Source organism: Jatropha curcas, chromosome 3, assembly GCF_041381405.1.
Source record: "Jatropha curcas cultivar XTBG-Jc1 chromosome 3, XTBG_Jcur_1.0, whole genome shotgun sequence".
Taxonomy (NCBI): Eukaryota; Viridiplantae; Streptophyta; class Magnoliopsida; order Malpighiales; family Euphorbiaceae; genus Jatropha; species Jatropha curcas.
The window spans coordinates 15,099,672-15,171,760 of NC_143153.1; the positions used below are offsets into that span (position 1 = coordinate 15,099,672).

At 33.6% G+C, this 72,089-nt stretch overlaps 2 protein-coding genes across 6 annotated transcripts; one reads left to right on the top strand and one right to left on the bottom strand.

Annotated features, from left to right (window-relative positions):
• The first annotated feature begins 4,723 nt into the window (after positions 1-4,723).
• On the top strand, positions 4,724-45,553 carry LOC105640164 (Small GTP-binding protein). 4 transcript variants are annotated; one of them, XM_012224406.4, is made up of 22 exons: positions 4,724-5,045; positions 5,136-5,312; positions 6,114-6,200; positions 10,792-10,848; positions 11,037-11,102; positions 13,950-14,012; positions 14,423-14,467; positions 14,579-14,679; positions 17,605-17,731; positions 17,923-17,994; positions 21,809-21,963; positions 22,069-22,126; positions 30,602-30,682; positions 30,763-30,849; positions 31,622-31,693; positions 31,796-31,930; positions 32,053-32,126; positions 36,890-36,977; positions 37,386-37,463; positions 38,266-38,341; positions 40,006-40,046; positions 45,163-45,553. In XM_012224406.4, the coding sequence occupies exons 1-22, from the start codon at positions 4,803-4,805 to the stop codon at positions 45,256-45,258; spliced, it is 2,079 nt and encodes a 692-aa protein (XP_012079796.1). In that variant the 5' UTR covers positions 4,724-4,802; the 3' UTR covers positions 45,259-45,553. The 4 variants fall into 4 exon arrangements, with proteins under 4 accessions (XP_012079796.1, XP_012079797.1, XP_012079798.1 ...); XM_012224407.4 differs by having other exon boundaries at positions 17,635-17,731; XM_012224408.4 differs by lacking the exon at positions 11,037-11,102.
• Positions 45,554-65,512: 19,959 nt separating this feature from the next.
• LOC105640165 (ENTH/VHS protein) lies at positions 65,513-69,450 on the bottom strand. Of its 2 annotated transcripts, XM_037640423.2 has the most exons (4): positions 69,067-69,450; positions 66,454-68,721; positions 66,189-66,337; positions 65,513-65,916 (listed from the first exon to the last, which is right to left on the bottom strand). In XM_037640423.2, exons 1-2 carry the CDS (start codon positions 69,241-69,243, stop codon positions 66,961-66,963), a joined length of 1,938 nt encoding a protein of 645 aa, XP_037496351.1. In that variant the 5' UTR covers positions 69,244-69,450; the 3' UTR covers positions 65,513-65,916; positions 66,189-66,337; positions 66,454-66,960. The 2 variants fall into 2 exon arrangements, with proteins under 2 accessions (XP_037496351.1, XP_012079799.1); XM_012224409.4 differs by lacking the exon at positions 66,189-66,337.
• Positions 69,451-72,089: the final 2,639 nt, after the last annotated feature.

Genomic DNA, 72,089 nt, shown 5'->3' on the forward strand with positions numbered 1-72,089 from the left:
TTTGTCCCTAAGGTTTGACCAAATTATTTAAGTAATCCTCATTGTCTGGTCAAATATTCAGCGAACCCCTAACATTTGATTCACTCATTCTAGTAGTCCTTCCGCCCAATTTTTTTGTGTTTTTACCGTTAAATCACAACAAACAGACAGAGAGAGCTGAGAGAAATTTTTCAAATTGAAAAAAATGGCCATTAATTGGAAAACACAATTCACTTAGTCTCTTACCCTCTTTACTACTTATCTCCTTTTAGAACAATGCTTCTCATACTCTAAAATCCATAACAACTGCTTCGCCTCCTCATCATTAACCAATTTTAGAGAGAACTGGATCATAACAAAAGAAATCAAAACATTTGCAGGGAGAAATTTATAGATGTTATGAATCACAATGAGGAAGCTCTCTTCTATCTATTTGATGACGCTTTTGTGGAGGCTCAATTAGGTTGTCTCGTACTTTGTTTCCATAATCTAATCAATGATAATAATTCATCCTCTTCTAATATACCTTTCATCTCAAAAGTTAATATACAGTGGGGAATGCACTAGTTTTTATGCTTTTATAGTTTATTTGTGCATTTGTGTATGATAGATTTCTAGATTTTGAGAGAAGCACATGATTTTTGGATGATTCATGAGAAGTCTTGATTTTAGTGATTTAAATGGTTTCTTCAGTTGTAGTAGCAATCTAGAAATTTATCTATTTCAAGGAAGTTGATGTCATTGGTGTTTTCCAGGTATAAGAACGCATGGGCACTATACTTAAATCTTGAAGAGTGGTAAGATTGATATAAAGACCCTGATAACCCACTGAGGGCGATAGTCATTTTTTGATGACTAAAAGGAAAAACAGGCTTGGTTTATTTTAATTTTATGAAAGTTGGTTTTATTTTATTAGACTCGTTTTAACGTCCTTAAGTAGGTGACTGTATTTTAGAAAAAGGAATTTTGTAAAAATAGCTCTTACGTTGATAAGAACTTTTTTTTTTTTTTTTGGAGTCACCACCTCTTTAGGGAAAATTCATGAACTAGTTGTTTCTTTGGAAATGATCAATCCGGTTTTAACTAGAGACTAGGTAAGGGAGTTAGGTACGGTCATGGAAAGGTTTTAGGCATCTGGACCGCTCGGTTAGAAATTGACCTCCTTGGTTGTCCATTCATTCACAATCTCGATAATATGATTAACTCTAATTGAGGTGTAAAATATATTTTAATGCATTTTTGTAATATGGCAATCAAGAGCAATAATAATCAAACACAACATGAAAAATAGTCAAGCAAAGAAATGGGGGAGGATAATAGAGTTATAACCCATTCCTACGTTAGATTCTACCCTTCAACCCATTAAAATTTTCCAAACTTAGCAATATTATAAATAAGCAATTTATGGAATCCATTATGAATCCTTACATCAAGCTCAATATAAAGCATTAAGCCAATCACAAAGAACAAAGCAATAGACATGACAAACATATAATAAGTATTCACAGGCCATAAATCATGCAATAACATTAAAGAATCACAACAAAAGGTAATAATACTAAGAAACAATAGTTAGCACAATAAATGAAAGTCAATAATAGAAAAAAAACATAAAGTAAATGACTTGGAATTTAAAATGACAGAAACTAAACAAATTGGAAAGTAAATGATAGAAGAATAAATCATTATTATTCAGCTTAGAATAGGATTAGAGTTCAAGAATTTGTTGTTCATCACCATTGATGAATAACAATGACCATCACTATCCATTTTCCATTCTTTATTTATTCATCCGGGCCATGAATGAGTATACGCATTTTAAGCAAAGGTGCTTAGTGTTCAACTTGATTGGATCCCAGAATCATGACATATTATTTGAAAAGATAGACTCTAGGGCCAGAAGTGAAGACCCATGCGCCACATGTACTGGTGTACGGGGGTCTTACCAGATTAGAAGTCCAGAAATCATATTTCTACTCTGTTTGGCTACCCACAGTTGCGTGCGCCACACGTAGTGGCGTGGCGCCTTCATCATGTGGTGTGTGTCACTGCAGCTCAAACAACAGAGCTTGGTTGATCACTGGCTTTCCCTCAAGACCAATGTAAACCAAGCGTTTTTAACGCTTAAAAAGATGAAAAAGATGAAGGAAAAGAGTTAGGACCCTCAAAGGTCACTTGGTTATGGAGAGGATCCAAAGATTTTTACAAAAAGGAACCAAGAAACCCAAATGCTCTAACACTCATTGAATGATCCGAGTTTTTATTTAAATGAGATTGTTTGTGGGTATTTGATCACAAAATGTGAGGGGGTTTTAGCAAAAATGAATGATTGAACTTTTGATTCCAACTAGAATTACAAAGTGTAGCTTTAAATTCAAAGTTGAGAAATAAAAATGATAAAGTTTCCCATTTATGATAAAAAAACCTCCTCCATCTCTTAAACCCTTACCCTACGTATAGGCAAATGGGGAGATGAAATGGCCTTTTAGGGCCTAGGTGGCAAGTGCCATTAGTGGGCCCCAAAAATTGGGTTGGGCCCATTTTTACTAAAATGATCCATGTGGTACACAAAATGATGTGGCACGCTAGGACATGTCCCTGTGCGAGCGCTTTCCGAGCTCGGTTTCATTGCGAGATTATTGGGAATCAAAAAAATAAAAATAGTCAAACAAATCATTTTCCTAAAACATGGACTATTGGTCCAAGAATCAGAGCAATTGGGCATCTCGATTTCGCTTTGTACAAAAAAAATTATCATCACTGAGTCCTTTTGGGGCAAAACTTGAGCGTCTATGGTTTGCCCCCACTTTGATGATATTTTGCTTTTTAAGCAAAATGTCATTAAAGTGTAAAGTAGACGTGCAAGTAAGAAATATTTACCTGATGGTTATGAATTTGCCATGTCTTGGTGAGACAAGGCGGGCGTCCTTTAGACTGAGTTGCATTCTTTGAACGACTTAAATGTATGAGGTGTGCCATTTTGGGCGACTTTGCTAATAAGAAGTGTCATTTTGGCGATGTTCAGCGTAAGAGTTGAGTCATACTGGTGGTTGACGTCTTCTGCGGGTGAATGCGCCCTTTTGGCGACTTTGATCCGTAATGCGTCATTTTGGGCGGGTGCGTTCTTTGAACGTCTTGATCTAAAGTGCATCACTTTAGGAGGGTGTCACTTTGGACGGGTGCATTCTTTGAACGACTTGAATTGAAAGGCGTCACTTTGAAAGGATGTCACTTTGGATAAGTGTGTTCTTTGCACAACTTGAAAACATATCACTTTCGATGGGTGTCACTTTGAACATATGCGTTCTTTGAATGACTTGACCTGAAACGTGTGACTTTGGATGAACGCATTCTTTGAATGACTCGAACTGAAATGTGTCACTTCGGATAGGTGCGTTCTTTGAACGACTTTGAAATGTGTCACTTTGGACAGGTGCGTTCTTTGAACAACTTTGAAATGTGTCACTTTGGACGGACCAGCCTTAAGCAATTTTGCAAACAGAAAATAAAAGCCTTCGACCAATTAAGGTTAGTACCAAAAATTCTTTGATTATGCTCAGAAAAGCGTGTTCGTGTTAAAATGCGTGACTTTGCATAAAAATATGAAATTGTGTGACTTTGCATCAAAATATGTGAAATTGCATGACTTTGCAATAAAATATGTTAAATTATTGAAAATTGTCGTGGCATGCAAAATAAGAAAAATATTATATGTTGCCCCTTTCTATTCACCATGTCTGTAGAAATTCATTTTCTTTTCTATTATTTTGTGTTTGTGTATCGGAGAGATATAAATCAATAAGTTCTGAATTTTTATAGTGATGTTTGGTTTTGTTGTTTTTTCCTGATAAAAGAAATCAATTGAATACTGAATGTTAAATCTAGGCAAAAGAAGAAAGAAATGAAACTAATTAAGAACTAGTAATGATGAAATGATTAAAATATTATTTTGGACCAGCATCAGTGAGTTAAAATTAATAACTAATAGATTAATAGATTAATAATTAGTTAATGGATTCTCAAATAACTAATACATTAATTATATTTTGAATGATTAGAAACAAGTGATTTTATATTTTTTTTTACTAGGATTAGTGAGTTAAAATTAATAACTAATAGATTAATAGATTAATAATTAGTTAATAGATTCTCGAATAACTAATACATTAATTATATTTTGAATGATTGGAAACAAGTGATTTTCTTAATTAATTAATAAGTAATTATATATGCCTAATTAATTAAAAATTCTTTTGAAAATATTCAGTATTCTGTATAGGTTATTGCAGAAGATGACAACGGTGTTAACAAAAAGGTTTGAGTGTCCTCTTGTAAAAATAAAGGTATTAAAGTCTTTTTTTCATGATTTAACAATAAAAACTCAAAAGTTCTTTTCTTATAATTTAATGGCAAAAACTCAAAACTTTGGATGAAAAAACTATTTAGAATGATAAAATTGAATGTCAGGCATGTACTGGATATTTGATCAAACTGCAGAGACTATTTAATTAATTTGGTCAAATCTCAGAAAAGAAATAATAATTTTCCCTTTTTTTATTAATTAATTAATAAATTAATTTTATAAAACACTATTTGTTGAACTCCAATTAATTAAAAATTCAATAAGCGAACCCAAAATACAAAACCCAAATTTTGTGGGTCAATTTGGGTCGGTTTGCATTATGTGGCCCAAAAAGTGAGGTAAGAACAACCGCAGGACCATAAATTTAAAAGCGATGCGAAGCACCAACAGAGAAAGAAAGAAAAAAAAAAAAAAAACAAAACACAGAGCCCAATAGCATTGCGGCATTGGCAGTGGCTAGATGGCTACAGACCTCTCTCTTCCCACGCTAGTCTTATCCAAAATCCACCGCAAGACCTTACCAATTTACCTAACTAGAAAACCTCGCTTGTCATCTCCGTCGCTCCCCACTACTTATCCTCTCTCCATTTCCAAAAATGCCGTCCCCAAGCTTCGTCTCCTTTGTCAGACTGCCGGAACGCAGTCTACTGGTGTCTCAGGCTTTGAATTCGCTGCCCAAGTTGGCCAACATCGTCTTTGCAAGGTCTTACTTTTTTGCTCTTTACGTATGTGTTTTATTTGTTTGTACATCGATGTACGGGTATGAGAGGCTGTATTGAATTTCAAATTGCAGGTTCCTATTTCCAATATCAGAAATTTCTGCATCATAGCGCATATTGATCACGGGAAATCAACTTTGGCCGATAAATTGCTTCAAATGACTGGGACTGTGCAGCAGCGGGAAATGAAGGAACAATTTCTTGATAACATGGATTTGGAAAGGGAAAGAGGCATCACAATCAAATTACAGGTTTTCTGTTTTTCGTTTCTCTTTGAAAAGGGATGAGAACTTATTTATGAGCTTCAGATTTGTGTTTCCATTTGGTATAACTACATTTGTCGTTTTCTGGGTTTTACACAATATTTTGGTACATATTTGTATTACTTTCAGTTTCCACTAGATATGGTACGACTTGCTTTGGTTTCTGCGTTCTTTTCTTAAGTTTCTCAATTTCTCTTGGGCAAAAATTCATGGTAGTGTTAGGAATATGAATTCACCATTCATTTGATCCGAAAAATATTATCAAATTAGCTTCTTCTTCTTTTTTTTTTTTTTTTTATTTTTATTTTTTTTTATTTTAAATCTAACTTAGCCTTTTGGTTTCTCTTTTATGAGCTTCGCCTATTGTGTTAATTTTCATCTCATAAATAAGAGTTCCTTTGTATTTGAGTTAAAATTGCTTGTCTAGGATGGACCATTTTAGATGTTGTTAAGAAAAGTATATTTGCAGTACTAATTAATCGTTCTAAAGCTTTTATGATTAAAATATACGAAAAACAAATTTGAATGATCTCTAACCTACGTTTTCGACAATTCTGAATAGCGGCACAAAGAATAATGTCAAACACAACCTAAATATAGATGTTTGTAGTGTTTGTAAAGAGCATTACAACTTGAAGATTGTTGACGAGTCTAATTTTTCTACATGAAATAATGAGGGAAATAACTTAATGAGCATATGTGATATGTGCTCAAAAATTACTCTTTTGTTATTCTAATATTTCCTTGACTTAGGTAATTGGTCTAATATTTCATTCATCAACTTGACAGGCATCTAGGATGCGCTATGTTTATGAAAATGAACCATATTGCCTGAATTTGATTGATACTCCTGGACATGTAGACTTCTCCTACGAGGTATGTGGCATGTCAAGTGTTTGGACTTATCCTTTAGTATTGTAATTCTCATGCTTGTCTTTTATTAATTACAAATTTGCTTTTTGTTTATAATATAATAAACCAAGATCTACCTGAACACAACTCTGTCATTTTAATCCCTAGTTATAGCTTAATAGTGGCAATAGAGAGAAATGACTTTGATAATTAGTTGGTCTCGTTAACATGTTATCTAAAATCGTAAAGTTTGATGAGATAAATATTGTGGCCTGCAACTAGAATTTGTTGCAAATTCTTCTTCTTCTTCTTCTTCTTCTTTTGGAATGGGAAAGCAATGCTCCTCCAAAATTAACTTCTCTTGGGGGAGAATATAATTAAAATCTTAACCTATGCTTCTGCATCCTTGACCAGATTCTGTTTTCTCCACAACAACTACAACAACAATGCTAGATAGACCATTATCTTGTTTATGGGCCTAATGTGTTGTATACATCAAACTTTGCATGTTTTTGCAATTGCCTCCAATTTTTAAGAGGACAAACCATCAATTCTCTCTTGAACTTCTTACCAATGTCCAATTTCGGCACGACTATATTTTAAGCTATTGAATTAGAGAGAAGATAGAGAAAATTATAGGGAAGGGAGAAGAAGCTAAAACATGAAAAATATAAACAAAAGAAACAAGAAAAAAAATAAAGGAAGATGGTACAGAAGATTGTACAGCATGGAAGTATTTTAGAGATTCAAGAAAATCCAATTGAAAATGTTTGAAAGAACTTGATCCAAGGTGCAAGTTATGATATTTCTTTACAATTCATTTAAAAATTTTATTTATGCTTTGAAGATTTCCTTGTGAAATACGGTTGCTTGTTTGAACTATCATGTTACAATAAGGTATTAAACTCAGTTTATATGAATAGGGTTCACTATAGAAATTTAATGGCTTTTATCCTAATTTGTGAATTCTTCTCATGGTTGATCATTTACTAGTAAGGAAATAAAGCTAGGAGGATTTATTTCTAGTGGAGAACACACTATTCGATTTCCCTTATGGGTAAACTTGAGTAGTGATTTTTAGTTATAGTGTATCCATGGTTATATTGTTTGTTGTGGTTATTTCGGAAAAATATTTATGTAATGGAATCTTTTTTATTACAATGGTACATGATCTTTGTCTTGTAGACAATCCTTGAGAAACTTGAGCATAATGTCCTTGAAATATTATCTTCTGCTAGCTACTATCTTATGAACATGAATTGAAGTTTTCATAACATTGGCCGGGCAATGCTCAAACCAGACTGTTATATATATATATATATATATATATATATATATATATATATGTTTGAATTTTGGAATGATAAATAATCAAGTCAAATTTTGAATAAAAATTTTCTCTACACTAAGTATATGTTGATAGCAATTAAACTGTAATTTCACATTACGTATCTTTATATTAATTAGTATATATTGGGTAGCAATTAAAATATAATTTCACATTACTTAGATAAATTATATAATTATTATGTTTAAGGTTGTTTATGGAAAATATATATGTACAGATTATTCATGTTCAGCAATAGATTTTTTATAATTTTTTTAGTAAAAAAATGTAGAAAAGAAAATGAAGACCTAGTGAAGAACTAAAATTTGAAATTAGTGTAAGATTGAAGAACTGAAATGATATATATTTTTTTAAATTTTATTGTTGAGGCAACAAAGGGAGCAAATTAAGTTTTTATATTTGTAGAATATATATATTCCGCTAAAAATCCCCAACCCCAACTAAATTGAATTTATAGGTTTGGTTTGAGTGCCTTTCATAATTTGGTTCGATTTGAATTTTCCATAGGCTTGGTTTGGATGAGGCTTTAAAACAAACCAACCGAACCATGAACAATCCAACCTAATGATATGAACAACTCTAAATAGGAATCTTGGTGGTTATTGATGTGTTGTTGTGTAATTTTCATCATAAAGTTAAATGTTTATACTATATAATGATCTTGATTTACATAATTACTTTCAATTCGGAATGAGGCATAAGGTAAGTTCTAATGTTAGCTAGAGTGCAAAACTTATTTGATGTGGTAGTATTGAGGCTTAACAAATAATAGAGGGCAGCATATATTGAGATTTCATATCTCTTTCTTGACGCGAGACATGTTTCCCCATCTTTAACAAGCTAATCTTTCATATTTGAACTTGTATTCAACTCGAGTGCGAGTCAGATGTGTCAAGGGCTGTGGAAGAGAGGATCACGAGGTTAAATGAAATATTTACTTACCATTAACAATTATTTTTATGCAATGTCTGAAATTAATTGCATGTGCTGGGGAGATTTTTAGTTCTATAAAGTGTGTTAGAACCTTTGGGAATAGAAGAAATTAAGACCATTAGATGAAACAAATTTGAAGCTTTTGATATTCTCTTGGAGAATACGTCATCATGTTTCTTCTTTACGCAGGTTGTTAAAAATGAGCCTGGATAAGCCAAAAACACAAATTTTGCACCTTAAGGTGGGGTAAATGACTTCCTACAAAGTGTTCACATCTGTTTGTTTCTAAGTAGAATTGTTGAGTTTTGTGCGTACGTCCGTATCATGTGTAATGATTTCATTTCTCTTTGGATGTAGAGAATCTGTAGAAAGTGATTATTACTTATTGAGTGGATTGTGCCTTTGTCAAGCAGGAGCTCATCCGCATTAAGATATTTTGGCAACAAGTGATTAGTATCACACTAGTGGAGGCGAGATAAATTAGAATAAGGAGAAATAACAAAAAAAAAAAAAAAAAAAAAAAAGAACCATTATGCAACCTAAAGGATATATTGTTTGCCTTTCTCTATAATTATGTCCTTGTGCATTGATCATCACAGTATTATAATATTGGAGATTACAAATATTCGGATTCAAACTTGAAAAAGAAAATTCCAAAAGCATATATCCCAGAATATAATTAGTATATGTCGTCTGCCATGAGAGAAATTGCAAAGTAGTCAAAGACATGTTAAACACCAAAAGATCAATGAGTTGAATCTCCAAGATCTTAAATAGTTGATTAGATACATTAAATGTCAAAATTAGTCATTTAACATATGCATAAATATCTGTGTGCAGCATATGGTGAAGTATGAAGCATATGTGACAAACTGAGGGATTTTTATAACTGAAATCTAGGGTACCTGAAATCTAGGGTAATTTTATATAGATTTAATGGATAATTGCAAAATTTTGGTGTATGAACTTTGTGAAATTTTATATTTTGGTGTATGAACGGAAAAAGTTTGCAATTTGGTGAATAAACTCTTAATTTTTTAACAATTGAGTGAAATTTACACACATGGACAGCCGGAAATCCTTGTAGGATGACTGGATTTCACTTTTTCATTTTTTAATTGCTGATTGTGCGCCAAATAGGATGCCACGTGGATTCAGTGAAAAATGACCAAATTGCCCCCTTCATCTTCCTATGGGATTAGGGTTCTTCAATCTCAACTTCACAATTAATTTTAAATTATATAGTCAACCTCCTCAGTTTCTATGGACTCCTACCATGGCTGTCGTTCAGAAAATTACGACAATAAAGCCGATTCCAAGGACTGCTCTTCATTACCACCGTCCATCAAACTTACTCAATCTCTCTCTTCAAACTTCTCCAGAAAACACAAGAGAAGTTTCTCCTCTTCATTGTATCAAGAGATTCTACAAATGATTACTAGCTTCCTCCCACAATACAAACTGTGGTTTTAATCAAACTAGCCTCTCAAAAGTTTTACAAGACATAATCAAGAGAAGCAAAGATCCAATTTAGGAATTCAAATACTGATACTGAAGATAATGAGGAGAAGAAGAGAAAGAAATTGTATTAATTAATTTGAAAAGTTCTTCTTATGTGTGTAAAGAATGTATAAGGTGTTTCATGATTTTAGAGCATCAGATGGACAATATTAGAATTTTTTTGGCAGAGAATCAAACGATAAGCGTAGGAGTGTTTGAGCAGGATCCAGTTACCTTCAAAGCCATAATCCAACTATGATTGGTTAGAGCACTCGATTCTTTACGTTTATTTGTTGAGAATTTGAAAATTTCTCAACTGTTCTTTTTTGCGGCGCAAGAGGGGAGCTCATCATTTTTTAGGGTTTTTTTCCCTTTGATTGAACGGTCAGAAAGAGACAGGGAAAAGATGCTGAGATAGAGAGAGATTTTTTCTGTTAATTCACATTTTCAGTGTTTTTAATACACATGGCATCCTATTTGGCGCACAATCAGCAATTAAAAAATGAAACAGTGGAACCCAGTCATCCTACAAGGATTTCCGGTTGTCCACACGTATAAATCTCACTCAATTGTTAAAAAATTAAGAATTTATTCACCAAATCGTAAACTTTTTCCGTTCATACACTAAAATAGAAAATTTCACAAAGTTCATACACCAAAATTGCAATTATCCTTAGATTTAAAAGGAAATGCAATAGGATGCTAACAAACAGAGAGATTATAGGAACTGATTATAGATATTATGACAGGTTATTATGTGTGAAATTATCTAAAGATCAAAAATTAAGATTTGCTGATATATTGGTAATTGTTTGCTTGCAATTTTATCTATAGGTTTCTCGCTCACTTGCTGCTTGTGAAGGTGCTCTCCTAGTTGTTGATGCTTCTCAGGTGAAATCTAATTACTTTTTCATTTTTTCAATATTGATTTTTCCTGTATCAAAATATTATCTGATAATTGTGTTGTTAGGATTTGAAATTTGTATATACAAATTGAAACTTGAGTATAACCTTTTTTTTTTTTGACACATTTATGTTTTATATTGCTGTTACATTGAGGGATTTTTATTTTGTTATAGGGAGTCGAAGCACAAACACTTGCTAATGTTTACTTGGCCTTGGAAAACAATCTAGAAATCATCCCTGTAAGTGATTCAATGTTGTTAGTTTTACGATTATTCCAGTTTAGTGGAATATCGCATTATAGACTAAAAACATACTTATGTTTTAGCTTGGATTTCAAAATTAGTGATGCTAGAATTTAATTTTTTTGTTATTATTATTAATATTTGTCTTATCTCGTATTATGTGTCTTCTTTTACCATGCGACTCGTGTTGCGCTTAGTGATGTTGCAAAAAATAACCCTATCGTAATTAGGTTGTAGATTGACAAGAGAATAGTCAAAAGGAAAACTGTAAATCATAATTAACCAAAAAGGTTCTGAATCTTATGGTAACGTGAGCCCAAAAAATTAAGTTACAAATGAATTGGTTCTATGATTACTCAAAAATTAAAAAATCTGAAATGTGCCTTAAAAAGAGTATTGTAGGGGTTATAATCATACTTGAATAAGCTCTTAACTGTAAATCCCAATAGAATTAATTCCTAGATCGCAAATCATAATAGAAGAAGGATTTGAATGTTCTATTAGTTACAACAAAAATAAAATATAAAATAATCCAAAATTGGAATATTGCTACAGTAGTTTGAACAATTATCTGCGAGTAACACAATCTGTAACTTCTTGGAAATTCTGAAAGTAACACTAAAAGTAACTATTCCAAAAACTGTGGTTAAATGTTCTAGAATTTGAATGAGCTTTGAGCTTAGATTAAGCATAAAACTTAATAGACAAATTCCTAGATAAGTTGTTCACTGTCTAGAATATAACTTGGTTAAAATTAAAATTAAAATTAAAATGTGAAATAACCCAAAATTTGTATTGCTACAGTAGTGTGAACAATTATCTGCAATGGTAACACAAACAGTAACTTATTGAAAATTCTGAAAGTAACACTAACAGTAAATAACCAAACGCTATGATTAAAAATTCTAGAAAAAATGGAGCTTAGAAGCATCAAGTTTAATCGACAAATTCCTAGTTAAGTTTTTTTACTTAATTTTCTATTTTTATTTTGACCAATTTGATAATTGCAATCAAAGTCTTAATTGGGATAAAATTAACGAACGTAAAAATTTGGGACAAAATTAAAAAAGCACAAAGTTTTGAAAATTTTTAATTACCAAACCTTTTTTTTTTCCTTTTTGGAAAAAAAGAGGTAATAGCAAAGAGAATTAAGACGAAACTAATTATGAAATTGTATGTCAAATTATATTGTATTAAAATAAGTGTAAAAGAATATATATATATAATTTTGAACTCTAGCTATAGAAAAAAAGTTACGATTGGAATTTATTTTTTGAGTAGAAAATGATTTTCTATTTTTAGCAAATAAGCATGTTGTCTGAGTTCTTATAAAATGAAGACAGTTTTCAATGGGAGTTAGAAGACAAACTTATTTCCTCCAGTGAACAAGCCTAGAACCCTGTTCATGCGGTATCCCAAATATTGTGTCTTGACATCCAAAAAAAATTAGATTTGATATATAAACCCTGAATCCTAAATTAGGAAGCCTAAATCCCATATTAGGAATTTCCTCTTGGATGGAATAATGGATCTTGACCCAATACTTTTTGTCATTGTAATAAATTGTTATCTCTCTCTTTATGATATTGAAACTAACTATTTGTAAGAAACCTAAAAAACTAATTAAAACATAAAGCGCATTTCAAACAAACACAATTATGCTTATTAAATTGTAAAACTAAGTAAAAGGCTCAAGGCCCACATGCTTGGATTATGTTGAGTACTCTTGAATCTTTTTTCAAGTCCATATCTTCACTTGACATGCTAACATCAGCCCCACCTTCTTGACCAATCCATGTAAGGCTTACTTGACCTTCTTAGCCCTAGCTCTTGTGATGGGCCCATTTGAAAGGTGAATGTCCTCTTGTCCAACTAGAGGTTGTTGATATGCATCACCTATGGTTCAGTGCATTGACACTATATCAATTGTCTTTTGTTCTCTAGCACATTACCACTTCGCCTTATTTTGTTAAGTGAGAATGATGTGTGAACAAATGAAAACATGTAGTGTATCAGTAAAAATATCATGCTTGTGTGGTTCATATGACATCCATTTCGCAGATACTTGGCAGAATGATGCCCAAGACTAGGGATAGAAGCGGGACGAGTATTTTAGGGTACTCGCCATGCTCCGATCTATTTAAAACAGATAGTTATAAATGGGTTTGGGATGGGTATCGATAGTGAAATTACTATCCGCAACGGATAGAAGTATAGGCCTCTGGGTACCAGCTATATTAAACGGGTTTGGTCATGGGTATCCGCCGGTAAGCCCATTTATTAGTAGAAATTGTATTTTAAATAAGTTCGTTTGGATAGTTTAAACTTTGCAGATACCCTATCCGTTTAAAGGGTATTTTAAATGGGTTTGGGACGGTTAGGGTTAATGAACTCTTAAATGGGTTTAGAAACGAGTATTTATATGGATTTGGGACGGGTACAAGTAGTGTAATTCTAAAAGAATGGTTAGTCGAAAATTCGCGGGTACCCACGTCGCTTCGATCACTATCTATGGACGATAAGATGGTACCACATCGCTTCCATCACTATCTATGGACAATAAGATGGTCTTATTGTCATCTGACTGAAAATCTTAAAAGATATCCTATAAATTAAAATGGAAGTATTTATACGTCATCTGTTTTTAAGCCCCTTCATTTGTCAATTAGATAACTGAAAAATTTAGATATGGCTGACTGATCAAGGTCAATAGTGTAATACGAGCTCAAACTGAAATTATGGTATTTGGGATGACAAAGGCATTGTAAAGTTCTTTCAATTAATCATGAAACAATATGAGAATATGGTACTAGCCAATTAATAGAGAACATTCTCTTGTTACAGGTTTTAAACAAAATAGATCTTCCAGGTGCAGAGCCAGATCGAGTCATCCAGGAGATTGAAGAGGTTGGTTCACAAAATGGAAGAACTTCATTTGTTTAATTGGTGTGTAATCCATGTTGGTCCCTGTAATTTGGAAGTGCTTTTGAATTATTTAGTTGTGTTTTAGTAGTCTATTTGGAAGTGCTTTTGAATTATTTAGTTGTGTTTTAGTACTCTATTTGGAAGTGCTTTTGTTAGGATGTGCAAGCGCGCACACCCCAACCCCCCCCCCCCCCCCCCCCCCCCGGGGCGCGCAAAACTCTTACAGGGTGATAAAACAAACAGCAAAGTTTTTGGTAAATTTGAATTTTGGCACATTAAAATTTTGGTAGGGTTATTGTTTTTGTTTAGTCTTATTTGACTGAGTAATAGTTTTCCTTTGAGGCTTCAAACAGGAGTATATGGGTATGAAAATGATATATCTTTTCATGCAGGTTATTGGTTTAGATTGTAGCAATGCAATACGCTGCTCTGCAAAGGTTTGTTCATGATTATCTTCTCTATGTCAATTAATCTCCTACTTTTGGACATAATGGAAAAAGGTTAATTATTACTTTGAAATTCTTGTCTAAATTGCTATTTTTCAACAGGAGGGAATAGGTATAACTGACATTTTGAATGCAATCGTCAAGCGGATTCCTTCACCATGTGATACTGCAGAAATGCCTTTGAGGGCTTTAATATTCGATAGGTATATTTATATGCTTTGGTTATTGCGATGGACCTACTGTTGTTGATGATTTCCATGACTGATGATTCCAGTAATCATCAAGTTTATACAGTGTACGTTCATGATTGCATCTAATTTTCCTGTCTGATTAGTTTATGACGTTATGTTAGTATTTACTTATCATTTTGCTGGTTTAAGTACATTTAACCTTTGAATATTGATATTCAAAGAACTGGGTTATGTTTTGAAGTTATGAACTTATTCTTTTGTAGTTTAAAATTGCTTAATTTGTAACTAGGAATATGGACCACGAATATTGAATCCATTGTAAATTAATATTACGGGTTTAGACCTGTCGTAATTGCCACAATTTTGGAAACGTTATAGTTTCTGTGTGAAAGTTAACTTCTTTGATTTATCATCTTTCGCGATTGCTGGTTTTAGTACTGATTCCTAATTTTCCTCTCTGATTAGTTTATGATGTTATGTTAGTATTTACTTATCATTTTTACTGGTTTAAGTACATTTAACTTTTGAATGTTGATATTCAAAGAACTGGGTTATGTTTTGAAGTTATGAACTTATTCTTTAATGAGGCTTAATTTCACTTGTCGTCCCTTAGATGTACATGCTATCATATTGTCATACCTCTAAATCAATTTGTAACATAAATATGTATGAACTTCAATTTAGTGAACAATAAATTAAAAATTTACCAACCGGCTATGAGGCTGACGTGGCGGATATTACCTGACAAAGCATGTCACATCAGGCACATGAGTCTAAACAACTTTTCTCCCACTCATACAATTCGAACAACTTTTCTCCCAGCCTTATCATTTCTTCAGTCCCTGCGAACCCCCTTGGGTGCCGCATCCAACACTTGAGCCAACCGCCTCCACTATTCTCCCTTTAGCATACCACAATGACATCAAATCAAACCCGATGTCTGCTATTACCTTCTCATTCAAATTCGCAGAAACAGGCAGTCTTTTGATTCAAAATGCATTCCAAGTCCACCGATAACACCTTTGCCGTCAAGTCCATCGATAAGAGCCTACCTCCGGTGAATCTCTTGCCACGCAATGCCTTCTTACCGAGTCGAAGATCTCCACCTTCTTTTACCTCATCCTCATAAAATCCAGCTCCACAATCTATACGAAGTCGAAACGAACCTTCATATGGTAATCAAGTTGTGCTCAAGCCAAGATCTTCACGATTTAATCATGCCTGGCCCAGAGAACATCAAGAATAGTCTCATAACTACACTCCTTAGGATTATGCAAAAGGAGCCGTAACTGGAACTTGTGCCAAAACTGAGTTTGTTGAGGATATTCATTGGAGTCCGGTAATAGGAGATGGGTCTCGAGTTCTGAAGGGAAATGCAGGGATTAGAACAAAATTGGAGTTTCTTGGAGAGAGTAAAGAAGGGTTTAAGAGGAGATGAGGAGGAACCATGAGTTGGCAGCGGCAGAGGAGTTTGCTAGATTGTGGAGCAATTTCTTTTTCTTTTTCTTTTTCTTTTGATAGGTTTCCAGGAGCTGCTGAGTTAAGTTTTGTAGAAATTGCATTTTCAATTCTCCATTCCTTTTTTTTTTTCCTTTTTCTTTTTTGGTTTTGCAATTTTCCTTCCTGTCAAATTCATTTCATATGATTGGGAGTGGAAAAAAGAAGAAGAAAAATATGCAATAATTAAATATAAATTAAATATATTTAGAATATAAATGTTATATTGAAAATATATTTAATTAGATTATATAAACATTACATTTAAAATATAATTATACTATATTATATTTCAGTAGCTGTCAATTTAATTTCCCTCACTTGCATTTGTAGTTCTTTTTGGTGGGTTATTTTATTTGTGGTGGTATGGAGAACGCATTTGTATGGTTTGCTGTTGCTTCTCCAATTCTCTCAATATTGCTGAATGAGAAACTAGGTAAATTTGGACTTACGTGGTTGATGTGGCCTGCTGTGTTAGGTAAGTATTTTAAAAAACCGCCACGTCAACCTTGTAGCCGGTTAGTAAGTAAATTTTAATTTGTTGTTCACTAAATCGAAGTTCATGCATATTTATGTTACAAATTGATTTAGAGGTATGACAATGTGATAGCATGTATATCTGAGGTACGACAAGTGAAATTAAGCATCTTTTATGTTTTAAATTGCTTAATTTGTAACTAGGAATATGGAGCAACAACATTGAATCCATTGTAAATTAATATTATGGGTTTAGACCTGTCTTAATCGCCACATCTCTAAAAACGTTATAGTTTCTCTGTGAAAGTTAACTTATTTGATTTATCATTTATCACAATTGCTGGTTTTAGTACTGATAACCTTTGCTCCTTTTGAACATTGATAGTCAAAGAACTAGGTTATTAGAAGTTATCTACGACCTTATTATGGGCAGCTTAAACTGCATAATTTGTAACTAAGATATGGAGCAAGAATATTGAACCCATTATAACTGAATTAATATTGTGGGTTTAGACCTGTCTTATTAAGATTAAGTGCCACATCTCTAGAACTAATATTGTTTCTTTGTGAAAGTTGACTTCTTTGACAATTTTGAGAGTTTGTACTGTGGATTATCATTCTATACGAAAGCTATTTTGTCAGCTTGAGGTTATATTAGTTTAAACATAGCAGGCATTTTGATTTTGATCCTAAAATGACAGAAAACGTGGATTGTAGTTGTGAAGTAAATGAAAGCATGTGTTTCTGAGATATTGGGCTGTGTAGAAAAAGTCAAAGATCATTAACCTTATTGTCATAAATGTCCATAAATTTAATTATGATTTATTTTTCAAGGATACATTTCATTAAGCTGATTAACCAAATGCACATTTACACATTTTTTATTGTGTCGCCCTCTTTTTTGCCAATTCGTATAGTTTCACTCTGCCATTGCGACTTCTAGAGATGTGACATTTCCCTCAGGGTGTATTGCATTGTTAAATTCTTCTGCAGTTATTACGACCCATATCGTGGTGTTATTGTTTATTTCCGGGTCATAGATGGGAGTATAAAGAAAGGTGACAGAATTTATTTCATGGCTAGTCAGAAGGTAAAGTTCTCTCATTCTTATTAATCAACACTTTTTGCCTGTAGATGTGGTTTTTGTTCTCCTGTACTCTTGCTTATTATATGCAATTGAAAATGTATTCAAATACCTGCTAATGAGTTGGTAAATTTAGGTTATTCAGACTCAAGTATTTCTTAACCCCCGGATTTCCCTCTTTCATTGTCATATCACAGGATTACTTCGCTGATGAAATTGGAGTTTTATCCCCCAATCAGTTGCAAGTGGAAGAATTATATGCTGGTGAAGTAAGACAAGACTTCCTCTTATTTATTTATGGCACCTTTTTCCTTTTTTCTTTCTTCAATTTTTATCTGGGTTGGGTGAAGAAACCTCACTCTTTCTCTCCCTCACACATGCATATGTGCAGCAATGCTAGTGACAAATTACCATAGTAACCAAGATATATTTTCTTGCCGTGAAAGCAACAAAAAGCTTAATTGAAGGTTTTCCTGTAACTGTGTTATGTTTGAAGTTGTTTCGAATTGGAGACTACTTTCTGTTTCGAAGGGAATTCTTGAAGAATAATGTTTCCTCCTGTTTATTTGCATTAAAGTCCAATGAGAAGTGCTGAATTCCTTTCCTGACAAACCTGACTATAATTGGTATTGCATTTTGTATGTTCTTTGTTTTCGTCCAATTCAGACTTAATTGTGGAATGCCTTCTGAATTCTGAAACAAAGGTCATAGTGATGTGATATCACTTCACACTTGATTAATAATTATTAAACATTTGATTTATTGAAGCATGATTCTTCTTTGATTTCTTCTTTCCCATCTTCTGGATTCCCTCCCTCCTATCTGTTTTAACAGAGATTGTGTATTGTTGCTTCTTTCGCAATGCTCTTGCTGGTGATAACACAAGCAGTTCATAACTAATCCATGAGCATCTTTGGAGGGTTCTAGCTCACAAATTGAGAGTGAGAGACAATTAGAAATATGAAATGATGATTACTTTACTGCTCGGTAAGTTCAGGGATGATGGTCATCAACTTGTCCATGCCAAGCTAGAGTTAGCCAGTATGAGACCTTTTTTCCCTGATTTGAGGTTTCTTCTCCGACAGGATTGTCTTAGTATTGGAAAATGGTTGGTATAGAATTTATCTCAGAATAAGGCTTGTAGAGGATATGACATGGAATGTCTCATTGGTTGTGAAAAAAGGGCAAGTGCTAGAGTGTTTGACAACCAATGAGAAAACCATTAAATTTTTATTGAGACCTAATCATGTCCCGACATTTAATCATATCCCTTGAAACTAATCTAGTGTATATATTATTGGATGATAGCTCATAGTTCTATTTTCTTCCAGCAAAATATTCTAGATAGAGAAATGTTATCAAGTTTAATTAGACAACCAATGCTTTACAGCTATTCTTTAAAAATTTGTAGAACTAATGTTTTATGGATTTGTCTTTCTTTCTATGTTAAATGCAAAAGATTCGTGGCAGAAGTCATTTGTCAATTATTGATGGCCTTACAAACTTGGAGTCTAGTTTAGGAACACACATATAAAGTAGCCAGCTGCGTAATGAGTAACTGCTGCATTTTTTCTCCCCAAAACTAAAGAGAGAAAATAGGGGAACCAGTTGCCAACCTATATCTCCACACCTTGCATCTTTTCTATTAAGCTACTATCCCTCACATTGTAAAGGATCTCGTCTTCGTAATCCTCTAGAAAATTAACTTGTAAATCCATCTGTTCCCACCTTATTTTTCCTTCTCAATTATTATTTCAATCATCTAATAAAATCTGAGAGTAAATTTTGGGCCACTAGGGTCCAACATGTTCACAAGATGGTTGTTGTGGAAATGCAGATATTAAGATGCATATGTGGTCACACAAGATTGGACAAGATTAGAAATGATCACATTCAATTAAAGATAGAAGTAGCACACATTGGGATAAATTGAGAGGATGTTTCAGATGGTTAGGTCATGTCTTACATAGACCTTTATGTGCCTAGTTGTAAATAAGATAATGTTGATGGTGCAAGGTGTTAAAAGTGGTAAAGGTAGACATAGGACCACAAGGAGGGAAGTTGTCTCTAGAGACCTATTACTTTTGGCGTTAATGTTAACTTAGTTACAAAAAAACCAGAGTGGAAGCAAATCATTCATATAGCTGACCCAACTAGTTTCGGATTAAGGCTTGGTTATTATTGTTGTTGAAAAGTGCCATTTAAGTTAAGAGCTTTTGTTTGGTCTGCAATTTGTCTGAAAATGAATCGAAATGATCTTTGCAGGAAAGAAGGCTTAAGAAGTGTTATTTCCTGATACTCTTGTTATTTTTTTAACTTATAAGCATGGTAGGACTCATCCTCACTTGTATCTACATTGTGAAGTGCCTTGGGCAATCACCTTCTTAGCATTTTTAAAATGGTCTATCCAGAATCTCTATAGACTTTTTGTCAGTTAAAACTGAAGATGATTTGTGGAGGGAAAGATGCCAAAATTGTTTGGAATTTTTCTTCTTATGCTAGATTATACTATTTGGATGGAGAAAAATGCATATGTATTCTAGAATCAAGATACTTCTTGTGGTTTATTCTGGTCGTGTTGTGTTTTTGGCTTATGATGTTTATTTTGCTTTTGTTGCTGGTGTTTATTGTGGTACTTTTGGCTTATGATTCCAGAGCTCTTAGAGGAGTCTCTTTGAATGTTATCCAATTTGATCGGAAGGCATTATTTTCCGGCTTGTGTTTATGTGCTTGTTGTTTAGTATCTTTTGAGTTCTGTTGGAAGATTCCTTATCTTCCAAGGGGTACGCTCATGTCTTTCTTTTTCAACATAAATAAATATAAGTTTAATGCTATATATATATATATATATATATATATATATATAACAATATGAATTATAAATAACAAAATATATAAAACTAAAAGTTTTTTCTTATCAAAAAGGCAAAATTTAGAGAACAATATAAAATAAACCATAGCTGTGCCTATAACATGTTGATTTTACAAAAAAAATGTTTTTTTTTCACATTTTTAGGAAAAAAAAAATTCAATTGGATGAATAAGAATAAAAAGAAAGCCCTAGCGCCCTATGTCTGAAGGATTTGCAAATCCCTCCTGCTTTGGTGGGGCGACTCTAGGACGAATTTTCAATGGGCTTGGAGAACCTATTGATGATTTTGAAAATAATTGACAACGAGATTCCATCATATAACCATATCCTATATAGCAAAGCGATACTCCAGGTTCTTACAACAAAAGCAAAAGAGAATCATCTTTTCTGATACCTGCTCCTTATTAGTTAATAATCCAATCCTAGTGATTGGATCTATATACTTATTTTGGGAGGAAATGAAACATTTGTGTAATGGGCGCTGTTGATTCTCAACTGGTTATATCTATTATTCAACTGATGACTTGTTTAGAATGGAAAATGGTGAAGCTACAAGTCGATTTCTAATTGTATGAGCATTAGTCACTGAGAACTGAATAATTGCACCAAACAAAATCGTCTAATTCTGTGTAGTCTTTCTATCATTGTTTTTTCATTAAAATTTTTAGTGCAGTCAATTCTGAAGTTATCTTCCTTACATTATGTGCTTATTTTTAGTTTCCACTCTGCTGCCTTTTCTTTATCTTTCTTGGATGATTGATCTTCTTCTATTGGTAGCTCTTTACCATTTGACTGAATTACTTTTATTTGGTCTGGCATTATTCTGTTATTTCTTCTGCTGGTAGCTAGTCCCAAAAGGAAAGAAGAATTTTTAAAGCCATATCTTTCTGTTTTCTCTTTCATTTTCCCCTGTTATAGGAAAAGAAACAAATTTAAGAGAATTATGAACTCTTCTTTTGGCTGAGAAATCGTGGCGGCGCTCATTCCTTGTGGTAATTCTCGGTTATGCTTTCACTGAAGAGGAAAAGAAAGAAGCAATTACTCCTCTCATCCCCTCTTAGTTGTTATTTTTTCTGTGTTTTCTGTTTGGAGGGGGCATTATTTTTCTTTTTCTCTATTTTTTGAAGGCTCAGAAACTCTCATATAGCCTTTTATATTGAACTCTTATTTTAAGTTGTCCCCTTCCTAATCTTGTGCTTGTTCCTCTCCAGGTAGGTTACCTTTCTGCTTCCATAAGATCAGTAGCAGATGCCAGGGTGGGTGACACTATTACACACTACAATAGAAAGGCAGAAATCTCACTACCTGGATACAAGGAAGCCACTCCAATGGTGTTCTGTGGCCTGTTTCCAGTTGATGCAGACCGGTACTGACATTTTGTTTTCCAAATTGGTTCTTTAAGCTAATTTTTTGGTAATTTCTGCACATTGATGTCTTTGGAATTATTTATCTTTCTATATCTCGCTGTTAGGTTTCCTGAGCTACGTGATGCATTGGAAAAACTTCAGCTCAATGATGCTGCATTAAAGGTATATTAATTTGTAGGTGTACATACTGCATTAAAGGTAATTCAGGTTAATGCTCTTTTGGAAAATGGGATAATTATATATAAATTCCTTGAATCTTAGTCACTTTGTGGCAGAGCTTTCATACCTTTTGAATGTTAGTCAATCTTGCTAAAATATAACTATATATATTAGACAAGACTGTAGAATTTAGAGAATGTTTGAAGCTTTGCTTGATTATTTCCTCAAGCATGTAGGGTTTAAATAGAAACAGGAATCACTACAAATATGGTAATATGGTAATACAATCTTTACAAATCCTAATCATAATCATAGAATCACAGCTATAACTCTAGGATCTCTAGGATATATTCTGCCAATGTCATGGCTCGATATTCCGCTTCTACATTTGATCTGGCCATAACATCCTGCTTTTTAGTTTTGTAAGATATTAGATTCCCTCCAATCATAACACAGTAGCATGAAGTAGATTGTCTGTCAGATGGAGAGCCTGTTCAATTTGCATAAGAGTAGCCAACTACTTGTGTATGACCTTTGTCTTCATTAAGTCTTGCCCAGGGGTATGTTTGATATACCTCAGAATGCGAACAACATCCCAATGGCTATCACGCGAAGATTGGAGAAATTGACTAATCACACTTCGTGCAAACGAAATACCTGTTGTGATTGTGAGATAATTAAGCTTACCAACAAGTCTTCTGTATCAAACATGATCTTTAAATGGTTCGTCCTTTCCCCAAACAAGTTTCACATTGGGATCCATAAGAGTATCCACAGGCTTGCAATTTATCATGCTAGTCTCTTCCAATATATCTAGTGCCTATTTCCTCTGTGAAATCGCAACACGTGTGTTGGATTGTGCTACCTCTATCTCCAAAAAGTATTTTGTTTTTCCCAATTCTTTTGTTTGGAATAGGCTAAGTAAAGGTTCCTTAAGTTGGGAGATCCTTTTATGATCATTACCTGTTATGACAATATCATCAAAATAGACCACTAAGTAAGTGCATTTACCATGGTCTCCATGTCGATAAAAAAATGAATAATTAGCTTCACTTCGAATCATGCCAATTGTTGAACAACAACACTAAATCTTCCAAACCCACATGGAGATTTTTTCAAACTATATAGAGATTGACGTAGTTGACATACCAAACTAGACCCCCTTGAGCAACAAAACCAAGTGGTTGCTCCATATATACTTCCTCAGCCAATTCTCCATGAAGGAAAGTATTTTTAATATCAAGTTGACGAAAGGATATAAATCTTTGCCAATGATTGATAGCTGCCAGACAGAGAGAGAAGTCGGACATAAGCAATCTTTGCCATTGGTGAAAAAGTATCACTTTAGTCAAGGATATAAATCTGTGTGTACCCCTTGGCTACAAGCCTAGCTTTCAAACGGTCAATTTTTCCATCAGGATTAGCTTTGACAGTGTAAAGCCATCGACACCGAAGGGTACTTCTGCCATGAGGCAATGAAACAAGTTCTGAAGTGCTATTATTGTGAAAAGCAATCATCTCTTCAGTCATACCTGTGGACCAACTAGGATGTGCAAGTGCTTCATTGACATTCTTAGGTATAGAAACAACAGACAAGGTGGGAACAAAAGCATAATAGGAAGGAGATAAATGATTATAACTCAAGAAATTGTAAATAGGATGAGGGTTTGAGTGGAACGAATACCTTTTCAAAGAGTAATGGGAGGGGTAGCTGCCTCTGTGATTGGCACGACCGGTGTAGGAGGTGAGATTGACGTAGAAGATGAGTCACTAGGTTGTGTACCTGTATCCAAAACAAGGTCAATAGTAGGACAATAAGAATAGACTTGAAGAGGTCAAGATGTGGCTGGATTTGGAAAAATAGGGATAGGAAGGACTTCAAAATTGAGTTTTGATGAGTTGATTGATTTAGAAAGTAATGAGTAGTCTTGACAAAGGTTACATCTGCAGAGACAAAAAAATTTACAGGAAATAGGGTCCTAGCATTGGTATCCTTTTTGTAAACGAAAATAACCTAAGAAGACACTTAATTGACTTGGGCTGAAGTTATGTCTTTTCTAGGTGTATTGTCGTGAATAAAGCAAGTACAACTAGAGACACGAGGAGGAAGTTGAAATGGATCTTATTTAGGAAATAAAATAGAATGAGGATCTTGATTTTGTCATACAAAAGAAGGCATCCTATTAATAAGAAAACAAGCAGTAAAAACTGCATCCCTTAAAAATGAAGTGGAACATAATTTCAATGAGATGGTGATTTTTTCGTTCGGCAAGTCCATTTTGTTGAGGTGTATATGCACAAGAGGATTGATGAAGGATACCCTAAGAAGACAAACTCGCTAAATGGTTGAGAAAAATATTCTCGAGCATTATCACTAGGTAATTAGTGGAGAGATAGTACAGTCCTTGTGACTCAAATCCAATGTTTCATGAAGGAACGAAATATATAGAGATAGATTGTCATTTTATTAGACAGAAGATTCAGTTAGGTTGTATTGTTACCTTCGTCGTCAATTCGAATGATCAATTGACAAATATTCTTATCAAATCTCTTAGACGTACTTAGATTGAATATATTTGGAACAAGCTCGGAGCATATGATATGTACGCTCCAGCTTGAGGGCAAGTGTTAGAATATATGTTAAAATATATTCTAGAGATTCTAGAGTTAAAAGTTGTGATTCTGTAATTATGATTATGATTATGATTATGTTACCATATTTGTAGTGATTCTTGTTTCTATTTAGACCCTACATGCTTGAGGGAATAATCAAGTAAAGCTTCAAACATTCTCTCTAATTTCTACACTACCCTTTACAATAAAGAATAAACTCCTAAACATACACAATTGCACAAGACCATCGTTTGAAAATTTATAAAACATAAGTTATAGTTTAGTTGGAAACTTTCTTTAAGTCTTCCTATATCAAACTATGTAACATCTTCCAGCTTCTGATTTACAAGACGATTATAGGCGAATAGTCATAGTAAGAATTTGATCCAAATATTTGCTTGATCATTACCACAACAAAGCTTAATGGCTATGTTTGCATGCCATCTCACTTAGTTTGGGGTTTATGCAGAGATAGAATTTGAAGTCTATGGCTTTGAAGGAGATTCAAGGTCAATATAGGATTGAGGACCTTATTCTCATGGTTTTTGGTATACTAGAGTTTAACGTTTGGGTTTTGTAGAAATTAAAGGAAAGAATATGTTTTATTTCTTTCAATTGTGTTATATTTTTCAACCTCTACTCCACTATATATATACAAAAAATTGTTCCAATATATGAAGCAATCTAAATAGGAATAAACCTAAATTAGGAAACACAATATTTACTTTAATCACAAAGATTTCAACACTCTCCCTTAAGTTGGTGCATAGATGTTACTCATGCCCAACTTGCAAACTAAAGGATGAAACAACTTGCTATGCAAACCCTTTGTGAAAACATCAACTAGTTGCTCTTTGAAGCTATATAGGAGACACTTATAAAACCTTCAACTATCTTCTCTTTTATAAGGTGACGATCAATCTCTATGTGCTTAGTTCGATCATGCTGGACTGGATTGTTCATAATACTGATGGCTGCTTTACTATCACAAAATAAGGATATATTTGTTGTTTCAACCAACTTTAACTCTTCCTGTAATCTGCGCAACCATAGAAGTTCACAGATTCCCTGTGCTATAGCTCTATATTCAGCTTCTGCACTAGACCTTGCAACAATAGCCTGCTTCTTGCTTCTCCATGTGACCAGGTTTCCTCCAACAAAAACACAATAACCTGAGGTTGATCTCCTGTCATCAAGTGAACCAGCCCAATCCGCATCTGTATAGCCTGTTTTTGTTAAATGGCCATGTTTAGAAAATAAAATTCCTCTACCTGGAGCTGATTTTAAATATCTTAGAATCCAATGCACTGCTTCTAAGTGAGACTCCTGAGGGTTATGCATGTACTGACTCACTAAACTTACAGCATAGGCAATATCTGGTCTAGTATGGGCAAGATAAATCAACCTCCCGACCAATCTCTGATATCTGCCAACATCAACTGAACTTCCCACTCCAGCTTGAAGCTTATTATTGGCTTCAATAGGTGATTCTGCAGGTTTATATCCCAACATACCAATTTTTTTAAGGAGATCAAGGATGTACTTTTTCTGAGAAATAAAAATCTCTTTTTCTGACCTAGCAACTTCTATCCCAAGGAAATATCTCAACTTTGCCAAATCCTTGATCTCAAACTCCCTAGCTAACAAATTTCTCAAGTGGTCATTTCTTCTTCATTATTTCCGGTCATCACTATATCATCAACATAAACGATAAGCAATGTGATCTTACTTTCATGATGTTTAATGAACAAAGTACAATCAGCATCGCTCTGAATGTACCCATAAGAAAGCATAGCTTTACTAAACCTTTCGAACCATGCTCTTGGTGATTGTTTCAGCCCATATAATGACTTTTTCAGCTTGCAAACTTTTCCTCTGGTTTTGTCATCATCAAATCCAGGAGGAATCTCCATATACACCTCTTCTTTTAAATCACCATGTAGAAAAGCATTTTTAACATCAAATTGATGTAACTCCCAGTCAAGATTGACTGCACAAGACAACAAAATTCTTATTGTGTTCATCTTCGCTACAGGGGCAAATGTTTCCTGATAATCAACTCCATAGGTCTGACTAAATCTTCTGGCTACGAATCTAGCTTTGTACCTCTCAGTTGAACCATCTGCCCTATGTTTAACTGTGAAACCCCATTTACATCCAACTGGCTTCTTTCCTGGTGGAGGAGTTACAATATCCCATGTCTCGTTTTTTGCCAAAGCTCTCATCTCCTCAACCATTGTAGCCTTCCATTTTGAGTCCTGTAATGCCTCTTGCCAATCCTGCGGTATAAAAACAGAAGAAATAGACAAAACAAAGGCTCTATAGGAAGGGGACAGAGCATTATAGGAGATAAAATGGGAGATGGGATGTTTAGTGCATGTTCTAACTCCTTTTCTAAGAGCAATAGAAATATCAAGGTCATTGTCAGAAGGACTGGAATCAAGATTAGGATCAGAATCAACAGGAATTAAAGAAGACTCACCAAGTTCTTGTTCTTCTGTATCTTTAGGGACTGAAATTGGAGAGGACGGTTGATCAGAGGTCTCATGCTCCATGGTTGCATCTGTATTAATCCGCCGTGTGTAGGTTTTCAAATCAGGTCTATCCAATCTTCCTAGAGATTTGGGTTGTTGCTCTCTCTTACTATCTATGTCTACAGGAATCTCCCCCTAGAAAGAAATGTCATCCATCACCTCTTTTATCTGATATTTTTCCCCCTAAAGAGGTGACTGGGAAGGAAAATAAGATTCAAACTCCCGAAAGGTAACATCCATACTCATAAAGTATTTCCTAGAAGAAGGATGATAACACTTGTATCCTTTTTGAGTAGTAGAGTAACCAACAAACTCACACTTCAAGGCTCTAGGATCTAATTTGCTTAGACCATTATGATGAACAAAGCAAACACAACCAAAGACACTAGGAGGTACAATATAAGAGTTTTTTCCTTGAAGAACCTCTAATGGAGTTTTAACATTTAACGTACGAAGAGACATACGATTGATAAGGTAAGCAGCAGTAATAGCTTCCCCCAATATGGTTTGGGAAGATTCACAGTGAACATAAAGGACCTAGCTACTTCCAATAAATTTCTATTTTTCCTTTCCGCTACTCCATTTTGAGCACTGTTATTGACACAACTAGTCTGATGTATAATACCATTAGAATCTAAATAGGTACGAAAAATTGCATGCATGTATTCAGTACCATTATCAGTTCTTAGGATTTTAATATGCGCATCAAACTGAGTACAAATCATTTTATGAAAGTTCTGAAAACACGAAAAAACTTCATTTTTTGTTTTCTTCAAATAAACCCAAGTCAATCTAGTGCAACAATCAATAAAGGTCACAAACCATCTTTAACCAGAAAGAGAGACAGTTTTAGTAGGACCCCAAACGTCAGAATGAATAGTAGCAAATTGAATCAAATTCTTATTATTAATTGGAGAATAAGAATGCCTGGTGTGTTTGGCAAGTTCACAAGCATCACATACTAATGAATTAAAATCACATTTAGCAAACAAAGTGGGAAATAAACGTCCTAAAACAGAAAAAGAGGGATGTCCTAATCTCCAATGCCATTGAATAACTTCATGGGAAGGATTTCTAGAAGTTCCTAACAAAGCTTGACTGGTACCCGAATTTGAAAAATGACAAACGTCATCCAACAGATACAGTCCATCGCGCAAGCTACCACTGCCAATCGTTCTCCCCGTGTTCAGTCCCTGAAATATACAATGAGTAGGGTAAAAAGTTACTTTGCAATTAAGTGCTTTTGTGATTAAGCTAACAGATAACAGATTAATAGGAAATCTAGGAAGATGAAGAACAGAGGAGAGTTTAATATTGGAAGTACAGTCAATAGAACCTGTGCCAGCAATTGGTACTAAGGAGTCATCCGCAATGCGAATTTTGTTTGTGCCTTGATACTTAGAATATGTGAGGAAATGTTTTTTAGAGCCTGTTGTATATTTATTTGCTCCTAAATCTATAACCCAAGAGGGTTTTGCAATTTCTGCAAGTAAGGTAAGGAAAGCATTACCTGAATTAACAAAATTAGAGGCTGCAGTCTGGGTTGAGGACGAATCAAGCTGTGACAACAATCGTTTCAGGGACTGAATCTCCTTATCAGAAAAGCTTCCAGCAGTAGATGGTTCCTCAGATAAAGCTCCACTATCAGATATGTGTGCCTGTGGTCTAGAAGAACTGACCCGCTTTCCTTAACGTCCCTTAGTTGGGCGTCCATGTAGTTTCCATCAGAACTCCTTAGTGTGCTTGTTCTTACCGCAATAGTCACAAAATAATTGATCTCTATCTGAAGAACGGCTCTTTTCTCTTGTAGAATTAGCAATCAACCCTGATTTGTCAATGGTAGATCTGTGAACCATAGCGTTCCTCCTAGTCTCCTCTTGTTGTGCAAATGAGTATGCTTGTCGTAAGGATGGAAAAGGATCTCGTCCAAGAACTTGGACTCGAATCTGATCAGACTCGTTATTTAGGCCAGCCAGAAAATCATACACACATTCTACTTCAATCAACTTCTGAACTTGAGTCGCATCATCAGTACATCTTTGCTTGAAAGTCTTGATAATAATCCAGTTCTTGCCATAACCCACCAAGTTCAGCAAAATACTGAGCGATTGTCAGATCTCCCTGCTTGGTTTCATGAACTTTCTGTCGCAATTCATACCTCTGAGCATAGTTTCCAGTTTGTGAATACGTCTGTGAAGCAGAATCCCATATCTTCTTAGTTGTATCAAGAAGCAAATATCCTCGGGAAATAGTTGGCTGCATGGAATTTATTAACCAAGACATAATAAGAGAATTCTCGGATTTCCACTTGTTAAAAGCCGGATCTGTCGAAACTGGTTTAGTTGCTCCACCATCAAGGTATTCCTGCAAACCTCTAGCTTCAATGAATAATAAACAAGACCGAGACCAAGCCAGGTAGTTTGTTCCATCTAACTTCACCGGACTAATCTGAAGTGAGGGGCTCTTTGAGAGAAAAACCATATCTACTTTCTTTCCGTCAACCATATCTTAAAAAAAAAAAAAATTAAACGGCAGGAGCGATAAAAAAGGCAGCAGCGGTAAAAGGCAGCAGCAGTGGTGGAAAGGGAAAAAATTCCAAAAAAGGCAAAAACTGGTGCTGAAGAACCAGTAGATCTGAGTCGCCACACCGAGTCGAGGTCGCCGGAACAAGAATCGTTGACGGAGCTCGCTGGAAACAACCGCAGGCGCCGGTCTCAGACCACTTTGCAAATTGAAACTGTCGCCAAAAAATTCACAGCAATGGCTCTGATACCATGTAGAAATTACAGGAAAGAATATGTTTTATTTCTTTCAATTGTGTTATATTTTTCAACCTCTACTCCACTATATATATACAAAAAATTGTTTCAATATAGGAAGCAATCTAAATAGGAATAAACCTAAACTAGGAAATACAATCTTTACACTAATTAGGAATAAACCTAAACTAGGAAACACAATGTTTACTTTAATCACAAAGATTTCAACAGGTTTAAATGTAACAATATTGAGGAAAAGAATCTATGTAAAGCAACCAATCCAACTTTGGATTTTTTTTTTCTTCTTCTTTCAGTCAGATGCCTTACAATTTTTTATTTATTTATAAAGAAACTAGGTTTTTCTGTACTTGTATCTTTTTGCTTTTTTCATCTTGCATAGTTCTATCTTGCATGCTCCTACTTAATAGAGTCGTACCAACTTTTGCATTGTTTTTTCTTTTTCCCCCCTTCTAAAAAAGGATTTCTTATTTATCTCAAATAAAAGTATAAACTGATATTCGTATGTTACTGAATTTAGAATTGCTTCTCCTTTTTGTGCGTTAATTTTGCAGTTTGAGCCTGAAACATCAAGTGCCATGGGTTTTGGTTTTAGGTGTGGGTTCTTAGGTCTTCTCCATATGGAAATTGTTCAGGTTTGATTTATTGGAGCTGCCTTTAATTCTGTTTAATCTATGGAAAACTAAAACTAACCCTGAAAATTTTGACTATGCAGGAAAGGCTTGAGAGGGAATACAATCTGAGCTTAATAACTACCGCTCCAAGTGTTGTATACAGAGTGAACTGCGTAAACGGTGATATTGTAATTTCCACTTCCTCAACTCTATTCATTATTGATCCAAGAAGAATAAATGGATTTGATTCCTGAGATATGAGTTTTCACTGTTTATACGTGATGAAAGTTGGCATATATTGACCAAGAAACAAAGCTTCTTCATTCTATCTCTTATATTATTTCCAAACTTCATTTTTGCAGCATCAAAATGAATTATCAATAAAATGGATGATCAATAGTACTAATCACTAATGATAGTGATCAAAAGTGCTGGTAATAGTACAAATTTTTTTGTTATTTTTTGATATAAAAACTGATAGTAGTTATTATCATATAATGACGACAATAATTATTGTAACATGTACACTGAAAATACGTGTTACTGCTTTAGAATAATAGACTTCCAATAATATTCTATAATGGCAACAATATTCTGTAATCTTAAGTTTGTCAATTTGTGATGCAGTTTTCCTTCAACATTTACAGAATAATGACAACCGTGTTTAGAAATTCATGTTATCATTTAACTTATGCTAACATTGCTTATTATGGCAATAATATTCTGCAATCTTAAGTTCGTCAATTTGTGATGTGTTTCTCCTTCAACAATTACAGAATAATAACAGCCATGCGTTCTCTCAAAATTTGTGTTATCATTTAACTTATGTTAACATTGCTTTAGTTCTTTGATCATGTTTCTGCTGTTGTCTTGATGATTACATATGCTTGTTCTAGCCAACTAATTGTCCAACTTATCTCTCATCATAATCTTTTGCTTACAACAAGAATTTTCTTGAAGGTTGAGTGCTCAAATCCATCTTTACTTCCTGAACCAGGAAAAAGGACATCAATTGAGGAGCCATTTGTGAAGGTCTTTCCATTATACATGAGATATTATCTAGCCTTATAATTCCTTTTCAGTCACATAAAATACATATAATTTTATTCTGGGCTTTATGTAAACACCAAACAGATTGAAATGCTTACTCCAAAAGATTATATTGGTCCACTTATGGAGCTTGCTCAAGATAGAAGAGGAGATTTTAAAGAAATGAAATTTATAACCGAGAGTAGAGCATCTCTTACATATGAATTACCCCTGGCTGAGGTAACGGTTGGCTTTGTAGTCCTCTTTGTCAAATTCCTCAAAAGTCACTGGATTAGGCTTGTTTTTAGTATCATATTACAATTTATTCTTTTCACTCAGTTTTTGGCTTATTGATTTCACAGATGGTAGGTGATTTCTTTGACCAGCTGAAGTCCAGGAGTAAAGGATATGCTAGCATGGAATATACTTTTGTTGGGTAAGTTTCAATTTGTTTTGTAAAAAGAAGAGCTTAGGCGTAATGTTCACATGTGGGAATGTTTGCATGTTCTAGTAATCGTTAGCGACCATGTGTAAAAACATAAAAGGATTAAACAATGTGTCTTGATGGTCCATGTCAAATTCCTAATTACTTCAAGTACATACAGAAGACAATAGCGTCACAGAGAAGTCTGAAAGAGAATTATGAAAATATTCCATCTAATCACCAACAATTGAATCACGAAATTTTTTGAAGAATATCACTTGTTAGAATGGTTTAGCAATGAAGAGAATCATTCTGGAGGCCAATGTTCCTTCTGTAGTCGTATAGGATGGATGCATTATAGAGCTTGTGTCTCACTGAAGAGGGCAACATTCCTTTCATAGTAGTATAGGATGGATGCATTATAGAGCTTGTGTCTTACGAAAAAGTAATGAAGAATAAGAATTTGCTCTTTCATCCGATCCTCCGAATCAAATATTAGTGATATTATATCAAGCAACTATTCCTAGGGAAAGAAGCCTCCTCTTCCTAAGTAGCATTTCTCAGAGCTGCTTGTCTTGAAGCAGCTATTCCATAAGCAGACTTAGAACCTGATGAGGAGAAGGTTCATGTAGAAGATAACGCAACTATTATGGATTTAAATTTATTTGTTCTGGTAGAGATTAGAATAAGGTTTCAGCAACATATTAGTTTTTGATTTAATTGGGATTTGAGTACAAAACAAGGACCGTAATCGAATATGTTGCTGGAAATTCTCAGCAAGAAGATTGCAGCTTAACCATGATATTTGGAGGGTTTAATTTGTAGAACTGTGGGGATTTGATCTTTTAACGATAAAAGGGTTTGGCATGTAGTCTCAATTAGAAAGGGTGGAGAGGATTTTATGGGGGTTGCTTGCATTGTCACCAATTTAGGTTACTCGCTGCTTGGCTATGAAAGGACGCAAAGAAAAAGGATTGTCTGTAGCTAAAGTCTCTTACGAAATAGCTAAGCCAAAATTCTCATGCTTTGATATCAAAAGCCAAAGAAGTAGTTGGATTAGTAGCTAATTGCAAAGGCTGATTCACTACACTTTGCAATGTTGCTCAAAATGCGCCAGAGACAAGGTGCAACTGCAAAGTGCCAAGGATGAGGGTTTACGGCCCTAGACAAGTTGCACGCCCCTAGGTGCACTGGTGGTACTTTGTTGCCTTACTTTGGATCTTAAGTTTTATAAATGCCACATTTAAGCTAACATATTTTATGGATTTGATAAAAGCTTTCAGCTGATAGCATCAAATTGTCCCTTGCATTGTTATAAAGTCGAAATAGTCTAGAAAAGCTAAGGGCAGTCAAAGACCCAGCATAGAAGAGGAGAACATGACTTTTCGAAGACAATGAGAAGATAAAAAGTACTTTCTATTTCAGCACTTTGACGCTTGAGAAAGAAAAGAATTTTCTTCTTTTAAGCACTGACATTGTTTTGTGGCATGGATGGAGAGACATTTATGTTTCCTACTATTTCTTAGGCAAATGCTACAAGGTCAACAATTCCACGAGCTTAGGCTTCTGTTGCTGAGATAAAAACATCTCTTTCCATTTCTTCGGATACTAAATTTCTTTTTCTTACTAGTTAACTAGTTGATTTAAATGATAAGAAAAGAAATATACATGGTTTGATAATGTTTTGAGCATAGTTGTGAAGTGCACCTAAGGCATGCCTGACTCGAGGCGCAGGTCCTGGAGCCTCCAGAGCTAAAAGGCTGGCGACCTTACTGAGGTGCGCGCCTTTTAACAAAAGCCCTCGCCTAGGCACAAGCGCAAGCACAAAAAAAGAGCGCCTTTTTTTTTTCAACAGATTTTTTAGGGTTTTTCTTTTTAATATATGTGGTTGTATTTATATAGACTTCTATTAATAAATAAAGTAAGAGAAGTAGAAGATATTCGTAGATTTGCAGAAGAAATAACGTAGATCCACTCTACCTCAAACTCCTCTACACCAGTTCATCGACAATCAAAGAAAGCCCTCAATTAAAGCCTTCACAAAGAAGTCTTCCCTCCAACTCAGCAATTGATTAACATAAAGGAAAGATATGTCTCTCAACTATTCTTTTGATTTTTTCTTAATATCCCTCTCTTAATTTGATTCAACAATCAGCTTCTACTCCCTTCTCTTTCAAGTCCAATAGCTTCATTATAAGCTGTTAAGATGGTGAATTTTTTGCTGATTTGTGTTGCTGAATTGAGGCTAATGGTTATTACTTTTAGTTTAGGGCTGCTGAAATTATTATTTATTTAAAGCTATGCTACAATTCTTAACATCTTATTATGCATTACTTTCAATTATATTTAGATATTCCAAGTATTAAATAGTGTGATTTAAGAATTTATATGTTTTATATTATTAATATGAATGTTTGTTCAATTTTAGAATTATTTTATATTTTTCCAATTTTTTCTTTATTTTTGTGCCTCACCTCACTCAGGTGCGCACCTTTGCCTTGCGCATTGCCCCTAGGTCTAAGACCCCTTTGCCCCTTAGTGCGCCTAGCGCCTTTAACAACTATGGTTTTGAATTGGCAATTCACTACTCATACAGCCTCAAAATTTATGTCGATTAGTGATTATAGTTGAAATAATTAATTCATCTAATACTTAATTTTGAGTTGCAATTGTGGCTGAATGCTTGTTGAGAGGCGAGTTTTTGTTTAAATATTTTTTTTCCAACTGCTATAGTATATTGAGGGTACTCTTCCCTGTTCAAGAAACCTATTTTCCTTTATGTTTCAATTTCTTCCTCAGTTTTACATCACATTAGGATGGATGGCTTGCCGAAAAGAGGTTCTGTTTATGGATCTTGTATTTGTGTGTTTGTGCTGCGTTTTTCAGCCCACAATTTGACATGCTTCCTAACAAATATATGACTTGGAAGGACATACTGTATTAGATAAATACGAGTATAAAACCCCGGCATGATGCGCCGGTTAATTATAATAAATTTTATATTATAGATGTATTTTAAAAATCGTGTTATAAAAATAGAGTATATTATCATTATTTTAATTGTAGTTAAATTAAAATTTTAAATATGCACATGACTAAAAGTTTTTCATTATATCAAGACATGAAAAAATGAAATGAAAGTAGTACTCTAATGGTGGTGCTTTAATATGAGATAAAATTAGTATTGGTTTTGTATTAAAATTAAATGGGCAGTTTTAATTTTAAAAAGTGAAATTTAGGCATTATACTATGTATATTTTTAGAAAATCAACATGTTCCAATCATTTTCTTAATTTTTATAAAATAGGAAATGTTGCTATAAAGTAGAACAAAGAGAGTATTACATAATAGAAGTTCATTTTAAATTTTAAGATTATTATGCTTTACTAAATAAATTAATTTTAAAATTTCACATTCATTCACCCATCCATGATAATTCTAACTAATTAAACTTCTCCTATTCTGCACCAGATTACCAACTTATACTAATTAATGCTACAAATATACATACACACAGATATTTGCAATTAAGCCAATGTTTATGGCAGAAAGTAATTTTAATGGGTAATAAAAGGGCATAGTGCGCAAAACACTGTTATGGCAACAGTGATTTCCCACGCCCTTTAGATATATATAGTAATATAGATAATAATATGCTGTGAATCAAGTTTGATTTTCTGTGTCCAAGTGCTTCAGCATTCAAATTAGATAAACATCCTAGAAATCGAACCTGGCCCATAAAGATATTGTAAAATCTTACTTTTGTCTTATTCCATTTTTTGTGCGTGTGTATTGGATATATAATTGTGATCAAAATGAGAAAACAGTTTCTGGATGTTGAGAGCTTTTTCAGTTTGATACCATATATTAGTGTTTAGCCCTTTATTTTTTCTATGGTTTCAACGGGTTATCTTAAAGGCTTAAGGAAGAGGATGGAAATTCACCAAGAGTTTTGTGTGTGAGTTACAAATATAACTGTCATGTATACTATGCTAAAAAAAAAAAAAATGGAATATGCTTACATAAGTTTGATGAAATCCTTGACTTAAAATGTAAAATGCTCACAAGCCTTATTAATTGTCATCTGATTTGCATTTGATCACTAATGCTTATTTTTAATCCTCTTGCCTCTTAGTGTTGATATGACAAAAAGATCTTGCTTTAACATATTTTCTTCCATCTCTCAGCACTTGTGTTGACCTATTCATCATCAACTTTTGGTTTTGAACGTTCAAGCACTTCATTGCAAAATATTGAAGTTGGTTCACTTTATCAGAATTCCCAAATTGTTTCAGGCATTCCTATTGATATTGTTCCAATAATATATGGTAGCTAAGCAGGGCAACTATCCCATTGACAGCAGACTTGGCCAAATAGGAACCATCCTTGGTATGGGCTTTGCTAAACACAAAACAAACGCTAACCTAATTTGGCAAGGAAGCTGTATTTTAAAGTTGTAAAGGTAGTCAGTTGACTTGATTCTTGAAAAATAAATTTGAAAGGTAGGTGTCCAGTTCTAACGTTCTACTCATCTTTAATAAAGGGAATGTTTGGAATTCCTGCAGCACATTGTTTGAGGCAATCACCATGGTTCTATTTAAAATTTTGTGTGGAAAATAAGTACGATTGTCTGTCATGTTATTGTTCACATGCGATGTGTGCCACAATTCATGTTTTGTTTATCTTTTATATGACATTGACTTCTTAAGCTTTGTGATGTGGTTTATACATAAAGCCTGGAAGACACTGTACATTCATTCTCATTTGATTTGCAGGTACAAGGAAAGTGATTTAATAAAGCTTGACATTCAAATAAATGGTGATCCAGTGGAGCCATTGGCTACTATAGTGCACAAGGACAAGGTTAACCGAACCATTCAACTTAACTGCATGATTTTTTAAAAAGTAATAAGTAAATCTGCGTAGCAAGTATATGAATGCATGTTTATCAGAAACTCGATGGTGGGCTGAGGGAACTTTTTGACTATATGTGTTAAACAAGTATTCTTTTACGTTTCTGGAACCTTTCTTAGTATTTGATAAGCAATAAACAACATTTTCAGCTCTCCTCTGTGAAGCAACGTCTTATTCACATGAAGGATAAAATTATTATAAAATGGAAATTGTTGAAAATGTGATGGTATGATAAAGATGGTATTTGGTAATATTTATGTTAATTTCTCTTTTTCATATTGTTCCAAAATTTTATTTCTCAATAGTTCTTGGCCGAATTCTTTAATGCAGTATTTGGTATTGTACTGAATTGCACAGGCATATTCTGTGGGGAGGGCTTTGACTCAAAAGTTGAAAGAGCTTATACCACGACAAATGTTTAAAGTTCCTATCCAAGTAAGTTTCTTATTTTCTTTTAGCAGTTGATGCCACAACAATGATTGTTATCTAAGATTCCTGTTGCATGATCTGCCAAAATTTATTTTTCTCAAGGATATTGCTTGAGAATTGAGATTATGACCTTACACCTTTCTCTTTTTTTTTTTTCTTTTTTTCCTTTTATAGAAAGTTATGAACTTGTGATACGTATCTAAGATGAAAAACACAGGCATGTTCTGCCTGTAATCTATTATCATATTCCAATGAGAAATTTTTTAAAGCAAGGAGCATCACTAGTCAACTCATAGTCTGTTAACTGTTCTTTTGAAGAGAGAACGGATAGCAATCCCAAAATGGAAAATGATGAGAAAAGAAAGAGGGTTACAAGGTATAGTGGTAGCCAAACTAAAATGGCAGGCCATATTAAAGTAAGGTGTGCCCATTAACCATAAAAGCCCAAATATGATTGATTTGCTAAAATGTAAAATGGACACTCCCTCAGGTCTGTCGATGCTAAAACCCAGTATGTTTAGTTACAGAATTCTGTTAGTTCTAAGCTGAGCATGTGGGCATTATATTCATGTGGTCAAGAGCTTCTGAGATCTGCAGAATGTTAAATGCATACTTTATATTTGTTGCTTATGGAAAGGAAACTTTGGACATGTATTGCGTTCAGATCAGGAAAGCTTGATTCTATCACATGCATTCTACCAGTTCTGTTTTGATTCAATAATTTTTGTTTATATGTTCTAAGCGTCTACCATTTTGTGGACTAGACATCTCAAAGCGCATAATTAACTCTTATCTCTAATCTGTACAGGCATGTATAGGAGCAAAAGTTATTGCTAGTGAATCCTTGTCAGCAATTAGAAAGGATGTTTTGGCCAAATGTTATGGTAAGATATACAACTACAGTGATATTTAGGTTTTTTTTTTTTTTTTTTTTTTTTTTTTTTTTTTTTTTTTTTTTTTTTTGCAAAGAACTGGACAACACAATACAAGTCTTGACAAGTATTGTCCTGGCTTGTATATCATCTCCAAAATGTAGTAATTGGTAGAACATAACTACATAAGACGATTAGTAAAATGCCGCATAGGTACTAAGGTTGTGTTTTGTAAACAGAATGGAATTAATTGGAACGGGAATAGGAATTCCTATACCTATTCCTATGTTTGCTATGCAACATGGAATGGGAATTTAGATTCTGTTTATTTGTTTGGTTATAGGAATAGGGGGAGGAATGGAATGGAGAATCACTAGGAAGGCCAAATGTCCATAAATTTTAATTTTACTATAATCTAATTTATTTCAATAAAAATATATGAAATTGTTAAAAAAAACTTAATTTTCAATGACAGACTTCTAATTTTTTTGCTGTTACTTTACATTTTCTTCTAGCTTATTTTCTGCTACTTTATTTTTTATTTTTCAGTGCAGATAAATTTATAAAATTATATGATCTTCAAAATTATTTTTTATGAGGTTATTATTATTTTAAATGATAATGAAGTTTATTAGTTAGCATTTTTTGAAAAAATATTTAATAATGAGAAATTGTTTATTGTGTTAGTTATTTTCTTTTACAAAAAAAAAGTCGAAAAGCATTTTTATTAATCAACCCATTTAATCTATTATTAGTATGGTTGCTTACAATGAAAATGTCCATTTTTATAAAAATAATATTGAATTATTAGTTGAATACAATTACACATAGAGAACTAAAATATTTGGGAAAAATTAGAAGGGCAATATTTGGTATTTTTTGAAATAGAAAGGGTATATTTGGTCTTTTGAGTTCCTATTTCTACTCTATTACTATTTCACTTAGGAATTCCTATTTCTACTCTATTCCCTTCCTATTCTTATTCGCTTCCTCCCCTCCCCCCCCCCCCCCCCCCCCTCGGGCGGGTGCGTCCCAGCTCACTTATACTAGTGAACAATAGAATGGGGAGTTGGCTTTCCATTCCTAATTTTTACTTTTATATGTATCAATGTTAGTGCTTGATATTTAGGAAAAAATAAAAAAAGCTAAGAAAATATTGAACCAACTACAACCAATTTTTTAATTATTTTTACTTAAACCTCATTTTTTAAGTTAAAAACATATATTTATGATTAATTAATTTCAAGATTTTATTTTGGTAACATTATCCAAAGTTTAAACTTTTACTAATATATCATCAAATTTGAAGGTTTTAATATTTAATCACTTTGATCCAAAATTTGAAAAGTCGTCAAATTTAATTGTCTCATTTTAATTTTGATGATGTTGGTTCAAAGGTCAGACTTTACAAAGTCAATTGATTTTGATAACATTGGCTCAAAATTCAAAACCCTTACCAATGCATTGTTTGATTTCATTTTTTTCCAAAGGACCTCGTTGTCTCTCTTGCTCCCCTCTATTATTACAAGTGGATTCTTCTTCTCCCATTCTATTTTTCCCTCTTGGATGATTTTGTTATTCTATTGAAACTACTATAATGCTTATGCTAAAAGATCACAAGATAGAGAATTATGCTTTTTAGTGTATATCATGAACTATTTTTGCCTTCTTTTTAGGTGGGGACATTTCAAGGAAGAAGAAGTTACTCAAGAAACAGGTATGCTAGTTTCCAAGATTTTAGTGATATATTTACATACGTTGAGAGAATATATTGTAATTGTATTTCTTGTATCTCATCAATCGATTACATAGGTTTATATATAAGGAATTCCTATGCTACCTAGCTATTTAGGAATACAAATCATAAACTAATTAGGAATTTAACTCCTAATAGAACTCTATTTACAACTAATCCTTAACACTCCCCCTCAAGTTGGAGCATAGATGTTAATCATGCTCAACTTGTTACAAACTACTACTTTCAGCAAAGCACAATACCATACTCAGCAATTGTACCACTTCATTATAGCAATATAGAATCCCAAACCAAAGAGTAGCAGCAGAATTAAGACAACACACTTAGGTTGTCGAAACAAATCTCACTAAACCAGAAAACAACTCACAAGGCTATTTCAAGCTTTCATAATCAATGCCTTAAAGAGGAAGCCCAATAGCGTAGATATTCAGAAACGCAGCAAAGGAAAATCTGGCAAACGGAGCACACCACTGAAGGCCAAGAACACAATGCAATTCACTGGGGTTGCACTGCTCTCGACAAAGGAGAAGGTTCAAAAGCAGAATACCTGTAACTGCAGCAAAGGTGCAGTACTAAACCCTAATGCAAAAAGGAATCACTAGCAAATCACCGAAAATTACCTAAACCAATTGTCACAGCAAAGGAAAAATATGTTTCCTCAGCAAATTAAAGCAACAACAGTAGCAGAGGACTGCCCGACACAGCTGCAATAGAATTGCAGCAAACAAACCTATTGAATAAGGCCAAGAATGACGATGCAACTCACTGGGTTGCACGTTTCTCTTCAAGCCAACGTCGGAGAGAGGAACTGGAGTGAAAAAGACCATTGGACATGCGCCAGCACGTGAACCAGAGCAGGGACAAAGAGGTGGCGAGTGTTGGCTATTCGCTTGGAATCCGGCGACCGAATTCTGGGGAGTCGCTGATCGGCGGCTAGAGAATATCCTGGGTTGGGCGGTGAGGCAAAATACTAACCCTAGTAAGGCTTCCTAGGGTGGCAGTGGCTTCTCGTATGGGAAGTTTTGGGAAATTTCTTTTTTTTTTTTTTTTTTTTTTTTTTTTTGAATGGAAGGCTCTGATACCATATTGAGAGAATATATTGTAATTGTATTTCTTGTGTCTCATCAATTGATTACATAGGTCTATATATAAGGAATTCCTATGCTACCTAGCTATTTAGGAATACAAATCATAAACTAATTAGGAATCTAAGTCCTAATAGAATTCTATTTACAACTAATCCTTAACAACATAAATGATGAAATGAGAAAGGTTGTTATTTGATTCTATGCAACAATGGTAGGCTTTGCAAATATCAATTGGAACTGAAAATTTATAAGGAGGCCCATGTTTCATTTATTTAAGAAGTGACATTTCTTGTTCCTCACTCTATTTTCTGTTATACTGAACCTGGAAACTTCACAGTTCATTGAATCTGAGGGCAAAATTGGTTGCCTGAAGAAATGAAGGAAAATGAATAGACTACAATTTAGTTTGCCAAATGAAATGAAGCATGGTCGTCTTAATCAGTGAACTGCATTTGATGAGATGCTATAATGAGCTGTTAAATAGGGTTACACAGTTTACATTTTTGGTTAGAAGCAATTGGCATATGGTCAAGGGCGGTGCTACATGCAATTGAAGGGGGTCAAGTTGCCCTTTTGTCTTTGAAAAAAAGTAAATAATTTCCTCCGCTTTTCAATGGGCTTGAACCCTGGACAAATAAGAAATTTTATGCTGTGTTAACCAATTTGCTCCCCTTCAATTTTCTGTTTAGGAGGTGGTTGCCCCCCTACAATTTTGTGTTGAGGAGTTTGCCCCCCTTCTACTTAATTCCTAGGTCTGCCTCTACATCTGGTCTGGCTGTTATCCAAGAAATATAAGCCTCTAACAACTCATTTTGAGTTTAAGGATGAGTTAGAATTTTCCTGTCCATCATTAGTAAAGTTTTGGAAAATTGGTCCCAGTTTAACATTGTTTATAGGATATAATTGAACATAATAAAATCAATCAAATAAAAGTTCATTTTAATTATGAACTTAAAATTGTCCTATTAGATCATATTACATTCTTGTTGTCCCATAGCAGTCCAAGAGGGGAGTGAATTGGGTTAATTAAACTTTTTGAGGAAAGCTTGGCAAATTAAGATAAATTGGAAATTAAGAAAATGAAGAAGGTAGAATTAAAGAAGATAGAATTTATAGAGGTTCAACTATCCTAAGCCTACTCGCTTACTCTCCTCAAGGCCCTCCTTGAGAGTTTCAATCCACTAATAACTTATTCTTTGGGTGAAAACAAACCCTTACAGTATTCAAATGCAAATCCTTGCACTTAACCAACACGATCTCACAAATGTTTATTAAATACACTCACAATTAGTTTCTTACTCAATTACTACAACAATTCATTCTTGATCTCTATCCAACAATAAATTCCCACAATAAAAGTGTTGAGAGATTATATTGTAATTGTATTTCTTGTTTCTCATCAATTGATTACATAGGTCTATATATAAGGAATTCTTATGCTACCTAGCTATTTAGGAATACAAATCGTAAACTAATTAGGAATTTAACTCCTAATAGAACTCTATTTACAACTAATCCTTAACACTCTCCCTCAAGTTGGAGCATAGATATTAATCATGCTCAACTTGTTACAAACTACTACTTTTCAGCAAAGCACAATACCATACTCATCAACTGTACCCACTTCATTATAGCAATATAGAATCCCTGACCAAATAGTAGTAGCAGAATTAAGACGACACACTTAGGTTGTCGAAACAAATCTCACTGAACCAGAAAACAACTCACAGGGCTGTTTCAAGCTTCCATAATCAATGCCCCAAAGAGGAAGCCCCATAGCGTAGATATTCAGAAACGCAGCAAAGGAAAATCTGGCAAACGGAGCACACCACTGAAGGCCAAGAACCAATGCAACTCACTGGTGCTACACTGCTCTCGACAAAGGAGAAGGTTCAAAAGCAGAATACCCGTAACTGCAGCAAAGGTGCAGTACTAAACCCTAATGCAAAAAGGAATCACTAGAAAATCACCGAAAATTACCTAAACCAATTGTCACAGCAAAGGAAAAATATGTTTCCTCAGCAAATTAAAGCAACAACAGTAGCAGAGGACTGCCCGACACAGCTGCAACAGAATCGCAGCAAACAAACTTATTGAATAAGCCCAAGAATGACGATGCAACTCATTGGGTTGCACGTCTTTCTTCAAGCCAACGTCGGAGAGAGGAACCGGAGTGAAAAAGACCATTGGACATGCGCCAGCGCATGAACCAGAGCAGGATGAAAGAGGTGGCGAGTGGTGGCAATTCGCTTGGAATCCGGCGACCGGATTCTGGGAAGTCGCTGATCGGCGGCTGGAGAATATCCTGGGATGGGCAGTGAGGCAAAATACTAACCCTAGAAAGGTTTCCTAGGGTGGCAGTGGCTTCTCATAAGGGAAGTTTCGGGAAATTTTTTTTGTTTTTTTGTTTTTTTATTTGTGAATAGAAGGCTCTGATACCATGTTGAGAGATTATATTGTAATTGTATTTCTTGTATCTCATCAATCGATTACATAGGTCTATATATAAGGAATTCCTATGCTACCTAGCTATTTAGGAATACAAATCATAAACTAATTAGGAATCTAATTCCTAATAGAACTCTATTTATAACTAATCCTTAACAGAAAGCTACCACATTCAATTGGTTGATATAACTCAAAGTTCTGGAGACAGAGAAAGAGAGAATGAAAACAATGAGAAAACTGAATTAATCTATTTTGGAATAATGTTGTTAACCTTTCTAAGTTGATTAAGACACTTATTGACAGTCTAAAGTCAGGTTAGGCAGTCTAAAGTCATTTTGGGCCTCGTAGAGTCTGAAGCTGAAAAATGGTTAGTTTAAAAATTGACTTTAGGCAGCCTAAAGTGGCCGAACTGAACAACATTTAGCTGATGCCTGCTGCCTAAACTGCTCTTTTTAGGCAGTCTAAAGTGCAGCCTAAACTCCTTAAAAAATCCATTACTTTTGTTAGAAAATTCTGTTTTCAAAACCATTTGAACCGTTGGAAAATATAGTTAAACGACCTTCCAAAAACATGAATTTTTATGATAATACTACTCCAAACAAAACTTCATTTCCAATAATATTTTTCATATGTAAATTTAATATTTTCCAAACGTCTTTGTACAAAGCTCAATTTGATATCCAAAACCAATATTAAATTCCAATTTAAAAGGTAATTGACTCTAAAATATTTTTAAAATAAAAGTTTTAAGATCATGAAATATATTCAAAGAAATTCACAGAATAGAGTCGATCAATTAATTGAGAGCAATAGACCTTAGGATAAAACCATTTTGTCCAACACATTCCATTATATCTAGGGAACATGCATTTGTTTGTTTACTTGTAAGAAAACTGGGTGACCAATATAAATTGGTGTGTTGAATACAAACAGAGAACTTTGAAAACCAAAAAAAGTCTTTATGATTTGTTCCGATCCTATATCTGTATCTTATATTAGAAATAAGTTATGTCTGGCCTTGACGTTACTTGCTAAAACTTAAAAATTTGAGTAGGAGATGACCATTCAATAACTTATAGACTACATATTTTTGGGCAACAAGGAGTAATATTTCCCTGGTCTGCTCTAATTCTCATCCAAAAATGAAAATCACTTCTGTAAGCCGCACAGTGACAATTGGTACATAAGAGGTTGGTTTTTGCTGATGATACTTGTTTAATTTGGGAGTACATGTATGAAAATACATAGGCACCAAATGATTTTTGCTATCAGTTCAAATAATATTTATTTGTTTATTGTTTTTGAGAAATGGTAGGACAGATAGCTCAATTAAAAACCAAATTTCAGAACTTTAATCACATACATTTTATACCATCAGGAGGTCTATTTAGCATCCATTTATTACATCTGTGTATTCCCTGATCAATTTTGTTGTAACCTTCCCGTATCAATTATTTCCTGCATATATCAAACGCCCTGGAAAATATCTTTATTGATTTCAGGTTTTCTATAATTTTTTGTCATGCCTTTTCCCTTTTCAGGCTGAAGGGAAGAAGAGAATGAAATCAATAGGTAAGGTAGATGTACCTCAAGAAGCTTTCATGGCTGTATTGAAACTTGAAAAGGAGGTATTATAATCAATTATGTTACTTCCCATCTGGCTTTTAGATAATTACTTCTAGTTATGCAATTGAAATTTGAATTTTGTTGTATATTTTATTTTCCCTTTATAGTGGTCATAGCTGATATAGGCCATGCCATGTTGCCAAATCCATTGTCGTGTAGTTGTCGACATTTGGATCAAAATTATGTATTATATCCAATCAAGTTTTGCAACATGGCTTATAAACTTTCCCCCCTTTCACCCAAAACCGCTAAATCATTGCAGGAAAAGAAGTTGCAAATGGTTTTTATGGATGGAAGTTTTATTCATGTTTCTTTTTTTTTTTTTTTTTTTTTTGGTTTCTGTCCCATACTGGACATTCGTATTTGGAAAACATGACAACACAAACAAACAGCACTTGTGGTTTTTCGGCAACCTGTTCCTCTCTAAGTATCAACAGAATAGAAAATATAGATTTATTTTAATTAGAGCTTTATTTTGTAATTGGGAAACTTGATAGAGTACAATACTTTTAAAATTTTTATTAATTTTTTTGTCTACAAATTAACAGTCGTTTTAAAGATATTAAAAAAGTAGATAAATGAGTTTTTTTTTTTTTTTTTGTCTTTTAGCTTTACTCTTATATTATATTAGATACTAGCTATTTTTACAATTTTCTAAAACCATCTTTAGTCAAATTAATGATATGAGATGAAAGGTATTTTAGTTAAATTAGTGATCACTTTGTTATAATGCAGTAGAATTCATTGTTTTCAAATTGCTATGTGAAAAAAAAAATTTAATGATTTATATTTGAAAGGATTTATATTTATGGATGGAGAGCAATTATTATTAGAAGTAAATGATTAGTCATGAGGGAGATTCAGCCAACATGATCAATTTGTGTATTGAACATCAATAACTTTTGAGTAATTGCTCCTAGAGTCAAATTTAATATGACACTAGAGCTTGGTTAACTGTTGCAAGAGGCATGTATCGGGTGGGCCAGTGTTGAGGCCTATGTTTTACTTGTGTCGGACGATGGACTAACAGACAATTATCATGTGGGTATGATCACAGCTCGGTTCTGAATCAAAATTCAAATGAAACTGAATTGGTTATGAAACTGAATTGGTTATGAAACTGGAATCAGACTTCAAATGTAACTGAATTGGTTAAAATTGGAATCAAACCGTGGTTAATGTTTCAAGTTTTTAAACTGTAATTCAAAACTGATTAATTAAGGCTCGGTTGTGGTTTTTCATATTTGAAAATTAAAGCAGACAATTCCGATTTGAACTGTTTAAAAAAAAAAAAAAAGAAAAAAAAGCCAACCAAACATTGATTTTTAACTGTTAAAATTAATTTTAATTTTCAAATAATGTAGTAGTTTTACCATCATTTTAAAATTTGTTATATAAATATAATTTGTAAATTGTAAGTGGAAAAAGAATGCTCATTTAAATATTTTTAATTTAAATTTTTACACTTTACACTATATTTTTTACATATAAATTATATAACATTCATTTAAGAATTATTTTTTAAAACTCAAATAACATAAAAAGGCTTTTTTCTCCTTTTACGAGGGTAAGAAAACTGGAATTTGAACGGTATTTTTTGCAATAAGAGATTATATTGTAACTTTCTTTTTAACTCTTAATTCTGGTTTGAAACTAAAACCAACGGTTTTAAAATAGTTTTTAAAACTGTTTAAAAGCGGTCGGTTGTAGTTTCATCTTCTTTAAAATCGAAATCGACAATTTTGAAATTGAAAATTAGCGGTTTTGGAACAGTGTTCATTTCTAATTTGAGGTGTGTTAACATACTTCATGTGATTAGTTGGCTGAATATAAAAGCTTACCATGAACCTTTTGCAAAAAAATTCTGTAGTAATATAAATTTTATCAGTGATTTATCGTATCTTAAAATTAGGTATTTTGGTCACATTATATATATATATATATATTTCATGCTAGTAATAATTTTAAGTTTTGTTGGCTTTATGCATGAAATATTGATTCTATGTATGGTTAACACATTTTTCAAAACAATAATTTTCATATTTTTTTAATTGTCAAACTTAATCGTTCTAATTTTATGAATTGGAGAGCTCAATAAAATGATTTTGCAAGTTGAAGTGTGTTCTAAAGGTCAAAGTAAAAAGTTGATAATATCCTAAAGTTCTTTTGAAAAATATATTTAACATTGGTTCATTACAACAACTAGAATTAAATGATGTATAATGAGGTTTGCACCATTTCATGTTAAAGATAAGTTCAATTTATTGTAAATAGAATTATCAATTAAATGATGCTTCTTTTGTTCCGTTAATTTTGACACTTTAAATTTTCACAAAGAAATAAAAAAAATGAATGAATCACATGAAAAAATAAGGGTAATTAACTAAAGTAGCCTCATCATGAGCCTGACTCATTGCACTTAGTTTGACAATTATAACCTTGACAAAGTTTGAAGAAAAATTATAACCTTGACAATTATATGCTTGCATTATGGATTCGGTTTCCTGAATTTTTTATGGCATTAAATGAGAGTTCGTTACAATCAATAAATATAATTTCTCTTTCCATTCTATTTAGGCAAGAAAAATTTTCATTTTGAATTATTCTCTTAGATAGGAAAAATTATCCTATTTGATAACTTTGGAAACAATGTCAATTTAAAAAGACTACTTTGCCCTTATTTAATTTTTGGAAAAACTTTAATAATAGGAGAATAACAAGGTAGTGTCAGATAAAGATTTGAAAGTGCATTTAATGAGGTTATTTTACCAAAAATCATCCCTTGATGAATAAATGTGGACGTTTTCGTAAAATGAGCATTAAATGAATGGAATAATTGCAAACAGAAGATAGTCAATTTGTCCCTAGCACACAACTAATATTTTAAAAGTATTATAATTATCGTACTTTCTATCAAGACGCGTTACCTTATAGACACAAATGACATTGCAACAACAATTACAAATATTAACACATTCACATAATCACATCAAATGGAGATTGATCAGTGGTGTCACCTAGACTCCCGACGAGCCGTCCTCACACATGGCCTGTCCTCTCATGACATGTGTACCAGGGAGCCGATCTCTTTACATGGTCGACCAATCTCAACCTCACTTGACCAGCCCTCTCCTTGTTTTTATACTCTCTTTTCTTTTCCATACCAACAAGAGATCGCCCTGTGTTTTTCATATCATCCATATCATGATAAATCAGATGCATATGGGGGAGCCGATGTTCCCATACATGACCAACGATATCATAGATCCCCTCATAAACCCAGCTGTGACCTACTTTATTCTAATTCCACACAAACGAAGCATACATGTAGCAGGCCACAACTAATTAAACAATGTTCATTAGCAACAAATAGTGCAATACAAAAAATAATTTACCAAGTAATGCATGTATACCATTTAGTCATGTATGCATAAATGAAAAATGCAGGTGGATGATGTGAATTATCTAACATTACTCACAGCTTTATAGTTTAGTTAGAAGTTATGCTCCTCTTTTGATATCCTGTTATCGGACATTTGATTCCTCGGGGCCCGTAAAAATATCTATCATTCTAGATTCTAATTTCAATAATAGTGTATCTATCTTTTTTTTCAACAATTTAATCTGGATATTCTGGATTAATATAAATTCTTTATTTCAGTTTCCTACTCTTAAGGTATCTATTCTAATTTATATATATGTTATATGTACTAGCCTAAGTTCTACGTTTCGATTCGACTATTTTAGTTTCTCAAAATATTTGATTAGTTTCGATGTCTTTATTGTTCATCTAATTTATATCTTCTCAGAGTCTAAGTCTCTTATTCCATATTATCCATCTAACTACCTTGCAAAAAATCTACCAGCATTTTCACTAAAACTGGATTAGTCCTATATTTGCAATTTTCACATTTAAACAATAAAAAACATATATTTGTATCAACAACAAACACAGACCATCCATTGGACAATCATCAATCAATTCCTATCCTCCATTACTTAAAACTTCATTTACTAAATATAGTTATAATGACTACACATAAATACATTTCTCATGATCAGCGTATTGAGGAGAAAATTATGCCTCTAATAGTCTCGTCGGAGCCTCACCAGCCGGTCACTAAACCGCCGCCACTGGTGCCATACATGGTGGCAAGAAAGTCGAGCTTGACGCCACAATACCTCCAAACACACCAATCTGCTCGAATTTTTACCAGGAATCCATATCCAGCATCCATTTGTAGAGAGAAGAAGCCCTTTAGCAAAATCACTTCAACAACCTCCTCCTTGCCATTATTCATGGTGGATTCGTGAGATGGAGCTAGTTGCCGAAAAATATGGAGGGAAATGATCGTGGGTGATGGAGAGTCGATCGAAGGCCTCCTTAAAGATTGTCTTCGTTGATAACGACAGGAATTGCCGAAAAATGTGTCACTATAGTGCCGAAAAATGTGTCACTATAGTACCGAAAAACTTACTCGCGATTTCTCTCGATCTAAGCATTTATTGTGAGAATAGTGGCCGCCTGTGTGTTCGTCTCTTCAAATTCTTGAGTTTAGAGCCCTCACTCACCGAAAACAATGGTCGTTTGGCTAAAAAATGGAAAGGAGAGAGGAAGGGGGTCTGTCAGCGATGGAGAAGAGAGAAGGAAGTTTTGTTAGCTTTCTATCTCCTCATTGATCAGCTTATAACTTATTTGGATTTATGCAAAGGGTTTGGTTCAATTATTAGAAGCTTCAAGGTCCTTAATTTACTTCTGATAGTTTGATTTAGTATCTGTTTTCATACCGTGCCTCCAGGAGCGACTCGAAAACATCCTTTTTTTTATTTTATCTGTTTTTATGTATTGTTTATTTTATTTTGAAGTGGAAAGTAATCTTATTATGAAAAAGTGGTGATAAAACATTTTATTGGATTCGATGCTAATAAATCAATTTTATAAATAGTTTTTGAATCGCCACCCATTATTTTGGCAATGGGACCATTTTCAATTTTTTTTTATAAAAATGTGACTCCATTTTAAACCCAAGTTTTTTTAAGGCCAAATTATTAAAAAGACTGGTCAGGCGCACCAATGCGATTCTGGATAAGGGAATTGGGTACGCCGGCCCGTTGGAAGCCGACGCCCGGAAAAACCGGCCTCTTTTAACCTATGATTTCTAATTTATTTTAGTTAGAAAAGCCAAATTATTTGTTTACTTAAACCCAATCCAAATGAATTGGACCGAGTTCTTATATGGAAAATTACTTAATCGCCCCAATCACATCCAATTATCGCATTTATGATCATTCAAACCAAAGTGATTAAATCGAATAAATAAAAGACCTACTCTTGCCTTATGGTTCAAGGCGGGCAACAAACCGAACCTAAAATACATTATACCTGATTCAAAATTAAACCCAAAAACCAAAAGAACCAAATTATGCATAATTATTATTTAGCACCTAAATCATATTTTATTTTTTTAATTTAATCCTAAACATGCAAATTACTAACAAACCCATAAATTTAATTTCATTTTTCATTCAACCCAAAATTGTAAAATTCATACAAATAAATACGTAAAATTACATTTTAGTACTCTAAACTTAATTAAATTGCAATCTGTTCATAATTTGACATCTTTGGATTTATTGGAGAAATTAAATTTTATTTTGTGAAAAAAAATTTTTTTTTTTTTTAAGAAAACAAAATTTATTTCTGGAATCTTAGAACAGTTGCGTCACGGATCTTCTAGTTCCGTGACGGATCTAATAATTCCATGACAGATCTGTCCCTGAAACTCCAGATCCATTAGAAACTTATTTTAAATCCACAATCTGGAAAATAGAACATTGGGTATAGAAATGAAATTTTGGATATGAACAGTTCCGTCACGTATCTTCCAGATCCATTACGGATCCGTTGGTTGCGTGACGCAACTGCTTTGGCCTAAGTTGTATACAAATATGGATATGAACAGATCCGTCACGCATCTTCCAGATCCGTTACGGATCCGTTGGTTGCATGACGCAACTGCTCTGGCCCAAGCTTATTTTTCAAATGATTTGTTTAGATCATTTTTTTATCTAAATATGCTTTAAAAAAATCTAAAATGACCAAAGATGAACAGAATACAGTTTAAAGAAGCTTAAACTACTAAAACCACAAAAATAAATAAAAATACAAAGAAAGGGTAAAGGAGTTACCTAATCCTCAGATTGAGGATTGTAAGTGGCTTAAATGCCTTAACAAATGATAGTTAAGGCCTCCCAGAAGCTTTATCACTAAGGATTCAAACACTTAATCTTTTCTCTCTTGATTTTTTCTTTTTTTATGATTTTGTTTTTACCTAAATTGATATCTAATGGCAATTTTTCTTCAAATGAACGCAGAAGAGTCTCTGGAGAAAAATATAGCCGAAAGTGAGTTTTTCCAAAAGCCCCCCAAAAGCCTCCTCAAATGAGAGAAAAAGATGAATTTATAGATGTAGGGCAGCAGAGGATAGCTGCGTCACGCAGCTTACGGCTACGTGACGGATCCTTGGATGCGTGACGCAGCTTCCTTTATGGACCACAGCCACGTGTCGTGTGTCGCTCAGATAGAATAAAAACCGTTATGTCGTCATTTTTGGTGATGTCATACAAATCCGAGCTGCGTGACGCAGCTGACAGTGCCGTCACGCACCTGCTTAGCTGCGTGACGCAACTCTAATCCAACCAGAAACTTAAAATCGGTTTAATTTAAATCCTTGGATTAAAAGACTTCTAGATAGCATTAACCCTTTATTCCGCATCCTCGTATCCTCATCGGATCAAGCGGGGGCATAAAAACACGCGTCAACAGTATCTATAATACTTCTTCAATTTACTCAATAATAATAATAATAATATAATGATATTTGAGTTTAGGATAATTAATTTAAGTAGTAGTAGTAGTAGTAATATATATATATATATATATATATATATATATATATATATATATATATATATATATATATATATATATAATTGATTTAATATTTAAAGCTCAACATTTATTCTTGAAAATTTTAGAAGATTCTCGACTAGAAATTTTGATAATATGTTTTTGGGATTGAGTTCGACTTTATGAATTTGGGCTAAGAATATAATTGTTCGACACTTATAGACCATATGATCGAAAATCCAGATTTTTAATTTAATTAAAATTTGAAAGTTTAGAAAAGAAAATTACGGAATGTTTCAATCTCCCTCCATTAAAACAATTCGTCCTCAAATTGAAATTTAGTGAGGAGGCTAAGAATAGACATATAGGTGATCTCATGATCACGAGAAATACTCAAATACAAGGATAACTCAAGAGCAAACCATAAAGTTATAAGGAGAGGAGATGGGTTATCGCGATTGTACTTGACCACCATCCATCATATATTTCTTTTGAGAAAACTTTTTTGATTTATCTCGAGGGGACAAGCATACTTTAATTCCATCCTTGTAGTATGATTTCCGATAATTGTTTTCAGTTCACAAGGCTTTTCCTTTATTTCACACCTTTCACACGAACAACTTCCTAAGATATTGTTTATATTTTTACCCTTAACTTTTATCCCAAAATATCTAACGCACACGTATTACCAAAACACCAAGTCTTACGGTGAAACAAGGATGCCATCTGAGGCAAAGCTTTTAATTTTTCTTAGAACCAAGAAAAAGAATTTAAACAAAGAGGAATGAGATGCTATGACTTAATAGTTGAGAGTATTTTCTTTTACCCTATATTAAAATAACTAATTCTTAAGCATTTTTCTAGATTAAACTTTTATAACTTGACTGTTTTGCATTTATCCAAGCCAAGCACTTAGAAGCGGGCAATCGAGATTTCTAATATTAAGTTATATGCATATAAGATCAATTTATAATGTCACCAGATTTAATACTACATAGATTGAGGAAGCAATATTTGCTCAAACTCCTCATTATAGTACTTAAATTCTATATTCTACCATGCCCATACACTACTAGCTTACTTCCTAATCAGGTTTCATCAACGTCTATAACATACTCTACCCTACATGTCTAGATACTAATTAACTATTGCTAACATTAAGTGATTTCAAAGTTCTTGAGACCGCGTTGGTGCCACTATATTAGCTTGGTCTAACAAGGAAAGGCTTGGAGATGGGTTAACTACTCCTTCATCTTTAGGTAGAATAAGGAAAAGTGGAGGTATGGATGGGGCAAATGAGGTACTTGGGGCTATAAATACTATGTTATCGAGCCCATTAGATCTATAAAATTCATCCTGAGGGGATAATCTCACCATACCTGAAGACAAAGTCATTGGCATTGTGATTGACCATGTTAGGATCTATTCACAATTCTCCCTTTCAATGATCCCATATAATTCAATCCTCCATTAAGTGAGTGGTTGAAACCATTCTAAGAAAGTCTAGATGAGAGAGTTGTGATTGCTTGGTTCGTTTAGAAAGTTGAACAATTCTAGGGTGGTAATTCCAGAGAAATATAGGAGACAATGATGATGTTCCAGACGAACAAGAGTTCTGACTTTGTCAAGCCATTTTAGGGTTTTAAGTAGTAGTTGAATACGAGGGTTTGATTCCTAAGGCAAGTTCCCCCACCATTCCTTTTAGATACACGACTTGAATAAGAAATGGATAAACATAATCTTTAGCTTAATTTGAAGCTACATAATATGATTGAAGGTGTGTCCCAGAGGAAACCTTCTCTTTTGGGAGGTTGGAGTTGCAATGAGAAAAGGGGAATTTGCCATGGGCTAAGAGTTTCAAAGGCTGAAATAAGATTTAAAATTACGTGTTAGGGTGTATCTTAGTCAGATATTCATATAAGGTAGCAATCTATATATAGCACAAGTCATTTTGTCAAAGTTCTAATTTGCTCCTCAAACCTTTGGCTTGCGCCATTTGTGTCTTAGAACAATTCTCGAACTAAGTGTTATCAATATAAATATAGTATCTTATGCATTAGATTGTTCTAAATTAGGGATAAGGTTTTCAGTGCGAGTAGTACGGATGACTGATTTGAATGATTCGCTAATGCGAAGAAGAATTCGTGCAATTATAATTACTTGGTGTTATAGAGACGTATACTCTCTAACCTAGTTGGAGAGGGATTATTTGAACCCTTCTTCCAAACTCGATTTACCATAAAGACATATTTATTTTATTATTCCCTTCAACATCAAATACAAGAATTACTTAGTTTAAATTCAATCAATAATATATAATTATTTTACTTAGATTCCACAAAAATTTATTTATTTATTTATTATCAATGCTATTCGTTATAGAAAGTATTTTCATGCCATTGTGAATTATTCCCAAAAGTTGTATAATCTAAACTTATCTTACTTGACATGCTAAAGCCTTTATCAAATATTGTAATCCTATTCTGCCATTATTGCCTATGCTTTTAGGTCAAATTACACTCTATCCTATGATTTTTTAACTTATATCTTTATAAATTTCCATTATCCACTTCTAGTCACATCTTCCTCACTAGACACGATGAACTATCCCTTCTTTTCTAATTAAAAAATCTACTTTGGGATAACACCAATCCGATATGATCTTGCTATGAATTTTTATTCCCACATTCATCTTCTAATACTTGGTCTGTGAACTTAGCTCGACCTATTAAACAATCTACGTGTACTAGGATCTTAACTTCTACCTTGTCTATATACTTACTGCAGAATAAACTTTTACTTTCCAAATCCTTTACTTGTTAATTCTTGTATTACACTAACTATCCCCTAATTACATACTTATCCCTCTTAATCTTTCTGCCTGACACTTTTTGTTTTTCTAGGCATCCTCAAGGCTAGATCTTTTCTTCTTATCTTACCACTTATTCATATGTGCCTGAATTCTTAACAACTTACCATTCCATAACTATTGATATCCATTGATTACTAAAAGTCTTCCCTATCGAGTCCTTGACTTTTCGTTTATCCCCTAGCTCTTCAGTAATTCCTATATTTGATGTGCCCTCAAAATAGTATTTTCTAACTATAACATCATTAAAACCAGGTAGTTAAAGCAAAGTACTGATATGACCATAATATATATACTAAAATCGCTTCTCCAAACAAATTACTTTCAAGTTAACATATAGCTCAAGAAAACCATCGTCATTCAAAACTTAAAAATTTTAATTGAAAAGCGCGATCATGATTTTAAATGCTTAAACAGACTAAGTTAGATATACAAATTAAATCATTCTGTAGTAATTTGAAAGTATCACATTTTTGTTAAAAGGGACTAAATTTAAAAAACCTTTAAATCCAAAGAATCATAAAGATTTTTAAATAGGTGAAAACATCATGTTTAAATCGCGTAAGGCTATTTTCGCCATTTTCAAAGTACCCCTTTTCAATTACCAATCACTTACAAAGTCAAGAAATAAAAATTGCTTTGAACATCAAAACCTTTTTCCAAAAATTTTGTGAAATTTTGGTCTTGTGTATTTTTAAATCAAGTAGGTTGGCTTTCAAAACAACAAAAGGAAATTGAGATATATGTTATATCATAATAATTAATGTCGATTTATAACTTTAAAATTTCTATTTTTATACTTTAAAGAACTAATGTCTCACAAGAGTTAAATTCTAGAAGAATTTAACTTGAATATTATCAAAATTTGGAATTACATATAAGTTCAGCTTAAAAATCAAACCAAGTATCATTCGAAATCATAAAAATATTAAGCAATTGTGAAATTTTCTTAAGTCAAATAATTTATAGTCTAAAAGTATCATATTCATTAAACTAAGGTTTCGGGCCCATCCAAATGTAGGAACTCGATGAACTAAAAAGGAACTACCTTGAAATTTGAGGTTTATGTACATAGGGTAAGGTCTAGGTGCTTTAAAACATTAATCTAGTCACTGATTTCAATTTTTTTTTTATATTCGTGTCATCCTAGGGAACTCTAAATACTTATTTAGTTCTAACTATTTATTATAATACTCAAAATATATTAAGTAGTTTATGGAAACCCTTATTGTTGGTATATACATTTGTTCTTTCTCCCTATCTAGCAGTATTAACACTTGCATTATTTATTTCATGGAAAGACTTTTGCTTAAACCATTCCTTTTCCCCAAGTCCATCAAGCTAAGGACACAGTCCTTATTGAAAAGAGTGCACTCGTTGATCAGACCACTACACTTCCTTCCAATTTCTCCTGTGTTTTTGAAGCTTTATGGGGAAACCTTAAATATTGTTTATTTATAAAAACACTTAAGTTGCACCATTTACCTCATTTCTATACATTTATGGATCTGCAACCGTTTTAGTGCAAATTGCGTCCACCTGCAACAAAACAGAATTCAATCCAAGGTACCTCTCCTTGTTAGTTACGGACAATCCCAACATTGGGAGAGGGTCAGACAATTATAGAATCTTAATCCTTTATAAATTTTGAATTTTTTTTCTAATCCTTAACGCTAGCTTAAAAGCAGAAGAAAAACTGTATTAGAAAAAATGAGAGCCTATGTTTCACTATTACTTACTAAGGCCCCAACTTTTGCTCTGATACCATCTGTGTCATGACCTATTACTTTGGGCTAGACCGGCATTAGGACCTAGGTAGAGTTAATGCCACCAAAGCCCATAGTAAATCAAAAATATACTAAATAAATTTTCTATTCAATAGAAATGGCCTTAGGCCCAATATCATCAACATTCAAATATCATAATGTTGACGCGTGTTTTTATGCCCCCACCTGATCCAATGATGATACGAGGATGTGGAATGAAAGGTTAATGCTATCTAGAAATCTTTTAATCCAAGGATTTAAATTAAAATTGATTTTAAGTGTCTAACTGGGTCGTAGCTGCGTCACGCAGCTATGTTAGACTACATGCCATTTTTGTATTAAACGACATGTAGCTCTGATACAGTAAGTAAGCTGCGTCACACAGCTAACGGCTGCGTCACGCAGCTATGCTCTGTGACCTACTTATATAAATAGATCTTTTAATTCATGTTGGAGACAACTCTTGGAAAACTTTGGTAAACGTTTTGAAAACCCTAAAACGTATTGTACGGCCACATTCTCCTCCAAAGGCTCTTTTGAGCTCGTTTGAAGGAGAATTGCCATTAGAGATCAATTTTAGGTGAATTAAACTAAAAAACGAGAGAAAATTAAGAGAGAAAAGAGTGAATACTTAAATCCTTGGTGACGAAGCTTCTGGATCGCCGTAACCTTCGTTCGTTAAACCGTTTACAATCCTCAATCTGAGGATTAGGTAATTTCTTTACACCTTTTGGTTTTTATTCATTGATTATTTATTTTATTGTTGTTTTAGTAGTTTAGTCTTAATTGAATTGTATTCTGTTCGTTTTGGTCATTCGAGGTTGTCTTGAATCATACTTAAATAAAAAACGCTTTAAACAAAGAATTTAAAACAGAATTCGGACCAGAGCAGTTGCGTCACGCAGCCAGTAGATCCGTAACGGAGCTGGCAGTTACGTGACGGAACTGTTCATGTCCAAAAAATCATTTTTTTACCCAGAAGGGCCGCGTCATGCAGCTATCGGCTGCGTCACGCAACTGTTCTTCCAAAGAACAGCTAGGTGACGCGACTATTCTAGGTTCTAGAAACAATTTTTATTCTTTCGAAAAAATAATAAATTTTGTACAAAAATAAATTTAATTTTTCCAATAAATCCGAAAATGACCAATTATGAACAGATTATAATTTAATTAAGTTTAGAATATTAAAGTGTAATTAGGCATGATTTCGGGTTTTAGGGTTTTTGGTTTTAGATTTTTATTCGGGTAGAACGTATTTTTAGGTTTGGTTTGTGGCCCCGCCTTTAACCATAAGGCAAGAGCGGGTCTTTTGTTTATTTTGATTTAACTGCTTTGATTGGGATGATTTGGATGATTATGAATGCAATAACTGATTTGATTTGGGACGATTAATTAATTTTCCATATAAGAACTCGGTTCGATTCATTCGGGTTGGGTTTAAATAAATAAATTGGCTTTCCTAACTAAAATAAATTAGAAATTGTAGGTTAAAAGAGGCTGGATTTTTCGGGCGTCGGCTTCCAACGGGCCGACGTACCCAATTCCCTTACCCAGAATCGCCTTGGTGCACCTGACCAGTTTTCTAAATAATTTGGCCTTGAATAAAATTGGGTTTAAAATGGAGTCATTTTTTTATAAAATAAAATTGGAAACGGTCCCATTGTCGAAATAATGGGTGGCGACTCAAAAAATATTTTATAAGACCGATATATCGGCACCGTATCCAATAAAGTGTTTTATCACCACTGTTCAAAATAAAATCACTTTTCCAAATCAAAAATAAAAAAGCGCCACTTTCTTCGGATCGCTCGGGGGCGGTGCGAAAACACATAAGTCTTGGGCTCGTATGACCCATATTATCATATTCAATAATAAATCAATTTTCAAAGTTCTCTAGGCTTATATCAATATATTACATAATATAAACTTCAATAAGTAATACATCGATAATTTCTAAATGTATTATACATGACTATTGTAATTGCAGAACAATCTAAGAACTTAAAGTTTCAAAATATTTATCGAGGTTTCTTCTAGACGTCTAGTGATAGAGGATAATGAGTTATTGGAATGCCTGTAACCTGAAAAAATATTAAGGCAATGATGAGCGCTTAAACTCTTCTCATCCCACACAATCATACAAAATACGTATATGATCAATCTAGTCCTCCAACTAATTATATGATCATGCAGTTGATCACATAAATGACATTGCAACAACAATCACAAATATTAACACATTCACATAATCACATCAAGTGGAGATTGGTCAGTGGCGTCACCAAAACTCCCAATGAGCCGTCCTCACATATGACCCACCCTCTCATCACGTGTGCACCAGGGAGTCGATCGCCTTACATGGTCGATCAGTCTCAAACTCACTTGACCTACCCTCTCCTTTTTTTTATACTCGCTTTTCTTTTCCATACCAACGGAAGCCACCTTGTGATTTTCCATAGCATCCATATCATATTTCATTAGATGCACACGAGGGTGCCGATCTCCCCATATATGGTCGACGGTATCATAGACCGCCCTCATAAACCCAGCGGTGACCCACTTCATTCCAATTCCAAACAAACAAAGCATGCATGTAGCATGCCACAACTAATCAAACAATATTCATTAGCAATAAATAGTTCAACACAAATAATAAGTTATCAAGTAATGCATGTATAGCATTTAGCCGTGTATGCATAAATGAAAAATGCAGGTAGATGATATGAATGATTTAACACTACTCACATCTTTATAGCATAGCTAGAAGGTGTGCTCCTCTTCCACTGTTATCCGACATTTGATTTCTCGAAACCTGTCAAAATATCTAAAGAAAAGAATTGAAATAAGTTTATTATTTATGAAGCCTAACAACCATTACAAGATTCTGATTTCAATAATAGTGCGTCTATCTTTTTCCAAACCATTTAATCTGAATATTCTAGATTAACATAAATTTCTTATTTCGGTTTCCTACTCTTAAGGTATCTATTCTAATTTATAAATTATATATACTAGCATAAGTCTTACATTTCGATTCGGTTATTTTAGTTTGCCAAAATGTTTGATTAGTTTTGATGTCTTTATTGTTCTTCTAATTTATATTTTCATTGAGTCTAAGTCTCTTATTCCATATTATCCATCCAATTACCATGCCGAAAATTCAGCATCATCTCCCCTAAAACCGGATTAGTACTATATTTTTAATTTTCACATTTAAACAATAAAATGCATATATTTGCGTTAACAACCAACACAACCCATCCATTGGGCAAGCAATCATCAGTCAATTCTCATCCTCCATTACTTACAACTTCATTTGCTAAGTACAATTGTAATGACTATCCATAAATATATTTCTCATGATCCACGTGCTAAGAAGAAAATTCTACCTCTAATGCCTCGCCGGAGCCTCAACATCCAATCACCGAATCACCACCGACAACCTCCCTATACGATGGCCAAAAAGTCAAGCTTGACGCCACAGTACCCCCAAACATACCGATCTACTTGAATTTTTACCAAGACTCCTTATTGTGAATACTCAAATTTTGAGGCTCAAAAAGCCCGTTTTTCCGGACTGCAAACAGTCCGGCCGGACCGGAGGCCATTTGGAAATTTACCGGAAGTATGCCAATATGGTACTTTAAACGTCCGGAAAATTGCGAGGATCGTAGAACTGGTCCCGGAATATTTTTTGGAGGTCCGGAACTCCCGAAAGAGCCTCCGGAATGAAAAACCGGCAGTCAGACAGGGTTCGGCAGTCCTGACTGCCGTCCACGGCTGTCCTGACCGCCCTCTTCGGCGGTTCTGACCGCCCTCCAGGGTGGTCAGACCCGCCCTCCGACCTGATTTTTCCTATAAAATCAGCCCCAGTTCAACTTTTTTTACTCACTTAGTCTGTGTTGACGGACGCTCCTTCTCCCCTACGCTTCTTACGATTCTTTACTGCTTTTCTGCATTTAGCATAGGCTTTTATTATTTTGTTGTTGTGATACTTGGTCACTTAAATTAAATAAATTCTAAATTAATATTCTCCAAACGAGGAGCTTAATTTGGAGTTTTCAAGCTGAAGCTAAGAAGCGGCCGCCGATTAACTCAGGTACATAAACGAAACTCTGCCTATTTAATTTCAGCATTTCATGCATATTCTTCTTCTACTCCAATTCTGAATTAAATTGTTGCATCAATGCATTCACGTCATCAACTTGGCAAATAAACTGCCTTAATTAAATATGATTAAGCTTAAATGTCCGGTTAATTAATAATCGTGGTATTAAAAGCCTAAATCCGACAATATTGGCTTAAAATATCTAGTCTATCAATGACTATGGTACAATCGCCTTTATTTCGAACAGTCTGGCTTAAGTCCAATTAATCAATAATTGTGGCTAAGTAGCCTTAATTAAACACGTTTTTTTTGGCAATAAATTGCCTATATTGCAAGTCAATTGATCACTTTTGGCAAACAAATTGCCTATAAGTAGATTAACCATTTTTTAGCGATAAATTGCTTAAAACAAAGCTTTGGCAAGAATGCCTTGAATTAATCAATTTTTTGGCTAAAAGCCTTAAATCAATCGATTTTGGCGACAATCGCCCAATCAACACTTTTGGCAAACAAATTGCCTAAATCAACTCATTTTGGCTAAAAGCCTTCAAATAATCACTTTTGGCAAACAAATTGTCTAAATCAATCTTTTTGGCTAAAAGCCTTAAATCAACACTTTTGGCAACGAACGCCTAATCAAATCAATCGATTTTCTGGCAAAATGCCTAAACAAAATGCACAAAGCATACACACACTCATGCATTAAGCATACCCATTCAAAGCCCTTTTAAAAAGGCCTATCGAACTACGTCGACTTTGATCTTCCATTCAAACGGAAGTACGTAGGCACGTTTGGGATTTAACCCCGAGCGGCAAGTCGAGATCACTTAAACATTTCATTGGTCCAATTACATCATTTACCTTGCAAAGCATTCATTCATCGGTTAGTCCATCAGCATGACATTGTCTCGGGATCCACCTCGGGTTCGTAGACCATGCCTTAAACATTGGGATAATTAATCTAGCAATTAGGTTAATTAAAATCGGAGTCAACTTAAGTTTTTTTCCTAGTTTACCCTAAAACAATTAAACAAGGTGGCGACTCACACATTCACGCGCATTTCTTCTCTTAGTCATATGCATTATATGCTATATGTTCGGGGGAGGGGTTCACACTTATCCGACGTCAATTTGCATAGAGAAGAAGCCCTTTGGCCAAAAATCATAATGACAACCTCCTCCTTGTCGTCGTTCATGGTGGATTTGCGAGACGGAGCTAGTCGCTAGAGTTTATGGAGGGGAAATGATCATCAGGTGATGGAGAGTCGATCGAAGGCCTCTTTGAAGGCTATCTTTGCCGATAATGGTAGGAATCTGCCGCTAGTGTACTGAACACCTTACTCGCAATTTCTCTTGATTTAGGCCTTTATCATGCTAATAGTGGCCACAAGCATGTTCGTCTCATCGAACTCTTAAGTTTAGAACCTTCACTCGCTCGAAACAATGGTCGTTTGGCCAGAAAACAGAAAGGAGAGGGGAAGGGGATCCGTCGGCGATGGAGAGGAGAGAAAGAAGTTTTGTTGGCTTTCTCTTTCCTCATTGATTGGCTTAAAACTGATTTGGTTTACTTCAAAGGGGTTCAATTATTGGGAGCTTGTAGGTCCTTAATTTATTTTTGCTAGTTTGATTTAGTGTCCAGAATATTTCCTCAATTTATTAAATAATAATAATAATAATAACAATAATAATAATATTTGAGTTTAGTTTAATTATTTTTTCACACACACACACACACATATATATATATATATATATATATATATAATTGATTTAATATTTAAAGCTCTTCTTGAAAATTTTAGAAGGTTCTCGACTAGGAATTCCGATAGCATGTTTTTGGGTTTGAGTTCGAGTTTACAAATTTGGGTTTGAAATATAATTTTTAATTTTATTAAAATTCGAAGGTTTTTGAAAATAAAATTATGGGAGATTTCATTTTCATTGTAGTTATGATTAATACTAATATTATAATTATTTCACTTGGTATTATAATCATATATAGTGGTACAATAACTAATAAATATGTGATATCTAGTATCAAAATAAATTTAGCTATTCCATATGGATTATCTATATATAAAGATTGTAATTATAACTATTTTAATACTTAATTATTGTATAATTAGAGTTAGTATTGTAATAGTATTATAAATATAATTAATTATAATTAAAAGTTTAATAATATGAATTGACTATACATAAAAACTATAAAAATTATATAATTTTCCTCACCCAATACATCCAACGTGGTCCCCACCCTCTTTCCACCTTCTCTCCTTCATCTCTTTCTCTCTTAGGTGGTTAGAGAGAAAAGCAAGTGATTAGATGGTGGCTAGAGTTTCATATTTAGATGTAATCATATAATGATAATATTAATTATTGTTCATATTTAATTCTTGCATTAGTGCTAGTTATTATTTAGGTTTTATTATAAAAGTAAATATTATAATTACAGAATAGTTAACTATGAGTATCATGATTATTATTTCAATTATTTATACATAAAAAATTACGTAATTAACTATGTCAAGATAATAATTATTAGAATATTTACTCCAATATACTTATTTACCATAATTTTTATTTATGAGTATAGTTTTATATATCTATCTAATAGTATTTTTTATTTCATTTATTATAATTTACAAATAATATATTGCATTTTAAAGAATAAATATTTGAAGTGGTTTAGCGGTAGAACCTCTTAATTGTATGAAATGAGTTATTACCCAATGGTGGTGGTTCGTGATCAATAACATCAGCAGATGATGAGAAAATTATTATTTCGTCCCTGAGATTTTATATAATTATTTAGGTAGTCCTCGACATTTATACATATATTTATAATGTCCCTGAGGTTTGCCACCGTCATATTAATTGGTCCTTCCGTAAAAAAAATACATTTTTTTCGTTAATTTTGAGAAGAAAAGACGAAATTATCCTTTGAAAAAATAATTATTTCATCCCTGAGGTTTGCCATAATTATTAAGTAGTCCCTTACATTTATACAAATATTTATAACATCCCTAAGGTTTACTTCCGTCATATTAATTGGTCCTTCCATAAAAAAAAATACACTTTTTCTATTAATTTTGAGTGAAAAAGACGAAATTATCCTTTATAAGTTTTCATTGACATTATTATTAATCCCTTTCCTCTAAAATACCTAAAACTCACATTTTCACCATCTTCCTCAATCCAACGCGGTCTTCATTGCCACCACCGTGTCAATGAAAACTATCATCTCCATAACCAGATCACCACCAAAACTAAAACCCAACATTCAAACTCAATCAAGCCATCATCACCCTTCATCCATTTATCTCTCTCTCCTTGATTAGAAGATTTAGGTTAGTTTGGTCATTCTATTAAAAATTAACAGCAAAAAGTGTGTTTTTTGGACAGAAGGACCAAGTAATATGACGGAAGTAACCTCAGGAACGTTATAAATATTTGTATAAATGGCGGGGACTACTTAAATAATTATGGCAAACCTCAGCAACAAAATAATTATTTTCCCTTTTAGTTTTGTTGGTGATCTGGTTATGGAAATGATACTTGACAGAGACACGGTGGTGACAATAAAGACCGTGTTGGGTTGGGAAAAATAGTGAAAATTTGAGTTTCAGGTATTTTAGAGGAAAGGAATTGACAATAATGTCAATGAAAACTTATAAAGGATAATTTCGTCTTTTCCGCTCAAAATTAATAAAAAAGTGTATTTTTTTTATGGAAGGACCAATTAATATGACGGAAGTAAACCTCAGAGACGTTATAAATATTTGTATAAATGTCAGGGACTACTTAATAATTATGGCAAACCTCAGGGAGGAAATAATTATTTTTTCAAAGGATAATTTCGTCTTTTCTTCTCAAAATTAACGGAAAAAGTGTATTTTTTTTTACGGAAAGACCAATTAATATAACGATAGCAAACCTCAGGGACGTTATAAATATATGTATAAATGTCGAGGACTATCTAAATAATTATGTAAAACCTCAGAGACGAAATAATAATTTTCCCGCAGATGATCAATATTGATTAGCAATATTACTAACTAATTGGTAAAATTAATAATTATAATAAGTTCTAAACTCTCTTTTAAAAAGAATTAAATTATTTTTCTTCAAAATAGTTTATCTTTACTTGAAATCAAGAAAATATTTTTCATTAACTTATTTTTTATTTTTCATAGATATCTTAAATATTAGAAAGTTCATAAATAATATCTAAATAAATTATTATCTAGAAACAAATATAGCCTTTAAATTGAAGTCTAAAATAAAAACTAAAAAATTAATATAATGTCTTATCATTTAACTACTTCTAATATCACATAATTTACGCTAACAAATTTGGAAGTTTGCCAATCTACACCTATGTTTGAATTAAATTCTAAAAACCCCAAGCAAATACTATCAATTATTTCAAAAATGTTACAACGACAGATTTTCCGGAGACAAAAAAAAAAAAAAAAAAAAAAAAAAAAAAAAAAAAAAAAAAAAAAATCAAACGCAAAGTGATAACTTTTTTTTTTTTTTTTTTGCCCTTTTGGTTAAATTTTATTGTTAAGAAGTAAAATTGAACAAAAAATAAAAGGATAGTCACTAATTAAGCCAGGAACTTCATTTTGAGCTGGATTGGAGCTTTATGAAATAGTGTACAAGAAATCAAGTAGACATTTCTCCATTTTAGCAGTGCCATCGCATTAGAACCTGTAAGTTTCTCTATGTACTGAAATCAAAAGAAAATATCAAAAGCAACAGTCAGAAATTTAAACATGTAGTGGGGTCGACCTAATCTACATCAACACAGCCACCACCACCACCATATTTGTCAATCTCACATCCACTAGACTCCAGAGGTTTATTCTCATGAACCAGAACAAGTTCTGCTCGTTTCCCAAGTCAGTTTGAATCAAAGGAGAATACAGTCTTCAAAGTTGTAATAACAGCAGCATCATTCCAGTACGACACTACCAACATATGCATAGTTATCCTCTACTGGTTCATCTCCTGCAGCGAGGAAGCTTTGTTTAGTGCAAAGGACATAACCCAAATCTTAACAGGAGAAAGGATAAGAGCTCAATGGAGAATTACAAAAATAAAGAAATTCCAATACCAGCTGGTGGAATTTGAATAGCAGTAAACAATTTGACCCAACTCACCAGAAAAAGCAAAAAGCAACAAGAAAGTCCACCTCACTAGCAATAAAATCCCACAATCCGATAATGGATTGTTAGAACGTCAAAAAAAAAAAAAAAAAAAAAAAAAGAAAAAAATCTTACATGCGTCTACATTCATTTTTTTTTTTTTTTTTCCATTGTAGATCAGAAGCTCCGTAACCAGATATTTTGATTGCCAATAACAAACGTCAATACAATAATACCCAGCAATAAACCACCAAATGAACAAGTCACCAAGACCTGGTAAATCCCTTTAGCACAAATTAAAAACAAGCAAGAATGCTTTAGAGAAAAACAATATAACAATTCTCATAAACAAACTTGATCGCTTTTTAATAATGAAAAGAACAATATGTAAATGTCCTACCTTACTGGTCATTTCTTCAGAATCACAATTTATTCACTTGAGCAGAATGTCTATCCTATGGGAGGCATCTTTCGATAACATTTGAGGCAAAAAATGCTGAAGAGCATGCTACTGCATTCGCATCAAGCTCAAGTTTGGACCACAACGCCAACATTTTAGCTTAGGATAAATCCACTAAGGCAGTATGGTTTGCAGCCAGCACGACTGTACTTGAGGGATTGCTGCTAAATTTGCAATAAGAATTCAAGATCATTAGAATTCAAGTTTCTGAGAAGGTGTAAGATGGGTCGAGAAACGGCTACATTAGACTTCCAAAAATATTTAAAACAGATCTGCTATGCCAGTTAATCCCCCAGCCCCAAAGATATGTTTTCTCCTTAGGCCTGTTGATGACTAAAGATTTTTTGATTGATGTTTCAAAGTAGAACATAAGTAGATACAGAGTGATTTATGGATTAGAAAGTCAAGAAGCACTTGATTTCTGCTTCAAATTGCAATGTTTGGTCATTACGTCTTCCATTGGTTTGGGAATGCTTCTCTGTAATTTGCATCCTCACCCAGAGTAAGCTGCCTTACTGTTGCATCCCTTGCCCGAGTACTCAAAAGTCTCTGAGCTAACCTATCTTTTGTGGTTTCTTTCTTACGTAGCATTGAAGCAAGGCTTTCCTTTTTGTTTCTGGCCAAAAAATTCCCGCTATTGGTTGTCTGAACATTGTTCCCATCAAATGCAGAATTTGAAGTTGAAGCTAATGCAGCATCCCTTAGAACTGCTTCATTATGTTCCCGAATCTTTGCAAGCTTGGCACGCTTTTGTGACTGCTTGTCAGATTTTCTTTTCCTAGCTTCCTCATTATCCCTATCTCGAACATTTTCAATAGCTTGTTTTGCTAATTGCTCAACTAAATTAGAATTAAGAGCTGTATCACTTGTTGAAGTGCAATGATTGATAGGATTTCCCTCATCATCTCTCAGTATGATGAGTCCATGAAAAGGGCAAACTCTCACATCTCTTCTCTGACAAAGTCCTCCTCTGCGCAATGGAGCATGACATGGTTGTATTTCTGCTTGTTCTTCTTCGTAAATGGTTGCATGAATGTTTAGCTCTGCAATCTTTTCCGCTGGAATAACTGCATCATTATCCACCCTACCCCAGTGACTTTGAAGATCCAAGCCCCGGTGATTGACCAAAAACTCCCTATTTGAACCCCAATCATCCAAGAACGTTCCCCACTTTATAACTGGAGCTTCAGCTAAGAGCTTACTTCTAAGTGAGCTTGAATCACTTCTATGATGTTGACGGTCCTGTGGCTTTGCCTTCCCTTTACTGCTTTCAGGAGGATCATTTTTCACCTCTCCAGAAGTTGAAGCCACATCAAAATGTTGATTTAGCTTTTCAGGTGCACTAGAACTCTGATTTTGTACAGTTTCAATTTTACCCTCCTCCCAAAAATCTTCTTCCTCATCTTTTTCACGCTTTGTAATGTCAGGAAGAGCACAACCTGAGTCTACACATTTCTTCTTTACAGACTGAAGACGGTTTTGGATACTAATGAATTCCTTTAGCATGGAATCTCTAAATCTGCTATCTTCTACTTCAACCCTTATGAGAACAGAGATCCACTCTTGGACTGAAACTAGATGCTTGGTTATTAGGACCTTGTAGAGCTCTCTCAATGCATCAAAAACCACTTTGTTCTCACTGCTCTCATGAATCTTTTTCCCTTCTCTCAATGAATCAACACGAATCTGCCGTAACTCTGAAGAACGGAACTCTTCAAAATCTTCGCTATCCAAAGGACCAAGGGGCATAATTTCCTTTCCAGTTTGAACAATTTCTAAACACCGTTCAGTCTCATCTATTGTTGACTGTATCTCTTCTTTTATCGAAGATAGATTTGCCTTCAGTTTCTCAAACTTATTGTGTAAAATCTCTTTTGACCTCATCTCTCTTTCCTTTCTCTCCTGCTGTACCCTTGCTGCATTTGCCTGGATATTAGGAAATTGGAATCGGAGAGTGTTTTTAAGGTAGTCAAAACCTAGCCTAATCTGTCTGTAATGAATCCCAAATGAAGCATTCCACTTCTCTAAGAATTCAATCGCCTTTGAACGCATAACAGATGCAACAGCAGGTGGAGCAGGAAGCGGTAGATTCCTTCTGAATCCAACACTTAAACTCAACAGCTGATCCAAGTTCTCAACTAGAAGAGTCCTAAAAAGCTTTGATCGCATGAAAAGTTGGTCAATTATGAGAAGTGCGAGATATCTGACCTGAAAACACAATCAGAATCCAACCATTTATAGTAGGTATAGAAATACTGACATTTTATTTCCCAAAACGGATTCCAACATCCCAAAAGGGATTAAAAAGGAACAACAAAAGCAAGGCATCCGGTATAACTTGAATGCAAGACGTTCTATTTAACAGAACATATCGGACAATCTTATCCTTATGGAGAATAAGCACAAGGCAACCAATTAACCTGAAACTATCGATCAATTAAAGAACTAAAATAAAACAGAAAGCAAAAACCCTAGATTCCTTATTTGCTACATTGAAATTTGATTTTTGAAACATTAAAATGAAGAATCGAAAGTGAAAGTGAAAGTGAGGACCTGAGAGTGGTCGCGTTTCATGAGATCCATTAGGGTTTGGGCAGCGAGTCGAACCTCAGAATCAGAATATCTGACGACAGATTTGATTGCCTTGAGGAGGCGCGGATCCACCTCCGCCGCCGTAGAATGAGTGGCCTTCTCTATCAATGCCCTCACTTTCCCTCCATCCCCTTCCATTTTCACAAAGCAAGAGAATTGAAGAAATAAAAATGGAGAATAATTCAAAAGTAATGCAATTTATACATCTCTTTCTCGTTAGCAATGCCCCGGAGTCGAGAAGGGTCGGTTGGTCGTGATGACCACCATCTCTCGACCCTCTTCATTGTACGTATTTACATTATTACCACACCCTTTCACAATCCCTTCTTTGTTACGAGTTACGAACTCCCTACAAAATCCGCGCGTTGCACGGATTTCATTTTAATTTCATAAAATTTTTAGAATTCATAGAGAGCTTAATATTATAATATTTTATTAATTTATAAATTAAACTTATACAAAATATATTTTAGGAGTAATTACTACATAGCTCCTAGAGTTTGGTGAATTGCACACTACTAAGAACTTGTATTTTTAAAATTGTATTATATAATCCATATATCATTATAAGAACAATTAGTTTTTCCTATCTTCAAAAAAAAAATTTATTAGTTTTTTTCATTAAGTGGCCGCGAAATATTAATAATATCTCAAAGAGTAATTATCATATAATCCATATATTAAGTACATTAATAAGGATGTCGGTTTTTCAAGATTATATTATTTGTTCCTTATATTATCAATATATACATAATTTCTTCTCACTCGCGATTCCTAAATTATAACTTTTATCATTTTAATGTCTTTAGATTTCAATTGGTCCTTTAAAAATCCCTCACATATTGGAATAACAAAAAAAAAAAAAAAAAGTGTTTTTTACCGGTTTCCTGTTGTCATCCGGTTGAAAAGCATATGTTTTCATGAAATAATTAATAAAAAAGCCACATCAGCTAAATTATAGTCCCTTATTATATATTTTTTTCAATATATGTAGAAAATATCCACTTCAGTTCTGCACTTTTTTTTTTTTTTTTTGAGAATTAAAGCTCATCACTGGATCAAGGTAAGATACACACAGAACAAGAAATTTATTTCTTGGATCATTCTGCTATCTCTTCTTTTTCCTTTATTTCTCTCTCTCTCTCTCTCTCTCTCTCTCTCTCTCTCTTGTTTCGATGATTGGCGTTGCGCAGATCTACTTCCTTGTCTTCTATGCTTACCCTTGCACAATTCAGATTTGCTTCCTTTCCTTTGTCACTTGAAGCTTTACCACCTATTCTCACTCTTTGGCAATTGATCAGTGTTGCTTCACTTGTGGTGTGTTGCCTCCTCCCTGATACTGCTTATGATTATTGATTTTGTTTTTTTAGAGTTTTTGAAAAGAAGTTTTGTTATTAGTTTGTTTGGTTGCTTGGAAATAAAAGAGAATTAAAAAAGAGGAGATTTTGATTTGGATAGATTTTTTATTATCATTTGGTTATGTTGTATTTTATTGATGAAATTTTTTGCTTTTATTTTGGTGGTTGATTTTAGATTTTACAGGTGGAGAGAGAGGTTTGAAAAATATATGAAATAAATAATCAAATTGAAGAATTCGTAAAAAAAGGAAATATCTCCTCCGTTTCCTTTTTTATAAGGATATTGCCTTTGATTTTGAATAAATATATAGAAAATAAAAATACTTTTGAAATATCACGGGGAAGTGGACTTGATGTTGACAATGCTTTCTTTCTCAATTGTTTAATAAAAAAAACAAATGTTTTTAACCGGCTGATCACCTAAAAATAGGCATGGCCAAATTACGGTTCCGGGAATCGGAACCGTCGGTTCGAACCGGCCTGGAATCGTAATCGGAACCGAAAAAATCTGGTTCGGTTCCGGTTCCTGCAAATGAGGAACCAGAACCGGCGGTTCCAGAAAACCGGTCGGAATCGGACTGGAACCGCCGGTTCTCCGGCCGGTTAGAACCGCCGGTTCGAACCGGCGGTTCTAGCCATTGTAACTGTCAGATTTTTGAATTTTTTTTTTTTTTGTGAAATGTCTTAATTACCCCTCCCAACAGCCATAAACGGCTATATAACGGCTAGTTTTAAGGGTATTTTTGGAAAAATGAATTTTTGGATTTATTATAAATACCTCATTTTATTTACAAATTCATTACAAAAAAATCTCAACTCTCTCTAATTACTCTCTCTACAATATACTACACTCTCTACTTACTCTCTCTACAATATACTACACTCTACTCTATATTATTCATTTATTCTTCTCAACTCTACAATATCTCTTATTAAGTAATTATTCTCTCTAATTTTTTTTATTCAATTTTCCAAATTATATTTTATTATCATATAATGGCAAGTGGAGGAAACTCAAATTCGGGTAAGGGCAAGGGAAAAATTGGAGAATCATCTATCCCTACAAATGACATCTATGATATGATTCCCGACCAATTTAATTTTGAAGGTTTTCCAAATGAAAATTTGGATATTCCAACTCAAGAATCCGAATTTAATGAGCAATTTCAAGAAGATGAAGAGCAAGAGCAAGAGCAACGAGCAAAAATTGTTACAAGAGCAAGACAAAGTTCCGACATATTCTCCATTCATTTCACAAAAAAATTCAAAGGTGAGAAAATGTACGATGTAATTTGCAATTATTGTGGAAAATCTTATAAATTTAAACAAGCGGGCGGCTATGGATCATTTTGGAAGCATTTGGAGGCAAAACATCCAACAAAAATAGGAGTTGATCGGTCTCAACAACAAATTTCCGGGTACGCTTCTAACCTTTCTTTATTTAAATATTCTGAAAAAATACAAAAAGAAGAATTAGCAAAAATGATTTCTATGGAACATTTATCTTTTAGTTTTGGTGAAAAATTAGGTTTTAATAATTATTGTCAAAAAGCTTTAAATCCTTGTGCTAAAAGAGTACCAAGAAATACTGTAAAACGAACTATTATTTCTTTATATAACAAAGGA

Excerpts from the sequence above, each read along its gene's own strand:
- LOC105640164 (XM_012224406.4), top strand. The coding sequence starts at position 4,803 with ATGGCTACAGACCTCTCTCTTCCCACGCTAGTCTTATCCAAAATCCAC. Across the intron at positions 5,313-6,113 it reads GCATCACAATCAAATTACAG|GCATCTAGGATGCGCTATGT; the intron begins GTTTTCTGTTTT and ends TCAACTTGACAG. Across the intron at positions 14,468-14,578 it reads CAATACGCTGCTCTGCAAAG|GAGGGAATAGGTATAACTGA; the intron begins GTTTGTTCATGA and ends ATTTTTCAACAG.
- LOC105640165 (XM_012224409.4), bottom strand. The coding sequence starts at position 69,243 with ATGGAAGGGGATGGAGGGAAAGTGAGGGCATTGATAGAGAAGGCCACT. Across the intron at positions 68,722-69,066 it reads TGAAACGCGACCACTCTCAG|GTCAGATATCTCGCACTTCT; the intron begins GTCCTCACTTTC and ends TTGTGTTTTCAG.